The sequence below is a fragment of the Balaenoptera physalus genome, assembly GCF_965194825.1.
Source record: "Balaenoptera physalus genome assembly, chromosome: 1".
Taxonomy (NCBI): Eukaryota; Metazoa; Chordata; class Mammalia; order Artiodactyla; family Balaenopteridae; genus Balaenoptera; species Balaenoptera physalus.
In genome coordinates, this window is record NC_138882.1 from 18,702,945 (window position 1) to 18,775,033 (window position 72,089).

General features: G+C 36.3%; 1 protein-coding gene and 1 long non-coding RNA gene across 2 annotated transcripts; both read left to right on the top strand.

The window, feature by feature from the left end:
• The first annotated feature begins 7,558 nt into the window (after window positions 1-7,558).
• LYPLAL1 (lysophospholipase like 1) lies at window positions 7,559-44,477 on the top strand. Its single transcript, XM_082427765.1, has 5 exons — window positions 7,559-7,853; window positions 12,573-12,672; window positions 26,764-26,933; window positions 36,086-36,201; window positions 37,009-44,477. The coding sequence occupies exons 1-5, from the start codon at window positions 7,571-7,573 to the stop codon at window positions 37,225-37,227; spliced, it is 888 nt and encodes a 295-aa protein (XP_082283891.1). The 5' UTR covers window positions 7,559-7,570; the 3' UTR covers window positions 37,228-44,477.
• On the top strand, window positions 14,311-22,661 carry LOC309644750. Its single transcript, XR_014254590.1, has 2 exons — window positions 14,311-20,952; window positions 21,494-22,661. It is a non-coding gene; the product is annotated as an uncharacterized lncRNA (long non-coding RNA).
• Window positions 44,478-72,089: the final 27,612 nt, after the last annotated feature.

The window sequence follows — 72,089 nt, forward strand, 5'->3', positions numbered from 1 at the left end:
ACAACTATGCAGCAAGGTAGTCACACCTGAGGTCCCTATATTTCTAGGAAGTCCTTTGGTGGATTCAGAAAACCCCCAAAGTGCACTGGGGTGTGTTTGTGTGTGTGTGTGTCTCCCTTTCACTTGAAATGGCCCATAACTTTAAGCTGAATCTTAAGGAGACCATGACCAGCCTCTACCCAACACCACCAACAATTTAATAGACTTGTCACAGGACAAAATCTTATCTTCGTGGGTTGGCTGACCTGTGTGCTCCAATCACATATGCCACATTTTAAGCAACCAGCCTTCCTGGATTATGGCTCACTCCTTGTTCTTATGACCTATTTCTTCTTCTCATTCAGGGTTACGTCCTAGTTTTGTTTTATTCCCACTACACGATCTCTTGACAATGCGCTCTCTGATTTTTAAAAAATTCTGCTTCCCAAGTGAAGCCAGAACCAGTCCTAATATTGTGATCCTGGCTCTGCCCTTGTCTGGTTTTCTCCAAGTTTTGGCCTGTCCACCTCTCTGGCTCTTCCTGGCTACTGCCAACACGACCAATGACAGGTAGCTGTCTGAAGGGGTGTAGAGTTTCACTCTTCCTTCATGCTTTTCCTTCAAAATATAACTCAATTAAAAGCATAATTCAATTCCAACAAGTAATATTTACGATTCCATTCTGGGCATCTCAGGAAGATACAAAAATACGTAAAATAGGTCCTGCAAGTAAAATAGGTCTTGCACTTAAGGAAACTACAGTTTAGTAGATTACAGGGATAGCAGGAGAAGTACTTAAACTTAGGTTTCATACCTCAAAGCCACTGCACCTTCCACCATACAACACTGACAATTTTGTCCAAACCAGGTGGGAATTGTGTGTGGGTTTGTAGATTTTCAACACTGTTTAATAAAAACATTTCTTTTCACTTATATTATTTTATTCTCTTAAGCTCTGTGAAGGCAAATGAAACAAATGTATACAAATGAAAATATGTAATGAGTGCCAAATTAACGTTCTGAATTATCACTGCCTTAAACTCCTGTTTTGTCCCTTGCATCTATTTATCTATTGTGATAGTAGCACATAACATGGAATTTATCATCTTAACCATTTTTAAGTGTACAGTTCAGAAGTGCTTAGTCACATTGTTGTGAAACAGATCTCCAGAACTTTCTCATCTTTTAAATCTGAAGCTCTATCTGAAATCCTATACTCATTAAACAGCAACTCTTCTTTTCCCTCCTGCCTCAGCCCCTGGTAACCACCATCCTACTTTCTGTTTCTATGAATTTGACTACTCTAGACACCTCGTATAGGTGGAATCATACAGTATGTGTCCTCTTGTGAATGGCTTATTTCACTCACCATAATGTCCTCAAGTTTCCCTCATGCTGTAGCATGTGACAGGATTTCCTTCCTTTTTAAGGCTGAATAATATTCCATTGTATCATATACCTCACTCTATCCACTCATCTCTTGATGGACGTTTGGGCTGCTTCCATCTCTTGACTATTTTGAATAGTACTGCTATAAACATAGGAGTGCAAATATCTCTTCAAGACCCTGCTTTCAGTTATTTTGAATATATTCGCTCGCATCCATTTTTAACCTATACAAAGAAAATTTTCTCCTAAAGACTTACATTTTGCCAGCATTTTATAAAAAATTCTCTGAAAGTATAATTAGAAAAGGAATGGTATTTGCCTTTAGAATATGAATTAAGGAGAATTTACAGTTTCTGTATTTTCTTAATGAAATACAGAGATGACAATAGAAAATCCATTGTCATACCTTTACGTAAAATATTTTCCATTGGTCAATAATACAGACAGATAGATAGATAGGCAGAAAATAGTCCACTTCAGAATAAATTGAACTTACTTTCTAAATTGCAAAGATTGATTCATATGATCTGATTGTCTTCTTAAAAGATCTTTTTTAATTCTTTTTTTCCTGGCTTTTAGAAACCATCAGGAAGAGAGTAGAAAGAGAGAGTAAAGGTACTAAAATCAGCCACACAAGAAAGGAGGAGAATTATATTTGCTGATATTTCTGATACTACTAAATAAAAGTTTGTGCAGTACAATTAAGAGTTTTGAGCCGAGCATAATTAAATATCAGAGATATACTTATAAAAGTGGCATGTGTCACAAACTTAAACTCCTTCATGATCTTAGAATCATAGAACTTGAGAGGTTATCAGGCCCTACTCCCTGATTTCACAGTTGGATAAACTGGTTCAAAGAGACTAATGGTCTGTTTAATGTTGCATAGCTTGTTACTCCTGAAGCTGGAACATCACTTCAATATTCTGCTCACTGCGTGCTATTATGCCATTATGCTATTATGATTACATATATATTTCATCTGCTCTTAAACGAACGTAGCAGGACATAGATATTCAGACTGTATTAATAGGGAAATTACTCTTTTTGCTTTGCTTTTCTTTTTTTTTTTTAAATATGTGTATGGAATGCATCATCTTCCCCTCAGCCTATGGGATGGTTTGAAGATTGAGACTTCCCTGCCCTCAAGGGAACAAGATCTGGTTAGGCGTTGCTAATACCTCTTGCTCTGAATTTGAAGAGCCATCAAGATCTGTTATAGAAGAGCAAAGAATGGATTCTAGATATTCCGAAGATCAATGGAGGGATTCTCATGAGGGATGTGAGGACATAGAGGAAGTTGACTAGGAAGCGTTTCCAGAAAGTATCAATAGCTTAGGAATATGAGAACTGGTCATGGGAAGTGCTCAAAAGGGAGGTGATCCCTTTCCTAAAGAAGAGTCATGTCACAAGGCAAACAACATTGTTGCAGTTTCCAGTCACATACACTGACCACCCAGCCTACGTCTGAGGCAGAAACTTCCACCGTCCTCAAGCAAGTCCTGTACACTGCTTTGGTGTGAATCACTCTGCTACAGTCCAGCAGGAGTGACAAGTGCCCATGCTCCAAGATTGTATTTAGTCCATATCTGAGTAACGCATGTGGCATCCCCCCATGCTGCCTCAGCCTAGCTCACAATACCCCAGGTGACCCATCTACTGTGAAATGGCCCTATGTCTGCCATGCATATCTAGTAGGAGTAGTGGTTTAAAAAAGGAGGATTCCCCACATCTGTGTTTAGCAGGACTGAACTGAAAAAACTTAAGGTCCCTAGAACTGAGGAAATGGCTATACTAAAGTTTATAATCTCATATAGCCATTCATTTCTAAAAAGTTCATTCTTATTGTTTAATAAGAATTCAGGACCTTTAAGTATTTTCTAATTTTTCTTTCATAAATGGATAAGGGGAAAGTATAAAGGAACTTACTTTGTTAGTTTATAAAATTTTAAGTATTACCTAACACTGAGATATTTTGTCCAATGTGTACGTACTGTTAATGTATATGTGTTTCTCTCTTTGCATAATGCAACAGATAAAAACCCACCAACTCAAAGAGGGTAAGATTTGATGCTCAAGAATGAGGAAAACAACAAATGCACAAACTGTGTATTGTCTGATGACTAAAGTGATTCCAATTAACTGTGATCATTTGAAAGTACCAAATATACTACTCTAAATGGCTTATCTTACAATCATCTTTCTGAAGCCAATAAGTGTGTCCTAAAGGATTTCTAAACACACAGTGTCACAGCAAACTAAACTCTCACCTTACCATTTATCTTTAGATCCCAATAGATATTGAAACACTACAAAAAGGGAGGGTTTTTGTTTTTGTTTGTTTGTTGCTTTTATTTTATTTACTTGTTTTTCTGAGGTTAAACACTGAAGTTACCAAAAGGGAGTGCATCAATAAGGGGCATATGGATTGGCTGAAAGGAAACGAGTAAAAAACAAAAAAAATAAGAGATACACAAAGAGTAAAAGAATGTATGAAGAAAAATCTTCCAGGGATAACTCTTCCCCCAAGTTCAAAAGGGCAAAAGATCCACCAGAAAAGAAGCAAACAACCATCCTGGGACTTAATTACATTGCAAAGTAATGCAGGAAAGGAACATGAAAGTTACAAAACAAAGTTACATGAAAGGAACAAAACATTTTTGTTCAATAGTTTGCCTACCAGCTGGCATTTCTAAATACAGTAATCTAAAACCTTCTGTTTGTTCTATGAATAAAGATGAAAGAAATAGCAACAATAGCTAAGCATTGAAATCACTGGAAATAAAAGAGTATTGTGATTAGGTTTATAAGACTCTGGCTTATTCCAATAATGATCCTGAATGTGGGAAGGCTCAAGTTCTAGGTGAAACTCAGAATCCCAGCATTCAGGTACTGCTTATCTACCTGCTGAAAGTGATGCCCATTCAAGGTGAACTGGTGCTCATTCAAGGTGGAGGAGCAAACCAGGAGACTTGGGCTTCCCTGGTGGCGCAGTGGTTGAGAGTCTGCCTGCCAATGCAGGGGACACGGGTTCGAGCCCTGGTCTGGGGAGATTCCACATGCCACGGAGCAACTACGCCCGTGAGCCACAACTACTGAGCCTTCGCGTCTGGAGCCTGTGCTCCGCAACAAGAGAGGCCGCGACGGTGAGAGGCCTGCGCACCTCGGTGAAGAGTGGCCCCCGCTCGCTGCAGCTAGAGAAAGCCCTCGCACAGAGGCGAAGACCCAACACAGCCAAAAATAAATAAATAAAACCAGGAGACTTGGGGATAATTTGAAGAAACGCAGAACTCCTAATCGATAGAGACTCTAAAGGGCTACAATCTAAATCCCAGAAGCATTTTTTTTCCTAAAATAGCATAGTTGGAACATACCCTAATTTTTGTGAGCTACTGTGTAAATGTGTGTGACTGGACTTTGGCGTCAGATAGAACCAATATACAAGTCAAGGCTCTACAAATGACTGGCAGTATGAGCTTGTGCCAAGTTCTTTACCCCTCTGAGCCTCATTGGTAAAAACAGATAGTAATAGTGCACAGTTTTCTTACCGACCAGGGTTCTTGGCCTCCTTAATCAATAGGAATTGATAAGAGACCAGACAAGAAATTCAGGCAAGGCTTTACTGGGGTCCCTGCTGCAGCCGCAGGGAGCAAGAACAAGCAACAGGTCCCCCTGCTTGCTCCCTGGAGGTGGGGGAGAGCTAGTTCCTTATATGGGGTGAGGGGAGGGATGTGTCCAAGGGTCAGGCCGGAGGGGTGCCTTAGATGGTTTGCCTACCCCTTTGGTGGTGCTGTGTGCAGGGGGCATGTGCAGTCCCCTGATTTTGCTCCTGGCTCTTCAGAAGTGGCAATCGGGTTTTTAGTCTTTTTGTATCTTGTTCATTATCTGCCCCAACTGCGCATGCATGCAGTTATTTTTAGTCCCTTATAGTTTCTCTGTATTTTGTAGGAGACGTCTGTCCAGGTGCAAGTACTGCAGCAAAGGGTCCCAGGTTCCAGCCTGTCTCAGTTTTATGGGAATTTACTTATGATGCCTAGTTAAGTCCCAATGTTTTACTGTTTTTTACTATTATTATTTTACTATTATTAGCAATAATAATCATAATAATTATGTTTCTGATTTTTTTGCCATTTCAAAAGCATGGGGTAGTGCACAGAAAAGTTTTTCTGGAAGTAAATGGAGTTCTAAGAGTAGAACTCAAAGCCTTACCTGGCATATCTCCAGTGGTCACTCCTCCTATAGCACTGCCCTCTTCTCACCTGGCTCTTGAAAGTTATCGAGAATTCAAGTGGGGAAGGCAGATCTAGAGACAGAAGTAATTTTTTTTTTTTTTACTTGGAGTATAGCTGCTTTACAATGTTGTGTTAGTTTCTGCTATACAATGAAGTGAATCACCGATATGTATACATATATCCCCTCCCTCTTAGACCTCCCTCCCAACCCACCCCCCCATCCCACCCATCTAGGTCATCACAGAACACCAAGCTGAGCTTCCTGTGCTTTACAGCAGATTCCCACTAGCTACCTATTTTACACATGGTAGTGTATATATGTCAATCCTAATCTAGAAGCAATTTTTGAGAATTGGCTATCAGAGCTCAGCCCATCCCAGCCTGTCCTCCTTAATGACTTCATTCTCAGTACTCTCTGCTGAAGATCTAGAGGCTTGTGAAAGAAAACAAGAGTTCCTTTTTGATCTGGTTAACTAATGGCATGTAGGGCCATTCCCACGGACAGCATAGCTGATAGCATAGAGTTTATCTTGGCATCTGAAGATAAGCAGTTCAGTCACCTGGGAGTAGCATAATTACCTTGAACAAATAAAAGATAAGTTGCAATTGCTTAAATATGGAGCAGACTACAATGAATGGAAGGTTGGTGTTTAATGGCTCTTAAAGTTCCACTGGGTTGTTTGCTGAATTTTACATGAGGAGTGAGCCACCTGCTGGGACTGAAGCCCTCAGTATTAAAAGATGTCTATGATTAGGCCTTGATATAGAAAGCAATTCCTTTTTTTTTGGTACTTTAAAAATTGTGATAAAATATACATAACAAAAAATTTACCACACTTTAACCATTTTTAAGTGTATAGTTTCAGTGCCATTAAGCACATTCACAATGTTGTATAACCATCACCATTTCCAGAAATTTTTCATCATCCCAAACAGAAACTCTGTACCCATTAAACAACAACTTTCCATCATCCCCCCCCCCCACCCCGCCCCGGCTTAAAGTCCTTGGTAACCACTATTCTACTCTACTCTGTCTTTAAGAATCTGTCTATCCTAGAGACCACGTATAGGTGGGATCATAAAATATTTGTCTTTTATGTCCAGTTTGTTTTCAAGGTTCATCTGTGTTGTAGCATGTATCAGAATTTCATTCCTTTTTAAGGCTGAATAATATTCCATTGTATGTGTATACCACATTTTCTTTTCCATCCACCCATCCATGGACACTTCGGTTGTTTCCACCTTTTAGCTATTGTGAATAATGCTGCTACCAACATTGGTGTGCAAGTGTCTGAGGCTGTGCTTCCATTTATTTTGTATGTATACCTAGAAGAAGCATTGCTAAATCATATGGTAATTCTGTTTAACTTTTTAAGGAACCGCCAAACTTTTCCACAGCTGCTGCACAATTTTATATTCCCCTCAGCAATCTACAAGTGTTCCAACTTCTCCACAAACACTTATTTTGTTTTTTCAATAATGGCCACCTTCAGAAATAGAGACACAGAGGTAGAGAACAAATTATGGACACCAAGGGGGGAAAGTGGGGCAGGAGGGGATGAATTGGGAGACTGGGATTGACATAAATCCACTAATATGTATAAAACAGATAACTAATAAGACCCTGCGGTATAAAAAATAAATAAAATTAAATTCAAAAATTTAAAAAAAAGGCCACCTTAATAGGTATGAAACGGTACCTCTTTCAATCAGATTTTCCTAAGCAAACTATTTTTATAAACTACACGAAGAGTTATCATTACATGGCTGTCTTATCCTGTATATAAAATGCTACAAATATCCTGTGTAAGTCTCACAGGAGAAGGTAAAATATGGTTATTTTATGTTAAATTTTAAACATCATAACACCAATATTTCTCCAAATCAAAAGCAGTCCTGAGTTTTCGGACTGCAGCTGAAAATCCTACAGCAAAGAAGTATATCCGTGCCTTACCGAAGGGGTCACCTGTATGATACCAGTCTTGGCAAAACCAAAGCCTCAGTACAGCCTAAACTGCCTCAGACTTGACCCGGAGGCAGGACTGCGCAGCCCGGCCGCGCATGCGCCTCTCGAGGCGCGCCCCCTGCCAGCCTACGTGCGCGGGCCCGCGGGACAGCGTAGGGGTGGGGCTTGTGAATCTCTGGTCGTGGCGGCAGTCATGGCGGCTACGTCGGGTTCAGTTCGCCTGCAACGCTGCATGGTGTCGCCGGCTGGGAGGCACAGCGCCTCTCTGATCTTCCTGCACGGCTCAGGTGGACTACAGTTTTCCGTCCCGGTTACTGCAGCATGGGAAACGCCCCCCCCTCCCCCCCACTCGGTTCCTCCAGTGTTGCCCTAGTGGGAGAAGCGCTGGCCCCAGTAGGGCGCGGTGGACTCGGAGAGGGTGACTGTCCCCTCGGTAGCCCCGCGGCTGTGGACACACGGGTCTGGTAACCTGTCCCCGGCCGTCCTCCCCACACCCCCCCGCCTTGTCTTCCTTTTTGCCTGTCTTGCAGTCACTGGCCCGCTGTTCTGGCCTTTGTGTCCCGTCATTCGGCCAGCCCTCTGTTTACATTCTCTCCATTGCAACCATTGCCACACATTCCCTCGCCCCATGTCTCTCCCCCAAATTTAAACAGAGCAAGTTAGAAAGGTAAGTCTTTTGCTAGAGGCAAATAACATTATCTAGTACTTTTCAGAGTCAGCTACTAGTGATTGGAATTTTCAACCGCAGTGGATTATTTATCTCCTTTCTGTGAGGGACCATGCCAGGGCTGGAGTGCCTTTCCCCCTTCACTCTTTCCTGCTTCCCCTTCCTCCTCCTTCCCCGCCCCCCCTTTTCTTTAAGACTCCAAGATAAAGCACAGAGTCAACTCTGAGTCCCAGGGACAGGTATTCTTCCACTGCCTGCCTTTAGTGACGTGTTTAATTCTGTATAGCGTTTCTTACACTACCTGTAGTTACTTCTGTCTTCCCCACTTCACTTCTTCCTCAAGACTAAGGACCCTTGTTTGAATCTTTGCATCCCTAGTGCGGCCCAGGGTAAGTTCTTGGGAAATGTTTTTTAAAGAAATGAAATGCAGCCTGTGTCCTCAGGGGGCCTACCTAAATTTAAAAACAATTCATTTAGTTTGACTCAGCAGTGGAGATCACAAGAGATCACAAGATGGTGCATGATTTACTGCCAAGTGAATTGTAAGGAAAAAAACTTTGGATAGGCATTATTAAGGCTTTTGGAAAATGAAGAGCTTGTTAGGGTTGCCAGAGGAAGTGGTCTTTGAGCTGGGACTTATGTAGGCTTAAAGAAGACAGTGATTGGATAGTGGAGAGGATTGTAAAGGTACAGGGTGGAAACCTGGAAAAGGGCAGTTGTAGGAAATATTCTCATTTTAAAAATGAGTCTGGGTAGATTGAATAGTTTGTCCATGGTCACTTGGCTATTACTGTGAGTGGTGGTGGCGGCATTGGGATTTGAACCCAGATCTCTGACTCCAAAATCAGTGCTCTGGAGAGGTAAGTTGAAAAAACTCTGAACTAGGAGGTATCATTTTGGAAATAGGGAAGAAAAGGCCCAAAGATGTTTGAAGGGAAAGACTTGACTAACGAAATATACTTAGAAGATGAGGGGTCTAAGATGACAGCAATGCTTATAACTCGGAGACTAATGCTAATATTATTTGGGGCTCCAAGGGTGTTTATAAGCACCCAGAAATTCCCCAATACCACAGTCCTTTTAATAAATAAATAATTTCATAAAAAGTCTGAGACTTTTCTTCTTTTTTCCCTGGACAGCTTTGCTTAAAGTTACTATTCCTCACTCTTGTCAATTTCAAATTACTGACATTTTAAAATTTGTAACCATATGTCTCTGAAAGCCAGAGTTGTACGTATATATTTTTTCCCTCTGTGCTTTGAACGAAGAGTTTATCCAAAGAATCCTGCCAGTTATGCAAGTATAATGCAGTTCCTGTGTATTTTGAGCTCCAACTTATTGGGAATATGATTTTACATTAGACAATAATATATGTGGTTATGTTATAGGATATGTTTGGCTTCTGGTTAATACAAATGTGGGCAAACCAATTTTAACAGTTTTACCATACTCTTGGAATAAGGTGCTGGCTTTTTAAAGAGCGGACTTTTTGAATGGATGGATGCATGTTGTTTTGTAGCATTTAGTTTTGCTTTTCAAGGTTGAAAAAGTGTTTAGAGGCAGATTTTGTTTTTTTTAAAAATCTTGGAAACTTGAGGTTCTCTTCTAGGCTGTGGCAGCCATAGAACATCATATAGGAACATAAGTTATATCTAACCAACTTAATTTTAGTGTTTCCAACTACTAAAATACCAAAAGAGTACCTTCTTTAAGGATGATGAAAACAAATGATAGCTTAATTAGCTTTGCTCAGCTTCTCAGATTAGATAAATTCACTATTATACGCTCCATTAGGACACTGTGGTTCTTCTTTCAGTGGCATTCACCGTATTTGTAATTACGTAATTTAATGTCTGTATTCCACACTGAGCTCTAAGGTTCACACAGGCCCAAATCATGCATGACTTGCTTTCTCCCCATATAGTAAGTCTCAGCGAATTGTCTGAGTTGGCTCTTACTAAATTCAGCAGTAACCTCTGTGTTGCTAAATGTAATGGACATTTTTCAGTCATCATTTTATTTGAACTGTCAGCAGTATTCACCTTTCTTCTTGAAACACTCTCCTGGTTCTTTCTACCTGTGTATGTATTTTTCACACTCATTCTCCTCTCCCTGGCCATTAATGTTGGGCTTCCTCAAAATTCGGTCCTAGGGCCTCTTCTCTTCTCCCTCTACATTTTTCTCCTCAGGCTAAATTCCATACAAGCTCACAGATTCTATTTTTATCTCCGTTCATGTGACACAAATATGTGTCTCCATTTTAGATCCCCTTTGAGCTCTAGACCTGTTTATCCAACTGCCTAATAGTCATTCATGCATTAATCTATTCATTCAAGAAATAACCTATTACATGGCCACTGTGCAAAGCACTGTTCTACGCTCTCAGCTCTTAAGAACCTGGATTTTGTCCTCCAGCTGGTTGTAGTTTACTCAACCCTTCATGTAGGACCTAGAGACATATATACACTACCAAATGTAAAATAGATAGCTAGTGGGAAGCAGCCGCATAGCACAGGGAGATCAGCTCGGTGCTTTGTGTCCACCTAGAGGGGTGGGATAGGGAGGGTGGGAGGGAGGGATACGCAAGAGGGAAGAGATATGGGAACATATGTATATGTATAACTGATTCACTTTGTTATAAAGCAGAAACTAACACACCATTGTAAAACAATTATACTCCAATACAGATGTTAAAAAAAAAAAAAAAGGGGTGCTTCACACTCAGCATGTATAGACCTGCTGCTTCCTGTGTTTCCCGTCTTGGTGTATATAGCTCTGGCCAGAAACCTCGCCGTCACCCTGAAACCCTTCATAATTGACCCCTCATAACTAATCTGCTGCCAGTTTCTTTTAATTTTATCTCCTAAATGTCTCTAGTATCTATTTCTGTATACTCCACTGCTGTCACTGTAGGCTAAGCATCTGTCATCTGAACAGCAGCCTCCTAACTATCCTTCCACATCTATCTTTGTCCTCCTTCAGGTCTATCTTCACATAGCTTCCAGAGTAATCCTTAGAAGCATGCCCCCTTTCTGCCCCCAAAAAACCTTCGTGGCTTCTCCATGCTCTCAGGCTTTGTCGGGATGTTAGGATCCATCCTGCATTCACTGCTTTTCCTCTCATTTTCTGCTTTTCACTTCTTCAGTGCCATACTGCTTCCTGTACAGCGTTTCAGCATTTGCCATATCCTGTCTGAGATGCTTTTCCTTGTGCACTTCAGTTTTTACCATCCTGTAGATCGCAGTTCAAACCATTCAGCAACTATCTACTGGATGCCTAGTTTGTGTCAGCACTGTCCTAGGCATCAGATGAACAAGTAACTCACTGGCTGAAACACAAAAGGAACCTTGCCTTGTGGAGTTTATATTCTAGTGAAGTTATCCCTGAATCCTGAACTGGGTCAATTCTGAATCTAATAAACCCTTGAAGTACGAAGTGTCTTACCTTTGCAGTGGTTACATTTGTCTTTCACATTTATTTATATGATTATTTGACTAATGTCTGTTTCTCACAATAAACTATACACTCCATGAGTATGGGAATTCTTTCTCCCCATCACCTTCCCATCACTGCCTCTCTAGCAGTAAGCACAGTGTCTGACACATTAGTAGGTATTCAGTAGATACTTTTTAAATTGCTGTCTTAATGAATTGATTGATTAAAAATTAGAGTTGTTAACTTGAAAATTTTCTCTTTAGGACCACATAAAATGAACCTATAGTTCCTTCCATTTTTTTATGGAAATACACATATATTAATTCTTGCATGAGGCTTGGTTGTTTTTCAGCCATGGGATGTACAGTCATTATTTTAGACTATGTAAACATATTGCCAAAATTAAATTCTCATTTCTTCAAGTAAAAAATAAAAGTATGCTGAGTACCCCTTTTGAAGAAATTTGGTTTTTTAACCAAGAAAATTGTTTTAGGTTGTTACAATTACAAAATTTTATAAGCACTTTAGGAAGTTACTAGTTTTAAGAGTAAAAAAAATGAATGACTGTTTAAAATCAGATATGGAAAGGATTTCTTTTTTAGAAAAATCAATTGATTTGTTTGTTTCTATTATATCCTTTAAACAAATGAGGAAACTTAAAACTCAGAGTTAAACAGGTCTTTAAAGTGAAGTCAGGAGTGAAATAATCAAAATTATTTCTAACTATTGATGCCTGATCAGTTATTTCCCATTAATAAATCGGTTTCTATACAGTTATTTTTATTTATGAAGACTTTTTTATTCTGTGTTCCAACCTGTGTGTGACATGAAAGTTATAGACTGCTTTTAAATACACTGTATTGTCAAACTGTTTTAACTTAATCTAGATTTTGTGATTCATCAGGTGATTCTGGACCAGGATTGAGAACGTGGATCGAGCAAGTTTTAAATCAAGATTTAACATTCCAGCACATAAAAGTTATCTATCCAACAGCTCCTCCCAGGTATGCAGTAATTTAAATCATTACTCAGTATAACTCTGTGGCATAAAATACATATAACTGTACCAGCTAGATGGTTTTTCAGCTTAATGTTGTATTTAAAATATTTTAAATTGGGATTCTTTTTTCCAGAACTTTTTTTTTTTTTTAGCAATTACTCTGTTAGACCAAGTTTTGCTAGGTGAGTAATTTATTCTTTGAAAAGCATTCCCTGAAGCTCTTAACTTAAACTTTGTCCCAGGCATGGTTTACAGGACTCTGCTTTCTGTGGCCCTGCAGATTGCTCATCTTTCAAACTCTTTTCCCCTTCATTCACCCCCTAAAGAAACTAATAACTCAAACAAGGATAATCTTTCTAATAATTCAGTTAAACCAGAGTTCATAATCCCTGGAAAAAGGGTTTTGTGACATTCTTTCTACACATAGAAGGTTTTAGAAATAATTTTAAGCTTTTTGAATCAGTAAACCAGAATAGGGACATGGAATCAACTACTTAATACATAGTTATACAACCTGTAGACATGTTTAACAAAATGCACAATCATAAGACTGGTATAGTTTTGAAGTCAAACTGCTTTTTTATGATTATTAAATTAATATCTACATGGTCTCTTAAACTGGGATTTACAAGTTTTTGTGTGTGTGTAAGTGAAATATTGTGCTGAACTATGCAACCCAATCTGACTTCCCATTATCTGTTCTTGATTTGTTTTTATTAGCACACTGTGTGCTTCTGCAAATGCTTTGATTTATTTTTCTGTAAACTTAGTATTAAGGAGAAGTATTGATAGAAGCAGAACTTCAAGGACCTTTTCATATCTACTGTTAAAAATTTACTTACCTGAGTTGATAGAATTGAAAAAGGTAGAACAATAAAATGGTAATTTTGTTGTAAGATTTAAGATTCAAAAAAAAGTTATTATTTTAATATAATTTTGGAGCAGTTCAGTATTTTGGTAGTGCAGATAAAAGACCTAATGGCCAGTGGGTTATTTTTGTGCTGTAAATTGAAGGTCTTTGAAAATGTCCAAAGAGCTTATTATTTACTATTGGTTTTTAGGGTGAGTGAAGTTAAGAGGGAGGAAGACAGTGGTATTTCCCATGGGAATGGGAAAGAAAAGTTCAGTTTTGGCTAAATATAAATGTAATTGGCTGATAAAATTGAATGGAAGATCATTGGAAACATGATTCTAGGAATTACTATTTTTCAGCTTATGAATATCATGTCATCACCAATTATGATATGAATTCTAGAGCAGTGTACCTCATACTTAGGCCACAGATATTTCTGAGAGTCCAGAAATCTCCATATGCTCTGAAGCATTATTTGTAGGTGCTGTTGTGATTTAATAAAATATAAAAGCATTGAAATTTTTTACTAAATTCATAGTAACTTTTTATTATATGTTTTCATAGTCAATAGCTATTTGGACAGATCAACAGACATTTTAGACCATGCTATCAATGGAATATACTATAAGCTACATATATACATTTAAAATTTTTGGCACCAAATTTAAAAAAAAGGAAGAAGAAACAGGTAAAATTAATTTTAATAGCTTATTTTATTTAACCCATATATCCAAAATATTATCATTTCAACATGTAATCAATATGAAATTATTAAAATGATATTTTACATTCTTTTATTTTCCTGTCATAGACCATTTTAGTTTTTATCCTCAGTTTATCACTATGCATACCTATTTATCTTATTTCTTATTTTCCGTCAGGAAAAATTCCTAGAAAGTGCTCAGAGGTCTTAAAGTCAATTTCTTTTTGTTTAGGGGATTAGCTTTTCCAAATTGTTTTCCAAAAATGGAACAATTTGCATTATTTAACTTAGCCTGTTATTAATGTAATGTGGTTAGGTTAAAAAAATACTAGATTGGGAATTCCCTGGCTTTCCATTCCAGTGGTTAGGAATCAGTGCTGTCACTGCCAGGGCTCCAGGTTCGATCCCTGGTTGGGGAACTAAGATCCCACAAGCCACGTGGCACGGCCAAAAAAAACCACAAAAGTAGATACATAGATAGTTAGATAAATAGATAGGTATAGATGTGTGATTTTTTTTTTCTTGTACACTCAAAATTTTTAATTATTTTTTCTTGATCACAAAATTAATTGTTGCCTTTACAGTGATACCTACTTTATAATTTAACAGCCTCTCAAAGAAGACTGAAAAGAAAAATATAGAGTTGTGTCAAAATAAGAGCAGACTACTAATTTGTTGATCAATTTTCAGCTTAGTTAATGGGTATGTGCTTTGGAAATATATTTGAAGTCACTTTTATGTTATATTTAGACATTTTTAATGCCATTTATATTTCAATATATCATATATTAATAAGAGTGAAGCATATGTAATACATATCTAAAGTGACAAATATAGTAATAAATCAACAATAAATCCACTTGTTATTCCTTGTAATTAGTTTGAATGAAAAATCTGGTATGTACTATACAATGCGGAATCTCTGAGAAACCAGTACTTCAGTTAAAGAGGAAAAGTGAAGACTTTTAGAAATAGGTCATCTAATTCTTAATTAAAATAAAATTATAAGGGCCATTAATGAAGAATTTGTCAGTTCTGTGTCTTAATTTTCACATCAGAAATTAATAGATTTGACTAGATCTCTAAAATCACTTACAATGATTAACTTTTTGGATTTGGGGACCCTTCAGATTTTATCTAGTAAAGATAGAGTAAGAACCAGTAGTGTGGGACTTCCTTGGTGGCATACTGGTTAAGAGTCCACCTGCCAATGCAGGGGACATGGGTTCAAGCCCTGGTCCGGGAAGATCCCACATCCCGCGGAGCAACTAAGCCTGTGCACTACAACCACTGAGCCTGCGCTCTAGAGCCTGTGAGCCACAACTGCTGAGCCCACATGCCACAACTACTGAAACCCGCGTGCCTGGAGCCCATGCTCCGCAACAAGAGAAGCCACTGCAATGAGAAGCCCGTGCACTGCAACGAAGAGTAGTTCCTGCTCGCCGCAACTAGAGAAAGCCTGTGTGCAGCAATGAAGACCCAACGCAGCCAAAAATAAAAATAAAAAATAAATAAATTTCTAAATAAATAAATAAAAAGCAGACTGGGTTTATATGAAGTTCAAAACCAAGCTAAACAAAAATCATTTAAAAAAAAAAGAACCAGTAGTGTAATACTCATCATCTTTTTTGCTGTACTTGTTAGGCCAGTAGGTCAGGGAAATACCCAAGATGATAATATTATTCAGTAGGAGATTGAAGATATGTGGAATTATTGTGGTACAGTATTTAAGAATGCAGTTTTTGGATTAAGCAGACCTGTGATTGAATCCTGATTTCTCTACTTAATGCTGTAAGATTTTGAGCAAGGTATATTGCCTCCCTAATGGTGTCCCAATTTCTTGAGCACTAAAGTAGAGATAATTGTATCTACCTCAGAGTTGTGAGAATTGAACGTATAATGTACATAAATTCTTCAGCACGAAGTCTGACATAAAATAAGCACTCAATGAATGTTAGTTACTTAGAGTAGTCTTTGATATCCTTGTGGGCAAGATACAGAAATATCCAAAGAATTACCGATAATCCTTGAGGAAATTTTCCAGAACTGTGTTTCTGGGTTGTATTCTTAAGCCTTATTTGGGTTTGCAGTTTTATTTTAATTTAGGTGAGGAGACAGTGCTCAAATTTCCAGATGATATCCTCAAAAGAAATGCCCAGTCATGTTGTTTGCCCATGTTTTTATTTGGTTGTCTATCCTTTACTTACTGATTTGTTAAAGCTCTGTATTTTTTTAGATACAGCTGTTGTTGTTGTTAGACGTATGAATTCAAATATCTTGTCCCTGTCTGGTTTGCATTGTCACTCTCTTAATGAAATCCTGTGACCAGAAGTCCTAATATGTTTCTTTAAAAGTAAAATTTACAGTGAAATGCAAACATCTTAAGCATACAGGTCAATCAGTTGTTATGAATATATGCACTTGTTTACTTCAGATATAGAGAATGTTCCCACCATCCCAGAAAGTTTTCTTGTGCCTCCTTCCAATCAATTCCTACCACACATAGATTGCCATTGTTCTGATTTCTATCACTGTAGTATAGTTTCGCCTGTTCTTGAATTTCAACTAAATGGGATAATTTAACCTTCTGTGTCTGGCTTCTTTCACTCAACATAGTGTTTATGTGCTTATCAGTAGTTCATTTAAAAATTTTTGAGTAGATATCATTTGTGAATATACCACACATTTATTTATCCATTCTACTGTTGATAGACATTTGGATTATTTCCAGTTTTTGAAAATAATGTATGTCACTGCTATAAGTACTTTTGTGTTTTTGTGAACATATTTTAATGGATTCTTACCTGAACTCTGTTCTGTTTCATTGGTCTATTTTTCAAATTTTATGCCAATATAAAACTGTTCTGATTAATATAGCTTTATAGGGAATTTTGAAATCAAATTGTATAAGTTCTCTTTAACACTTTTTCATCCTAGGTTCTTTGCATTTGTGTGTAAATGTTAGAATCCACTTACCAATTTTATGAAACACCTGTTTGGATTTTGATTAGAATTGCATGTAATCCATGGCAGGTTTATTTACAGAAAGTTGATGTCCTCCAGTCCATGCACATGGTGTGTCACTGTTTATTTAGATCTCTATTCACTTCTCTCTGCAGTGGTTTAGAGTTTTCAGTATAGAGGTCTTTTGCCAAATTTATTCACAAATATTTTATGTTTTTTGTGTTACTGTAAATGGATTTTTTTAAAATTTAAATCTCTAATTTGATTGTTACAAGTACATAGAAACACATTTTATATTTGTTTCTTGTTCTTATATCTAGCTATCTTCCTAAATTCACTTATTTCTAGTAGTTATTTAGTAGATTCCTTATGATTTTTGTGTAAACAATCATATCATCTATGAATAAAGGCAGTGTTACTTTCTCCTTCCCTGTCTTCCTTTTATTTTATTTTATTGTCTTGCCTGATTGTGCTTGTTTGAACTTCTGATAAAATGTTTAATAGAATCAGGGAATGCCTTCCTGTGTAATCTTAGAGGGGAAGTGTCCAGTATTTCACCATTAAGTATGATGTTAGTTAGTAGATGTTAGTTAGTAGGTTTTTTCTTTGCACCTTTTATTAAGGAAATTTATTTCTTTGCCTAATTAGCTGAGAGTTTTCTTTATGAACTGGTTAGATGCTTTTTCTGTATTGTTTTGAGATAATCTTGATTCTTATCTTTCAACTTGTCAGCATGGTGAATTACATTGGTGGACTTTAAAATGTTAAACCAACCATTCATTCCTATTATAAACCCTGCTTGGTCATAATGTATTATCCTTTTTATATACAGCTGAATTTGATTTGCTATTATTTTGTTGAGAAATTTTGTGTCTGTGTTCATGAGGGATATTGATCTGTAGTTTTCTTTAATGTCTTTATATAGTTTTGTTATCTAGGTCATACTGTCTCTTAAAATGTGTTAGGAAATGTTACCTTCTCTGTTTTCTGAGTTTGTGCTATTTCTTCCTTCAGTGTTTGATAAAATTCACTAGTGGAATTATCTGGACCTGAAGTTTTCTTCTGTGAAGGTTTTGATAATAAATTCAATTTCTTTCATATAATGAGAATATTAAGATTTTCTGTTTCTTTTTCTGTCAGTTTTGATCATTTGTGTTTCTCATGGAATTTGTATCTTTTATCTAATTTACAAAATTTATTGGCATAAAGTTGTTTGTGATATTTCCTTTTAATGCCTTTAGGATTTGTGTTGATATCTTTTATTCCATTGCTGATATTAATAATTTGTATATTTTTCTCTTTTTTCTTGCTTTATCTTGCCAAGGGGTTATTAATTTTATTAATCTTTTCATAGAACCAGCTTTGGCTTTGTTATTTTGCTCTTTTATTTGTTTTCTATGTCATTTATATTTGCTCTTATATTTATTAGTTCCTCCTATTTATTACATTAAAGCTCTAAATTTCTCACTAATTGCTACCTTAGCTAATTCCCACTAATTTTCTCTTTTGTATTTTTAGTATTATTTATATTGAAATATTTTCCAATCTCTCTTATGTTCCCATTATTACTCCTGTGTAACAAACCACCCCAAACAACTTTTTATTATGGTGACACATCTGTGGGTTAGAAATTCAGAAAGGGCACAGCACTAATGTCTTGATTCTGTTCTATGATAATTGGGGCATCTGCTGGGAAAACTTGGAAGGCTGGGGATGACTGGCAACTGCTAGGGACTGGAATCATCTGAAGGTTCACTCATATCTGGCATTTAATACTAGATATTAGCTGGGACCTTCCTCTGGTCTTGTTACTGTAACACCTGCATGAGTTCTCATTATCTGGTGTCTTGGGCTTCCTGGCAGAGTGGAGGCTGAGTTCCAAGAACAAATGCCCTAAGGAGAACCAGAAAGGAGCTGTATTGCCTTCTAAGACATAGTCTTAGAAGTTACATAGTGCTATTTCCTCAAGAAGAGCATGTGGGATGAAAGATATTGTTCTGGCCAGATATGGAAAACAGAGTTCTGCAAGCTTCTTTAACTCATAAGTTATTTAGAAATATGTTGTTAATTTCCAAATATTTGGGGCTATTCTCAGTCTCTTACTGCTATTGACTTCTGATTTCATTCTATTGCTGCCAATATTCTGTACAGTTTCGGTCTTTAGATACTCTTTGGCACTTATATTATGGTCTTGAATAAGGTCTTCTTGGTGACTTATTCTGTGCCTTTGTGTTCTATAATGTCATTGGCTCAAGGTGGCTATAGTATTACTCAAGTTTTATATTTTCTTAGTGATTCTAAGTCATTCTATTAGTAAAGAATGGGTATTAACATCTTCAACTATGATTGTAGATTGGTCTATTTCTCCCTTTAGTCCTGTCAGTTTTCTCTTCATGGTTTTTAAGCTATATTATGTACATTCCCAGAGAGGATTATTGTCTTCCTCATTAATAGCTACTTTTATATTTTAATGTTTGTTTTTATCGCTGGTAATTCCTCAAAGTGTACTTTGTTTAATAATAATATAGTATGTATCAGCTTTTATGTTTACTGTTTATATAGCGTATCTTTTTCATCTTTTTACTTTTAACATCTATATCATATTTAAGGTGGGTTTCTTATAGATAACATATATTTGGGCTTTGTTTTTTCTTTAACGAATCTGTCAGTTTCTGTCTTTTAAGTGATTTGTTTAGACCATTTGCATTTACTGTAACTATTGATATATTTGAATTTAAATTTATTGCTTTTTGTTACTCTTTTATCCTTTTCCATCCTTTTTGGATTTAAGAAAATTAATTCTCTATTTTCATTTATTCTTTTTTTTCCTGATTGTTCTGGGGATTATAAGATACATATCACACCTTTCACCTATTTACTTTTTACCACTTTACACAAGATGTTGAAGCCTTACAACCATATAGTTTCCTTTATCCTCCCCACCTTTATGTTATGCTTGTTGTATATGTTTTATCAATGTACATTGAAAACTCTCTCAAACAAAGTTATAATTTTTGCTTTCAAACATCATACATGTTTTAAAGAACTTAAGAAGAGAACAATAGTCTATTATGGTTACCCAGTTGTGGCCTATTACAGCATATCAGTATGTTTTGATTAAATTGTGAATTGCCACTTTGGCTATAAGGTATTCCTTTTCTCAACCCTATTTAATAGATGTTTTTAATCAGCTGAGTGAGGAGCATATTAAGTAAAAATCAGCATTTAGTTGCTGTGTTGATTTAAATGGAAAATATTGCTTCATTGTTTTATTATGTTAATTTAGACTATATTTAATTGAAGTGCTCAATAAAGATTTTTATTTTGTGACATACTTTAGCTGTATTTGTAATTAGAGGTTTTCTTGGTTTGGGTTTACTAGTAGAATTTCCGTTTAAAAAATAATAATAATTTTTAACGGGCCATCAATAATTTATATGATGGTATAGTTTCTCGGTGTTTTGAAAAATTCTAAAAGTAATAAGATTCAGTCAGTAGTGACTCTAGTTTTCAATTCACTGTTTTTCCACATGAAGTGCATGTTTATATTTTTCATTAAACATATATTCTGAAACAGGGTTAGGCACTCTTGATTTAGGTTTAGTAATGGGTTCATCATTACTCCATCACTTAGGATTCATACCTGAAGCATGATATTAGGAGATCTCTCTCCTGATAACAGTGGATCTGTACTATAAGTACACTCCACTGGCAAGGAACCCTCATTAAAAAATGCTATTTTGAAGAAATAGTATACTTCTTTGGTAAGTATTTTAAATGGTACATTTAAATATCTATTACTATGTTAAAACTTATTTTCTTAGAAACATGTTCTTTCTAAAACAAATCAACAAAAGAAAATTTTGACCTTTTTCTAGAAATCACAGAATAGATATTACAAGAATTAAAGTCAAAAGATATTCAGAGCAAAATAAAATAATTTTAGGTATTCTGTTAGGTATTCTGCTGACAAGAATTATTCCCAAATCACAAATGATTATTGGCATTCATCGTTCAACAAATACTTGCTCTTGGCACTGGGGGTATCACTGTGGAAAAGAGCATTACAGGGAGAGGGAATATCAGGTGCCAAGTCCCTGGATCAATAGTGAGGTGGTCCTGAAGAAAAAGGAGGGAAGTGTGACTGGAACCTAGTGAATGTTGGGGGAAGAGCAGTGAAATGAGGACAGAGAGGAAGCCTGGAACCCGATGATGTTATCTGAAAGGTTATGAATGACCTTTCGATTTTATGACTTACAGGGAACAAAATTTGGTGTCAAGCTGAAATGTCAGCTCTTTTTTTAGACCTTGGACATTCATTCCCGCTTAATATTTTACCAGTGTACAATGGTTTGATTGATTGATTGATTGATTGATTGAGGAGCCACACAGATGTTCTTTGCCAAACATATTTATTTATGGTGGTAATGTCTGAGCTGTTTTATACCAGCTAATAAAGTGGTTTATTTGAGGAAGAAGGTGAATGAGTGTAATATATGTGCCAGTTTGTTTAGCTGCTTTAAAAGGCAATCTTCCTTTCATGCTTTATTGAAAGGTTTTTCTAACATCTTAGGAAAATTATGCATTCTTGATTGTTTTCTTAACAAAAAAAGTTCAAAATTATTCTTTGTCTCAGCACATTTTTCCTATTATCTCCTTTGAACAGAATTAATTTTCTTAGAGAACTGAGAGAACAAAAGGCTACTATATTAGTAAAACTTATATTCTGTGGAGCATCTATCTCTAAGTAAGATACTGTCAAAGACAAAAAGTGAAGTGAATGTCATTTTTTTTCTATTAATGGCTGAGTTCCCAGAATGATTCATATTTTAGCCTATGATATCATCCTTATTTAAGTGCTTCGACAGGCAAATAAACACTTAGAGAAACAGAAGAAAATGAAAAGGGAAGTAGAAACAAGTCAAAAAAGTACCAGTCTAATTCAGGCTTTAGTATGAGTGTTGTATATTGTTTTCATTCAGAAGATCACTGTGATTTAAGTGACAATTTCAATCGTTTGAGAGTTCTTTTTCTCTAACAGTGACATAATGCTATATGGAAAGCACCTGCTTTCATTTTCAGAGTACTTTAAGAAAGTTAATCCTGAGAAGGGATTCTGGGAGGTGGGAGGATAGAATGCTTTCTGTCTTCTCTCCCCTTCTGATTCCAATTTATCTACCTCTCTTGAGCCAAGCAGCTTCTGAAGTCAGAAGGCCTACAGGAATGAGGGAGAATTTAAGCTCTCTGGTGGTCCCCATAGAGAGCTGGGGCAGGATTTTATCTTCTCTGCACCCAGTGTACCCACTTAGAGCCTGGGGGACGAGGCAGGAGAAGCCTTAGGTAAGGCCCAGAATGTGGCCGATCCTGGGAAGAGCACAGTCTGCAAAAATCTTCCCACCTCCCAGATTCATGTCATAAAATGTTAATTCCCAGGCAATAATGCAATACTAGTTAAATCCCACAAAGACTTTTTTTTTTTTTTTTTTTTTGGTTGCGTTGGGTCTTCGTTGCTGTGCACAGGCTTTCTCTAATTGTGGCGAGCGGGGGCTACTCTTCCTTGCGGTGCTTGGGCTTCTCAATGCGGTGGCTTCTCTTGTTGCAGAGCACAGGCTGTAGGCGTGCAGGCTTCAGTAGTTGTGGCTCGCAGCCTCTAGAGCGCAGGCTCAGTAGTTGTAGCACATTGGCTTAGTTGCTCTGCAGCATGTGGGATCTTCCCAGACCAGGGATCGAACCCATGTCCCCTGCATTGGCAGGCAGATTCTTAACCACTGTGCCACCAGGGAAGTCCCGAAATCCCACAAGGACTTTTAAGGGGAATTATTTGAAATTATTTAAGAATTTACTAAATATTTGATTAATTTCTTAGAGAGATAAAGAAGATTAGATACCTGAGAATAGACAGGACAAGTCTGAAAGACATGTAGTAATGATGGTAGGGAGAGGGGGCCCACCTGACTCCACCTCAGAACATATTCTAAAACCACTGTAAATACAGTCGATATGATCCTAACACAGGAGTAGATAAATAGATCAGTGGAACAAAATAGAGCCTTTCCCAACCAGAATTTTCCACCTGAATCACAGAACACACAAAATGACTTGTCATTTTCTTGATTTTTGCCTAGGATAGAACAGAACTAGTACCATTCTAGATGCTTTGGAGAGAAGCCCATTCATTATAGGTAGTAAATGTATTAGGTATTAGGGTTTAATTCTCTTATTTACCTAGGTTGGCACAGACTAGATAATTCAGAACTATAATATGGCAAAGGTAGAATTTCACCTTTATGAGAAAAGTTTTTGTTTTTTTGTAGTAATGCAGGCACAACTGGCTATCCATTTGGGAGAAAATGAATTTGAATCCTTAGGTCACTTCATGTATGAAGTAAATTCCAGAAAAATTCAAAACTTAAATGTAAGAATGAAAACAAAAATCTTAGAAGAAAATCTTGGATTCTATATGTAAAAAAGTATGGATTGAGAATACCTTAAATAAATCAGAAGACCCAGAAATTTAGTTTAATACCAAAAAAAAAAAAAAGGACAGATTATATCAATTGTAAAAGTCTTTTATTTGGCTTTTAAAAAAAAGATAGATACTTTAAATACATTATGTCAATATACAGAAATTGATTTGAAAAAAATACTTGAAATACAAATGAAAAATATTTATGGCAATAATATACAGATGTGGTTCTAAACTAATAAAAAAAATCAAAACCCCAATAGAATAAAATAGCCAACGTTATGAATAAATAATTCCTTTATGTGGAGTTCTGGAAAGGCAGCACTAATCTACAGTGATAGAAATCAGTCAGCAGTTGCCTGGGAAGTGAATGGGACTTGCTTGGAAGTGGGCATGATGGAATTTTCTGAAATAAAGGAAATGTTCTGGATCATAATGGAAATACATTGTCAAAAGTCTTTGAACTTTGTATTTAAAATGTGTGCATTTATATATGTAAAGTATACCTCAGTAAAGTTGATTTTAAAACTATAGTTGGTACCCTTCAATGGTAATATTTTAAAGTATGTTAGTACCTATTGTAATTAGGGTAGGGCTGTTGGGCAAAAGAATGTTCTCAGACCTTTCTTGTAGAAAGGTGAATTTTTATAGCCTTTGTGGAAGCAACTTTGAAACATCTATTAAGATAAAAATCATACCTCTCAATCCAGTAGTCCTATTTCACAGACTCTGTTCCATAAGAATAAAAGTCCCAGTATGTAAAAACATGTACGTGAATATGTTTGATGCAGAATTGTTCTTAGTGGCTAAAACCTGGGTACCAAATAAATGCCCATTAGTAGGTGAAGGGCAGATTAAATTGTGGAACACCTTTATTATATTATATAGCTATTTAAAAGGATGGGTAAGAGCTATATCAGATGAAAGGATTTCCATGAGGTATTGTTAAAGGAGAAAAGCATGAGACACATAAGAAAACCAAATAGGCTTATTTCATTTTTGAAAAGCAAATGCTCTAAAAAATATAATGTAAAGAAACATGTTTTAATGTATGTGCAAAGAAAAACATTCCAGATCATTAACATAGTTTACCTAGTGTGAAGGGCAGAATGTGCAATGGGGTGGGAGAGGAGAGGAGGAATGGAGAGTTGAACAAAAAAATAAAAAGGACTTAATTGGAAGACATCAAAACAATACACACACAGACAAAATAGCCTGTATTTGCAAGATTTCATGCATGTGCATAAACTAGGAGAAAATGTTAGGGTTTTATGTACTGACTTACAGAGATATTTGTAATACACATTCAAATTTTAGAAAGTATGTTACCAAGTAAAGTTTATAACACGATTATATTTTAGTAAATACGAGGTTCTCTGAAGATGAGTTCTTTTTAAATCTGAGTCGGATCAACTGTCTTGTTTCCAGATTTCTTTCACTTTCTCTGAGAAAGTTTCCAAAATATTTCTCTTGACTTTTAGGCTCCTTAAGTGGATATCTGTTTATTTTAGAGCGTTAAGACCAATACAGAACAGCAGTTGTGTAGTTCTCCTATTCCCTTCAGCGCCACCCTTTGGTCCTAACAGTTGGATGTTTCTGATGGTCAGATCTGCACAGACTGCAGAGTCGTTTTGCTACGGTGGTTGAGAGAATGAGAATTGAATAATTCTAGCTCCTTGGCTTTGTCAGGATTCCATTTGGTTTTTCACTAAAGAAAATGCAAAGAAGCACATTCAGATCTCAGCTTGTGTCTTTCAGCCCTCCATTTTTTTGTTCTGGCTGTACATTTTATGCTTTTATTTCACTGACTCTGGAGGGTGAGAATATATAGCTAAATTTGAGATGGGGCAAAGTAGTAGAGGTGTTGGTCTAGGAGAAACCCTGCATCTGTGGTCATCACTGGTTTAGATTTCTTTCAAATTATAGTGTATACTTTTGTCACTGTTTGTGTTTTCTGTGGTCTTCTTACAACATAAAACTGTTTTTCGCGGTCACGTGAGGAGAAAGCAAGATTTGCTAAGTGAAAAGCTGTATCTTTTATTAAACTTTCCTATTCCTCATCTTTGGAAAACTATTGTTCTCCATGTGTGTCTTATATATCCCCATAAACTTCTGTGTGTTTGCTACAGGAAGCTCTAAGAGTGTTTTCATTCCCTTCATTTACCTTTACCAACATAAGACTTGATACAGGACCCCGTAACCCCATTATAATTGATTAAAACAGAATATTTGGAATAACTTGGGATACACACAAACATGTGCATACACACATGTATACTTAAAATAACAGAGCATCCAGAGCAAGATTCAGTAATACTGTAACCACCCCATCTCATACTTAAATGTAAAGCATCTTAATAATATCAGTCTTGTTCAACAAGACACCCAGTTCAGGGCATCTTATCACATAAAATGTTTTTAAGTCCAACAAGGCACCCAATTTGAGATCCAAATGATGCAAACAGTGTGGAATATCTGTATGATAAGCACTTCCAAAGATTATTTGTATCCCATTAAACTCTCTCATTTCAAGGTTCCTGAGAAGATTTAAAAATAAAATAGTTCCAACTCTTGATTAACAAAACAAAACAAAACAAAAATACTGAAGACTCCTATTCTAAGGATAATCTGCCTGGATGTGATCAAGAAACATTTAAATTACTAACGTAGCCTTCATACTTATGTGCTACAAACTAACCACCTTTTGAAAAGCATTTTGGTAAATCATATTTTCTCCTCTTGAGGTATTGACTTTTTGCATGGCCAGACATTATTTATTTAGCTGTAAATATTTAAATAATCATTTAAATAGAGTGGAAAAAATAACATGCCCACACAATAAATAATTACCCTTTTTTCATGGGGATTTTCTGGAGAATTTATGAAACTTAAAAGATGGAGAAACTAAGATGATGAACTGGCATTAATAAATGTTAATAGAACCAAGGTAAGTATAGGAGAGTTAAGGCAATCAGCATGGGAATATTTTTAATGTGAATTATTTAACTTTTAAAACTTGGAGGAAATTGTAATTATTCAAACCACTAATTTTTTAGAAATTAAAACATCTATTTTAATTTTTTCTTTTTCTTTTTTTGGTTTTAAACAGGCCATATACTCCTTTGAAAGGAGGATTCTCCAATGTATGGTTTGACAGATTTAAAATATCTAATGACTGCCCAGAACACCTTGAATCAATTGATGTAATGTGTCAGGTGCTTACAGATTTGATTGATGGTGAAGTAAAAAGTGGTATCAAGAAGAACAGGATATTAGTAGGTAAGATCTTTAGATGTTGAGAATTTAAAATTTTTTTTCACTTTTGTTTAATTCTATACATTGAATTTTACTTGGAACATTGTTTAGAAGCACTTTGTATATCATTTGACCTATTCACAGTTTTAGATAAACTTTACATATTAAGAATTTTAAGGATAATAGAATTATAAGCAAAAGCTCATGAACCTTTAAATGATTTTCTTTTTAATAATAACATACTTTAAGACTCCCATGGCGGTTAAAATTTTCTTTCTACTTTAATTTTCAATTAAGAGATTATTCATTCCAGTTTTTAAAACATTTTATTTTAATTAGCTTAAATTTTATATGTTTAGACTACTATCGCCATAATTAAGATAAATTAAAGTACGTAGTCAAAATATAACATCAAATTCATGAAAAGTAAACTCTTCGGAGTTAATATTGTAGGAATAAGGTATTCATAAACTTTTGTTAAACATGTCTTTAGCAATCTCTCTTCCCAAGGGGGATATATCATGCCTTTATATAAGCTTTATTCTACTTATACCCCTTTCTTTTTCTGCAATCATAAAATGCATAAACTATTTTATAATACATACAAAAATAAGATAAACTGTATAGAATGTGAATGATACAGGATAGATTTTTGTTAAAGAGTTATTTCCAAGTAACTATTTAATTTATAATGAGGTGTATTTAATGTTGAAATTATAAAGCAAATTAAGGATCTTCATCATGTTCTAAATAACATTAAAATGCACATTGAAATCCTGTGTAGACAGGATTTGGGCAAATTAATAAACTTCCTCTGTGTTTATTGAAGTACTAAATGATTCATTGAGTTGAGAAGCAGTATGATATAATGGATGGGATCCATTTTTCTGTCTTGGCTTCAGCATTCACTTTTGTTAGTTAAAAGCAGTGTGCCCTCCAGTGCAGTAACATCACCTTTCTGGGCCTCTGTTTCCTCATCAGTGTTTAACTCTATATTTCTGTGTTTCTGTGTTTAACATCTGTGTCATAGAGATAAATACAGAACATTATGGGAGTACTGGGAAGAGCATAGTAAAGGGGCACCAACTCAGTCTAAGGCATCATGAAACAGTTACAAGATAGAATTCAAAATATGTGAATGTGTAACAGATTCTGTCATTCAATGATTTAGCAAATATTTTCTAAGTTTCTAAGTACTGTGTGTCTGGCAGTAAGTTAGATGCTCAAAGAGACACACAGATAAATAGAACAGGAATGCCACCGTTGCTTACAACCTAGAAGAGGCCATGAGGTACTTAAAATGGTAACTGTAAGGCCAGCCAGCCTTGATGATTGCCCTAAAGCAGTATAACTGACAGCTCTTCAAAGGGAGTGATCATCTGTATTTATTTTTATTTCTCAGGACCCATCGCAATGCCTAGCACAGAGCTAAACATTTATAATGAGTAGCATGACCTGATCTGTAAATTGATGACTTAAGTAGTTAAGTATCACAGGAATTCAGATGAAAAGAGGTCATAAGTATTTGGGGCTATTAGAGAACAATTTAATAGGAAAGTATCAGAGGCATTTGAGATTTTGAGATGTGCAAATAAATAAAATTTTAACTATTACAGTGCAGAGGTCTAAACATAGAGAGTAATATGAATGGTAAATAGAAGTAAAAAAAAGTAGTGCTTGTTTTTGGCTGTCTGGATGTTAGATGGCTTTAGCAGAAAGTTTGTTGTCTGACTGGAAGATGCCTATTGATCTGATAGCTGGACTAACAGCCTGAAGAGCATAATGGTATAAGTGACCAAAATGGGTCGAATCTAAAGTCCACCACTGCCTAGCTGGTTCATCACTTAATTGCCTACACTGAATTTCTGCTACCTCATCTGCAAAGTGGGAATAATAATACTATAAAAATACTATTTTACTGGAATATGATGTTTGTAAAACAGTTGGCTCATTTTGCACTCTCAATAAATACTTTCTGTTTCCCCTTTTATCCTTTATTCTATAGGTAATTGAGGAGAGATGATTAAAGTATGTCTTTGAGTCATATAGTTAGTTAGAACTGTGCTTTAGGAAAATTAATCTGGCAGAAGGGATAAGTGAAGAGATAAAAATTTGGGTATGGGAAAACCAGTTACTGAATTTATGATTATAGGGTAATGAGATCCTGAAGTCATGTAATGACAGTGGGAAAACAAAATATTAGTACTATAAGAAATTGCTTTAAATTAAAATTATAAAATCTTCATACATAAAAACGTAGAAAATATACTAATCGTACTTCTAATGTATATGTGTTAAAGAATGTATCGTGTTGAATTGTAATTGCTTATCTGCTTGTCTCTTGCCCCATCCCTCCTCCTTGCCCTTCCCTGTATCCATCAGTTACTTCATCTTATTCATCTTTGAAAAGAAGTTATGGATTGTTGTAAGGTCGGAGAGCTGATAAGAATTTTGAATCTAGGTTTACTTCATTTCAAAGCCCATGGTTCTTCCATTTAACTCAACGTTTGTAAAACTCTTAATACATATTGTCAAATTCCTTTCGTGAAAAAACTGTACCAATTGATACTTCTCCCACCTATATTAGAATGTCCATCTTATTATACCTTGCTGAATAATATTGTCTTGAAAAATATTTGCTAAAAATAAGTAAACAAAAGTGGTAATTTATATGCACTTAATTTGTTATTTTGCTTTTAATTCTGTTTATGTTTTGACACAAGAAAGCTATTTTTAGTTGTCTATTTTTTTCCAAATAATTTCTCAGTTTAAGAAGGTATTTCTCTAGAACTTGAATAAATATTCAAATAGGTGTTCTACTGGCTTTTCTATAATTTTTTAAATATTTATTTGATTCATCTGGAATTTGTTTTAGTTTCTTTCTACCATATCATGGAAGGTTTTAATTATTTTCTGAAGTACCAAGAGAACCTTGTTAAAAGATGATCTTATTTATAAAGCAGTCAGTAATGTGGTCAATATTTTATCAAAGCTCCACTGAATTTTTAACAAAATTTCATTTTGGAAGGGTTATAAACTATTATATTATAAAATTATAAAATTTGAAATTTATTACAAAATGCATATAATAGGATATTTATATACACTTATGAATATAAAAAATTGGGAAAGAAAAAAATGCCTTTTTAGAATTTGTGAGATGAGCTTATGAACTTCTATAAAGCCTCTTTCCTAGCTTGAGATATGAAAGAGACGACAGAAGTGCAGATCCAAGGTTGTTTGTCCTTGTTACTTTACTGTTAGTTATTTAACCAGTCAATGAAAATAAATCTTCAGTTACATTTCTGTAGAGTTAAACAAGTGTGCCAAAATACATGTGATTCTTGACCTTCTTTTATTATGACAAAACATTACTTATACTACCTCCTTTTTCTTTACATGGATTAGCTATTGATGCATAGAGGAAATGGCATTCTAGTCCTATAGGGATTTTCTCTTGTAGTTGTTATTTTTTTTGTCTTATTGATCTAACTGAACTTCTCACTTATTTGAAAACATGGCACATGAAGCAAAATATCATTATGTATTCAAATATTTTTACATGCATTTCCTGAGTTGTGCATATCATAATTGCAAATGCATGAGTGCAACTGACAGCAGTATAACATGGTTAAGAACTTGGGCTCTGGACTCAGACTGCAGGTTTCTAATCCTAGATTCACTATTTTGTAGGTATATGAGTTTCCTTAACCTCTGTGTGTGGATGATAATAATAGTACTTATCTTATAGGGGTGTGATAATTCAGTTAGTCAATTCATGTGAAATACTTAGAAATGTGCCTGGCAGGTAATGTTGAAGAAATTTTCTTGCTGTTATTAAACACTCTCTATACCACCTTCCCCATGGTCTCTCCAGACAACAGAAAGGCCATACTGGACCAGTGCTGCCCTGTGGAGACTCAGGGAGCTCATTGTTCCTTCTCTACCAGCTGTTTTCTTTCCTCAGTAGTATACATGCTGTGCTTCTCTCTTTCTTTTTCATTGCTCATAGATTCTTTAAACAGAAGTTACTGCTTCATATTTTTCTACTGGTTTAATCCTTTTGTCAAGTGTCTATTATAGAACATTTTAAATTAAGTAAGATTTAAATGCTATTTATAACATTTTAATGAAGGTGGGATCCAATGGGACGTCAAAGCAAAGTGCATTTGAGATGCTAGACACACATATACAAACAACATAGGTTATTTAAAAAAATTAATTATAAGAGAAAACTAGAAAAATTAGAAGATTAAAAAGGAAAGGGACTTCCCTGGTGGCGCAGTGGTTAAGAATCTGCCTGCCAATGCAGGGGACACGGATTCGAGCCCTGGTCTGGGAAGATCCCACATGCGGCGGAGCAACTAAGCCCGTGCGCCACAACTACTGAGCCTGCGCTCTAGAGCCCGCGAGCCACAACTACTGAGCCCGCATGCCACAACTACCCACACACCTAGAGCCCGTGCTCTGCAACAAGAGAAGCCACCACAATGAGAAGCCTGCACACCGCAACAAAGAGTAGCCCCCACTCACTGCAACTAGAGGAAGCCCGCGTGCAGCAGTGAAGACCCAACGCAGCCAAAAATAAATAAATACATAAATAATTTTTTTGAAAAAAGGAAAAAATAGAGATAATAGTACAAAATTGTTATCCTTGTTGATTTTGTTTAATATGTGATAAAATTTCAGATTTAATATCACACATTGTGTCCTCATGGAACCCTTTTCTCTGAGATTGTAATTTTAACCAATATAGCTTTGTAAACAAAACTATTCTCTATATTTGAGTAGGTGGCAACCCATTCTTTTTCTGTGGTTTTATTTTGATTAGTGATATTTTATTATATTAAACTTAGTTTAAAAATAATGTTTTTATAGAGTATGATATACCACCTTTTCTAGGTAGTTTACACAGCTTAGTCAGGTCGAAAATGAAATTTCTCATACTAAATTTAATTTCCAAATTGTTAATAAAACTTTTAAGTGCTGGAGTACCAAAAACTATCAAAAGCTTTACAGTATAATGAGGGAGATAACAGAAGTAAAGTGTTCTAAAGAACAAGTCAGTTTTGGGGGAAGCTAGGAACTGCTTCTTAGAAGAGATAATTTCCAATTGAGTTTTAAAGAATGAGTGAGAATATGACTGGTAAACAAATAGGGAAACACATTCATGAAAGAAAACAAGGGACACATTAAAATCTCTCAGGAACTACTAGTTTGGTATGCGCTTCAACTCCTAGGATTATTGAATTATATACAGAGAATGACATGATCAGATGAGCATTTTAAAATGATTACACTGACACACTGTGGAGGCTGGCTGGTCTGAAGTCCGGGGGAATAGGAAGATGGCAAATGCAATAGATCCAGTAGAATGATGAAAGACCAACACGTACAGTGTTTCACGACTTTGTAAACACAAGGGTGAGTAAGATTACACTTAAGAACATTGCAGTCAACTGTGAGTTTAGCTAAGAAAAATCCTTTGTTTTCTTGTTTTCAACAATGGAAATATATTTCTTTCTTAATGGAAAGAATAAACTGGTTAGAAAGGAGGAACTGGGCAAAAGCTTTAAATGTGTTCCTTGGAGACATTCGTGAATCCTTACTATGCATATTAAGACGATCGGATATAAGAAAGTTTATTTATTTTTATATAATAATACCACACATGATTCTACAGAGGGTATGGTAAAAATTAGGGGAAACACAGGCAATAAAATAGTGACTTTCAAATTACTTTCTGAATTTGGCAACATAGCTATTGTTAAAACCTGGATTCAGAGTCTGTATTCTGAGAAAATTATTAAGAATATAGTTTAACACTATAATGTGCTTAAATTATACACATTTTTTCATATACAGTATCTTTCTTGACCCTTGTAATAGGTGAAATAGGAAATTATTATTCTCATTTCAGATAAGAAGAAACTAAAGTTCAAAGAGACTGCTGGCTAAAATAGAGTTGGGACTAGAACCCAGATCCTATGCATTGACTTAGGAACTTTGTACCATAATGAGATTCCTTTTTCTAGCCACTAGGTGGTGATAATTTGTTGTTAAGAGAAAACTGAAGTAATTTAGATTTAACTTTGATCTAGGATGTATAGAACCTGACAAATGATAATGACCAGATTATTGGTATAGTTTTTCATGTTCTCTGATAATATTATCAGAATTTTGAAGCAGGGATAATCAAGTGCTTCTCGAATTACACCTGAATAATTTACATGGATGCTCTACATACCCATTATGATGCTCTAAATACCCATCATGAGGAAAGCAGTTAAGGGAGTAATGGTCTATTAATACAACTGACCATTATGTAACTGTTATGTACTATATACATACATTTAGAAGGCACTTAGTATACTTAGTATGTGTTCAAGGAGTAAAAAAATAATTATGTAATTTTGTAATTCTGTTTAAAGACATTCAAATCAGTATTACATGAAAGTAAGGTATAAAATTGTACATATAGAGTGAGTTTAACTGCTAAAATGAATTTTTAAAAACATGTCAAAATTATATGTGAGTAGTGAGATTTTGGATAAGCCATTTTCTTTATTTTTGTATGGTGGAAATACTTTACGCAGTGGGCATATATTAACATATTAATTTTATAATAAGATTTAAAATTAAAATGAAGGGATAGTTGCAGTTACCAAGATGAAACCTAGCTCCACAATTTCCAGGCTGACTTTCCTGACATTATATAAGTTTCTTTTGAAGCTCTTGGAGGGAAAACCGGAAAATGATAGCATCCTTCTACTTTCTTTTAACATATATATATATATCTTAAATAACGTACGTTTCTTCAGCAACAACTATCAGAACTTTTAAGGCTTGGGACTGCTGTTTTAATAGCTTTCCATAGAAGATGATAAATATTTTGTTTACCCTGTCAATTTTATATGAGAGAAAATATACAAATATGGTGGGCATAATTTATATATTCCCAAATTTTTGAGACTTTATCACAGTTCATTCTGAAAAATAATTATATATATAGTGGAAAAATTGTTGAAATTTGGTCGGAGGGTGGATTTTATTCCGTGTTTAAAATCCTATTCAATTGACGGTAAACTTGAATTGTAAGTTCCCTGCCTCCCCCCCACACCTCCCCGCCCCTGGACTTTGTTTTCAGATAGATTAACTTAGTTTTCCCAGTACAGTTTTTATACATTATTACTGTTTTATTTAATTTAAAGAGTTCATAAAAGCTAGGTTATTATTTTTTTTAACATGTTTTATTCAGCCTGTTAATCTTAAATGTATGTTGAAATGTTAACTCTTGACATTTTAATGCTTCACCAGCGACTATAAATATACATCATAACTATTACCTACAATGAGTTTACTCTTTGGTATTTACTTATTGAACAGTATATTTTATATTGCCTTTTAAACACTTAGATGGAAATTGAATTGAAATAACTAGTCTTTTGTGTTAAATTTCCTTCCATTAGAAAAAAATACATAAAGTCCCTTTCACACCGGTGTCTGCAATGTTAAAGGTGACTGTATTGTCAAAGATCGCTGGTGAGGAATTGCAGACTACCTCACGAGATTATAAATGGACAAGGAACTTAGATTGAATCTTAAAATAATGAGTTTTCAACGAGTACATTTTTCTTCATTATAAATTAGGAGAATTGAACATGAGGTTAAATGTCTGCAGGATGCCTTTGTTCATAATGGCATTTCATACGTGGGAAAGTGTTTTCTTTCTTAGTTTTGTTGCTGTTCTTGTTGCTGTTCTTGCTGTGACGCTGGACCCCCCGAGGGGCTCGGAAATCCCATAAAGTGATTAAGTTACCCTAGTCAATAAAAATGCAGTGATGGGGTGGGTGCATTTAATGTGTAAAAATTTTCTCAGTAGGTGTGCTTTTATAATAATTTTTAAATATGTTTTTGCTCACCGGTCTATTTTTATTCACATTTTATCTTTGTATGATTTTTAAAAAATCTTTATCACATTAAAAGGTCACATTTAATGCTATTAGCCACATTATTTTTTTTAATGGAACATTAATTTCATTTTGCTCCATTTATGAAATTTAAAGCTTTTTTTCCATCATTGGTGCAGCTTAGATTATCTAGAACTTCATTGTCCCATATGATTACCCCTAGCCACATGTATTTAAACTCAAATTTTAACTAGGTAAAATTAAAGTAAACGTTTAATTCCTCAGTCATACTAGTCACATTTAATATGTTACTTAGGTACATTTGGCAAAAAATATAACTCAAGCTCTTGAATTTCTCCAAAAAATAAAAACTGTGTTCCTACAGCCTTGTTATCTGTAACATATGGGTTTCTTTTAAATCATGAGAAGTCTTTTAACTCTCAGTCATGCTGGGGAATATCACACCGAGTCTCTAAGCGGAAGCTGGTCCATCCTCTCTGCTATGTCACGTCAGGTACCTACCTCCATATTCTGTGTCGTGTCTGTTTTCGCCTTTGAACAGAAGGGTCCAGGTATTTTCATCTGCATATCTCTGGTGACTAGTGTCACTCCAGTGACAGTGTCTGGCACATAAAAGACAATAAAAGTTTGTCAAGTGAATATTTTTTTCCCCGAACTCTTTTTTAAAAGGGCATGTGGGTATATATGTTTGAATTATACCATCACAAGTCAAGTTTTCAAACTAATATTATCATACAAAGATGTTTTATCTTTCTCACCAAATTTTTGATCATCCTTCCTAATTCAGGGATCACTAAGCATCTATTGTATGGCGAACTCTAGAAATATAATCCTCATGGAGCTTACAGCTTGGCAAGTAAGACAGAAAGGTGCATGTTATTACTTGCAGCTGCAGGTGAGGACTCTATAAACAAAATGTAAGTAGACACCGGACGTTTACATAAATAACACTTGTGCTATGACTCATATTTTGAAATATAATAAGTATTTTTACTTGATGACCAAGATTTCTTTTTTCAATTCTAGCTCCTTTTATAACAAGTTATTTTACCAGTGATGACATAGATAGAACAGTGTTATTTACTCATAGGTTTTTTTTCCATGAGTAGGCTAAATTTCTCTCTAGCGCAGTATCTCTTTTAGGTCTCCAAATATTTATGGAAGACTGGCATAGCTCTATCTTGTTCTAAATTGTCGTTGCATATATTCTGCTTTTTCTGATAAGTGAGTTTTTGCTTCTTTTAGGAGGATTTTCTATGGGAGGGTGCATGGCAATGCATTTAGCATACAGGAATCATCAGGATGTGGCAGGAGTATTTGCTCTTTCTAGTTTTCTGAATAAAACATCTGCTGTTTACCAGGTAAGTTCCAGATTTTCAAAACAAAACAGAAAAAAAAAAAAAATGAGACATTCACACGTTGAAACTAAAACGACATTGATAATTACACAGTAACAGTTGATTCACAGGGCATTCCTGGGAATTCAAATTAGTTATATTGGTAAATTCCAGCTGGTCATCCATGTTTAGGAAGTGCCTTGTACAGAGATTACTGTTAAGCAAAGTGTCAAAGAGAAAAGGATAAAAAAAATGTGTATGCTATATATGTATCCTGCATACATATTAAAAATATAGATGATTATAACTAGGTTTGCTTATTATGTCATGAACATAATCAAACCAAAGAATCAGTTACATGGCTGATACCTATTTTGCAGCAATATCCTAATTTATGAGTATGGTATATTATAGTGCTGCAGCCTCGTTACCAGAAGTAGAACCAGCAGGTATGGAAATGAGAACAAGAATGCTATTTTTTCCTTGATTGTACCTGAGCTCTGTGTTCCTCCCTCTTTCCACTCCATGTGTAGAGGTTTGTCTTCCCAAGACACAAGGTTTCTTCGGGAAATGCTTCGACCATTTTTGAGACAGTCCTCTACGGAGTAAATTCAGGTCACGTACAACTGCAGCTCCAGTGGTGCCAGCAACCAGCTAAGCTCCTGGTCCTGGCCCATCAATATATACCTCAGAGAGCTCTTCCACTGACTCTTTTTCCCCTTTAAGTATTGAAGCTTTGGTTAAATTGGAATTTTTCTGCCCCCTCTGATTTCTAATAATGTTCTTAAATGAATTTCTTAAACTTCTCTGTTTTTATGTTCTCTTCTCTAGGCTCTTCAGAAAAGTGATGGTGTCCTTCCTGAATTATTTCAGTGTCATGGTACTGCAGATGAGTTAGTTCTTCATTCTTGGGGTAAAGAGACAAACTCAGTGTTAAAATCTCTAGGAGTGAGCACAAAGTTTCATAGTTTCCCAGGTGTTTACCATGAGTTAAGCAAAGCTGAGCTAGAAAAACTGAAGTCATGGATTCTTACAAAGCTACCAGACTGAATGAGTCAAGATTGATTTGTTAATATATAAGTAATGTCTTTATGAAATGTGATTTTTACTGCCAAATTCTTATTTGATAAACAATAATTAAAATATTAAAAAATATCAACAGTTTACTGACTTATTTATTAGTTATTGAAATGATTAGTACCATAGAGAGTAGTATAATCTTATTAATGGTTAACATTTATTTAGGCAAACATCTGTGTATTATTTGTCAGATACATTTTTATAAATATTTGAAGGCCTTGTAAATAAGTAAATATTGAAATATTAGAAAGTAATTAAACTAGCTTAAATAAAGGCAATGAGAAACCAGGAAAAGCTTTAACATGATATTATTTTATCTTTGTTACCACTTTCTTTAAATTGCCTTTCCGGAAATATTCACGTTCATGTAGTTTTTGACAGAATAACATTAGTACCCCACATTTATAAAGTAGTTTCCCATTACCTCACCTGATCATCACAAGAGCTTGATGAAATAGACTGAGTAGTTGTTACTGGTATTTTATAATAGAGATAGAAGGATTGAAGACTTTCCCAAAGCCTCAAGAGTGGAAACTAGAATCCAGACCTTCTGGTCCCAGTGGAGCTCCCTTTCTCTGAGAACAGATTGCTGCTCTGCTCCAGTCCTAGGGTTCCGGTTGCTCTTCAGACCCTTGTCGGCACTCAGTATGGCCAGTCTTTTCAATTTTACCCATTCTAGTGGGTAGATAGTGGTAACACTTTGTGGTTTTAATCTGCATTTTCCTAAACTAATGATGTTAAGCAATTTTTATATGCTTATTTGTGATCTGTATAAATTCTGATGATATCTCTATTCAGATCTTTTGCCCATTTTTTTATTAGGGCATTGTAAGAGCTTGCATTGTAAGAGCTGTTTATATATGCTGGATAAAAATCCTTTGTTAGCCAGATGTTTTACCATTTTTTTTTCTTAGTCTGTGGCTTGCCTTATTTTCTTTACAGTGTAATTCAAAGAGCAGAAGTTTTTAATTTGATGACGTCCAGTTTATTCATTTCTTTTCATTTATACTTTATGCTTTTGATGTCATATTTAAGCAATCTTAAGAAATCCTAGGTCACTAAGATTTTGTCTTATATTTTCTTCAACTAATACACTCCCTTAGTGCTATAAATCTTCCCGCAAGTATTATATTAGTAACATCCCACGATTTTTTATATTTTGTGTTTTCATTTTCATTCAGGTCAAATCTTTCTAAATTCCCTTTTGATTTCTTCTTTAACCCTTGGGTTACTTAAAATTGTGTTATTCTGTTTCAGTATATTGGGAATTTTCTAGAGATCTTTGCTATTGATTTCTAAATTAATTCCATTGTGGGTCAAGAGAGCATACTTTGTATGGCTTGAAACCTTTTAAGTTTATTGTGACTTGTTTTATAGCCCAGAATATGGTCTATCTTGGTGAATGTTATGTGTGCACTTTAGAAAAATATGTATGATGTTGGGTGGAGTGTTCTCTACATATCAGTCAGATCAAGTTGGTTGATATCCTTGTTCAAGTCTACTATATCCTTGCTGATTTTCTGCCTGCTTGTTTTATAAATTATTGAGAGGGGAATATTGAAAGTTCCAAGTATAACTGAATTTGTTTCACTTTGCCATTCCTTCAGTTTTTGCTTCATGTACTATGAGGCTCCATTATTAGATGCATAAACATGTAGGACTATTATGTTCCCCCGATGAACTGGCCTCTTCTTCTTTATGAAATGATCATCTCTATCCCTGATAGATTTTTTTTGCTCTGAAATACTCATTGTGTGATATTGATATAGTCCTTCCAGCTCCCTTTAGACTAGCATCTTTTTCCATACTTCTCTTTTAACCTATTTGTGTCTTTATCTGTAAAGAGCAATTCCATCAGGCAGAATACAGTTAGGCCTTCCTTTTCTATCCAGTATGGTCACCTCTGCTTTTTAATTGATTATTTAGAACATTTTAATGTGATTGTTGGCATGTTTGGATTTCAAGCTACCATCTTAACTGTTTATTTTCTCTATATTCCATCTCTTCTTCTTTGCTCCCTTATTCCTCTCTTTCTACTCCCCCATTTTTTCTTGGATTATGTGTTTTTTTGCTGGCTTCTTAGTTATGATACTTTGTACTTTTATTTTAATGATTACTTTAGGGTTTATAGCATATAATTTTTATAAAATTTTTTAAATTTTGAAATAATTACAAGCTCACAGGAAGTTTTAGAGATAGTACAGAGGAGTCCCATGTACCCTGCGCCCAATGGTTACATCTTACGTAACTATAGTATAATGTCAAAACCAGGAAGCTGACATTGGTACAATGTGTGTGTATAGTTATATGCCATTTTTTCACATGGCTGCATGGATTCATGTATCCACCACTACAATCAATATGCAGAACTGTTCCATCACCACAAAGATGCCCATTGTGCTGTCTATAGTCATATCCATCCCTTCCTCTGTCACCATCTAACCCATAACAACCACTGATTTGTACTCCATCTCTATAATTGGACATTTTGAGAATGTTATGGAAGTAGAACTATACAGTATGTTACATTTTGAGATTGACTTTTTTCACTCCATCCAAATTGTTGCAACCATCAATAGTTTACTTCTTCTTATTGCTGAGTAGTGTGTCATGACATGAATGTATTCAATATTATAGTTTGTTAAACTGTTCTCCAATTAAAACACAGTTTTTTTGGCTATTACGAATAAAGCTGCCGTGAACACTCTTGTATAGATTTTTGTCTAGACGTAATTTTTTTTCTCTCTGGGATAAATATCCAGGAGAGTGATTCCTGGGTTGTATAATACGTGTATGTTTAAGAAACTACCAGACATTTCCAGAGTAGCTGTGCCATCTTATATTCCTACCAGCAAGGCAGGAGAGAGAAATATTCTCTACATCCTCATCAGCATTTTGTAGTATCACTATTTTTTTTAATTTTAGCTGTTCTAATAGGTATATAATGAAATCTCATTGTGGTCAAAATGTGCATTCCCTAATGGCTAGTGATGTTGAGCCTATTTTCATAAGCTTATTTGCCATCTCTATATCCTATTTGGTAGATGTTTCTTCATGTCTTTTGTCCATGATCAAATTGAATTTTCTTTTTTGTTTGCGTTAACTGTTGAGTTTTGTAAGTTTCTTTTAATATCTTCTAGATGTGAGTCTTTTGTTAGATATATAGTTTTCAAATATTTTTTCACTGTCTGTAGCTTGTCTTTGCAACTTCTTAGGTTCTTTTATGCAAAAGTTCTAAATTTTAATGAAGTCCAGTTTACTGACTTTTTCTTTCATGGATTATGCTTTTGGTGTTAGTGAGCTATTCTGAGTTAATTTTTGTATAAGGTGTGAGATTTAGGTTGACATTCATTTTATTTTTTTTGCCTATAGATACCAAATTGCCCAGCACTATTTGGTGAAAAAACTATCTTTCCTCCATTGAATTATTTTTGTACCTTTATGAAAAATCAGTTGTCTGTTCCTTGTGTGTCTGTTTCTTGTTTATCTGTTCTGTTCCATTGATCTCTGTGTCTGTCCCCATAATGTTAATTACTATAGTTAATATAATTCTTGAAATCAGGTACAGTTAATTCTTCCTAATTTATTCTGCTTTTCAAAATTGTATTAACTATTTCAGTTCCTTTCCTTTCCATATAAATTTTAAAATACACTTATCTATATCCACCCAAGAAATCTTGCTGGAATTTTGAAAGGAATTGTGTTAAATTTGTATAACAATTTAGAGAGAATTGACATCCTTTCCATATTGAATCTTCCAATTCATGAACATGATATTTTACTCCACTTATTTAGGTCTTCTGTAGTTTCTTTCATCATTTTTTTGTAGCATTTAACACACAAGTTCTGTACATATTTTGTTAGATTTGTACCTGAGTATTTTATTTTTTGAGGAATTATAAATGGTACTGTACTATTAAATACAGTTTCCCTGTGTACATTGCTAGCTTATTGAAATACAGTTGTTTTTTGTGTGGGTGTCTTATATCCTATGATCTTGTTCAGCTCATTACTAATTCTAGAAGGTTTTCTGTAAATTCCTTGGGATTTTCTACAAAGAAAATATCACTTGCAAATTGGAATCAATTTATTTCTTCCTTTCCAAATGAAGTCCTTGTATTTCCTTTTCGTTGCTTATTACACTGGCTAGAACTTCCAGCACCATGCTGGATGAGAACAGTGAGAGCAGACATCCTTGTCTTGTTCCCAGCCTTAGGGGGAAAGCATTCAGTCTTTCATCAGTAAATATGTTAGCTGTAGGGTTTTTTGTAGATGTTCTTTATCAAGTCAATGAAACTCCTCTATATTCCTAGTTTTCTGAGAGTTTTTATCATGAATGGTTGTTGAATTTTGTCAAATGCTTTTTCCACAACAAGGGATAAAATTATGTGGTTTTTCTTCTTTAGCCTGTTAATAATATGTTCTTCTATATCTGATATGTGTTTTAACTCTTGCTGTTTTTAAGAGTTTCTCTTATCACTGATATTGAGCAATTTGATTATGACATATATTGGTATAGTTTTTCGTGTTTCTTATCCCGGGGGTTCCTGCTAATCTTTTTAGGTGGTTCTTTCTGGCCCCAGATAGTTTACTCTGCTGAATACTCCAGGTGGACCATCTCTAGATCTCTGGAGTTCTGTCTCTGTGAAACTTACTCTTCTCTGGTACTCTGTCCTCTCAATTCTAGCCAACATCATCTACTCAGACTCTCAGCTCTGCATGTCAACTCAGGGAGTCCACCAGGCTCTGCATGGATTTTTCCTCTGTGTTCTGCAGTCTGGGAACTCTCTCAAGGCAGTAAGCTAGGGACATTATAAGGCTCACCGTGTTTCCTTTCCTTCTCTCAGTGATCACTATCCTTCATTGCCTGATGTATGCTGCTTTGAAAAACATTGTCTCCAGTATTTTGCCTTTGTTTGCTTGTTTTGTTTTTGTTTTTGTTTTCTGGTTGTTTCAGGTGAAAGAATCCATCTAGTCCCTGTTTATTAATTACATTATGTCTGAATGCTAAATTATCCTTTAAAGAGATTTTTTAAAAGTTTTTTAAAGTCTTTTATATTTACCCATATTCTTTCCTTTTCTTATGTTCTTCATTCCTTAATATAGCTTCAGATTTCCATATGGTATCATTTTCCTTCTGCCTGAAATACAGTAACATTTATGACAGACATGTCTGCTGCTGTTAAATTCTTTCAACATTTTTCTATCTGAAAAAGTATTATTTTGTTTTTATTTTTGAGAGCTGTATAGAATTCTAACTTGACAGTGTTTTCTTTCTTTCATTACTTTAAAGATCTTATGCTGTCATCTTCTAGTTTGCATTTTTTCTACTATTGTTCTAATCTTTTATCCTCTGGCTGCTTTTACAATTTTCTCTATTTTTAGTTTTAAGCGATTCGGTTATGATGTGCTTTGGTGTTGTTTTCTCCAGTTTCTTTGTGCTTGGAATTTCTTGAGTTTCTAATCTGTGGATTTATAGTTTTCATGAAATTTAGAGACATTTTGGCCATTGCATTTTCAAATATTTGTTTGCCTATCTCCTGTCCCTTTTTTGTAGGATTTCAATTATACTTATATTAGACTATTTGAAGTTGTTTCACAACTTACTGGTACTTATTTTTTTCTTTTTTGAAATTTGTTTTCACTCTCCATTTTATTTTGGATAGTTTCTATTCCTGTTGTGAATTTCACTGATCTTCTCTTCTGCAGTTATTTGTCATTAATCCCATCTTTTTTATCTCAGATATTGCCTATCTCTAGAAGTTCTTTGTTTTTAATTTCTTGAATTCATATAATTAATATGCTTAGTCTTTTCTCCACCTTCTTGAATATATGGGATATAGTTTTAATAGCAGTTTTAATATCTTTATTTGTTGAGTCTATCATCTCTGTCATTTTTGACTTTGTTTCGATTAATTTTTCTTTTTATTAAGGATAAATTTTTTTGCTTCCTTTGTATGCCTAGTGATTTTTTATTGGATTTCAGACATTGTGAGTTCTACATTGTTAAGTGCTAGATCAGTTTGCATTTCTATAAATATTTATGAGCTTTGCCATGGAATGCAATTAAGTTACTTGGAAAGTACTTAGAAGTATTTTGATCCTTTTAGGCTTCCTTTTAAGCTTTCTTAGGTAGTACTAGAGCAGTGTTTGCTCCAGGACTAATTTTGCCCCACCATTCAAGCAACACATGTTTGAGTACTCTAGCTGATACTCACTGGACTGTGAGGTTTTACACTCTGACTAGTGGGAACTCAGATTTTTCCCAGTCCTCTCTGAGCCTCAGTGATCATTCCTTCTGTTCCTTCTAGGTAGTTCATACTTTCCTTACACAAATCTGTTGCTTAGTACTCTGCTGAAGATTTGAGGGGGACCCTCTGAAGATCTCTGGCAGTCTTGCAGCTGTCCAGTACTCTGTCATATGAACTCGAAGCTCCTTGACTTTCTGGACTCCCAGCTCTGTCCCCTCCCTCAGCTCCATCTGGGTCTCCATCTCCATGCTGTAGCCTTGAAACTCTTCACACAGTAAGCTGGGCATTTGTAGAGCTCACTGCATTTGCTTCTCCTTCTTAGGGGATGACTCTCTGTACTGCTAGTGCCCAATATCTGAAAATATATACGTGGCCCACCTTTTCAGTTGTTTCAGGTCAAAAAATAAATCTGGTCCCTGTTCCATCTTGGCCATCTTGGTCATAAGCGGAAGTCCCTTCATTCCCCTTTTATTTGAAGCTATAAACTGTAAATTTGAAGAGGGAGGGAAGGAGAAAGAAAGGGTAGGAAGGAGAGAGGAAGAGAGACAGAGACTGAGATTTTAACTAATAAAGTCCAAATCCCCTCAGAGAAGACTCAGTTCGTACAGTGTTTTAATTATCTTAAGCTTTTAATGACCTTCAACTTCTTGACATTTTAAATGCCCTGGCTTGAATGTACATGGTATCACTCATGTTTAAAGCCCTTATGGCTGCAATTTGCCTTAAGAGTAACATATATACATATCATAGATAAGGGTGTCAGGCTTATACGTGTTGAGTATATACATACTAAATATAAGAGAAAGGAATCCAGATTTTTTTGGTGAATATTTGTCCTATCACTTGATAATTATGTATTCTTGGATAAATCTCAGCTTCTGCTACAGTATACTCTTGTGAAATTGTTGCGTGAGGATCAGGTTGTATAGCATATGTAAAAGCCTTTAATAAAATGTAAAGTTAAAGAAATTGAAGGTATTACCTGTATTGTTTTGCCAGAAATGGAGGGATGTATGCGTGTAATGGTTATAAATCTTTCTCCACAAACTGATCTATGCATGGAAGATACATCTGAATATTTTATATGATAATCTTCGATCCAATTCTACTCCCCTACCCATTGGGCTGATAGGATATTCAGTCTTAGTTATCATTTGCTGCTTTACCTCATTCCAAATCATGCCAGTCTGGGCCCCCTTGCAAAGGGCAGTATCTTTAGGGGAGGCCCACCATTATCCAGTGCTCCCTCACCTTGAGACATCTATTGTCCATATGCATGTGGTCTCTTAAAGCCAAGTATTTGAGCCTGAAAAGTCATTGCTAAAGCTAGGCACACGAGGGTTTAAGGTTTTATCCTCCTAAGGAAACCGCTCAGCCATTTTCCTCATGTTCTGTTGCTTCACCCACATAAACATTTCCTAAGGCAAGAGAGTTGAAATAGTCTTGATACTTTCTTACATGGGAGAGGAAGAATAGCAACAAGGAGAAAGCATAAATCAGTATCACAGTAAATTATATATGTTTATATGTTGGGGAGACTGGAATTTTGCAAGAGAGGAGAGATAAAGCTAGTATGTAAGTGAAGGGAGATGTTCACTTTTTACTATATATTTCTTCTGTTTGAATTTTTATAATGAGCTTTATTGGTTTTGTAATCCTTAAAGTGAAGTAAAATGTTTATTTATAGCAGTTTTTCTCAACTAAGGACTGAATAGGAAAGATCACCATCAGTGGTAGGAAAATTAAATTTATTCTGTATAGGAAGTTAAGAATTTCAATTAACAAAATGAACTGAGAACAAAATATGAAACAGACTGGCAATTTGGCTATTGAGAATTTAAAGTACTTTAATACGTTAAAAAAAAGTCCAGATATCACTTAGCCAGAATATATTTAAATAATACGTCTTTATCATATAAAAGGAATTTCTTGATATACAATAAGAGAACAGAAAGCCATGTAAACATTTCAAGAAAAATCAGATTATATGATACACAAAGACCGCTGGTTCACAAGACTTTGTATATAATTTTAATACATGAAAAGCTAGAATTATATTTACAGAGAACAAATGTACTGTTATGTACATTTTGATTCTACTTTAACATTTACCCTTTAGAAATATGTTTCTGTGAATATGCACATGTACAGTCTTCTGAAGGGAGTGTAGCCTACACTGAGGGTAAGATGCAGACCCATGCATGTGTTATCTCTGTCATATTTGTTAAATTCTGCCGTTGAGCTGCAACCAAATCAGTCTTACAGCAGTAAGACTACTATGAACAGGACCCCAGCACCAGAACGAGGTCCGCCTACAGCCCTGCCCTCAGCTGTGCTCCCCAGGGCCCTGGTGCCATCCAGCTTAACAAGTTGCATGGCCTAGCAAGGATGTGCCCTAGGAGGCCAGCTGTCCTTCTTAAGTTTCTGTAGTAACCTTCCTACTTGGACCAAAGCATTAATCCAGGCCTTGCAGGGGCAATGGCACAGACCCCACCTTGGCCTGCGAGGACACAGCCTAGGACAAGGTATCCTCCACAACAACCATGGCCATGAACCAAAGTGGACCTGAATGCTTCCAGGAACAAGAGGGTATCATTGATCATTTTAGCTAAAGATACATGCAAATTTCATACCAGTTTTCCAAATTGGATGGTTCCCATTGTAAGGCCACAGCCCTTAGGCTGTACATAAATAACAAATTGGTTATCGTCTCTCTAGAAAGCTTTCCCGAATAATCAAGGTAGCTTCATTTTGGAGAGATCTCCAGTCATCTTAGATCTGCATGAGCTATTTGTGGTATTTCCTAAAACACTTGAAAGTCTGTTATGACAGGTGAAAGTCACCATGTTTTCCAGCGATACAAGTTAATACCTACTTTGCCATTCTGAGGCCCCCTCAAATGGGACCTACATCAGCCAAAGGCATAGGTGACAGTGTCTCCAGCATGACTCCTGGCCAGCTGAGAAGCCTTAGTGTTCCCAGTTCAGTTCAGCAATTGAGTCTAGTCCTTGTTTTTGCAGAGAATGCCCAGGGGAAGTCACCCCAGCCTGTGCTGTTTTGTCCACACCACGAGCTGTGTTGCATTTGTCCATACCACAGACTGAATAAGTGACAGTTATGGGAATGGGTATGGAGGAGATATCTGGGGAGCATGCTGACAGATGGTTGTTTTTTGTCTTTTGTGAGGGAAGGGTTTGGTACAGGAGCTGGGGCCATCCTTTGCTGTTTCCACAGACTTAGTAAGGTTAAGAAGAATAGTGATCAAATCTTGAAATCCTCTGTAGAGAGATGGCAGGCCCGGCAGTCAGTTAAATCTAAGGTGCTTGTAACAGTGTGGGAAACCTCACCAGGGTGTTTTCCAGCTTGAGGAAAGCTCCAGGGTGGTCCTGAAAGACAACAATCATTAATGTCCCTCTCTTCCCCATAAGTTCCTGGGGTGTAAGATGCTCTCTCCTATTGTTTTCTCTCCACTTATACATAATTTATGTCCTATTCCAGTAGCTATAACTTCATCTTTTTTCTAGTTGTCCCTTACTCACGCCCAGACCTTTCATCCAGAAGTGTTGGGTACAACAAGGGCAAAGGCATTTTTGTAAAACCTACAGAGACCCATTATGCCCCCCACTTGGGTCACATGGACCACCATAGGGAGACTCAGCAAACACTGTGCTCAACCAATTAGTCATGATCTTGTTTCTCCAAGATCATGTCATTGAAACAAATAAATCCATATTTGTAAACCAGAAGTAAGTTTAAATCTCCTTCCTGCTTTTGGCTAAGCAACCTCCCAGAAGGTGTACCAACCAGACCAGCCTGGGTTGCCATTAGGGGAAGGAAGAAGCATTACACTCAGTGGTCAGGAGGAACAACACATTTTCAAAAGCGCTTTATATAATCTCCCAACACTTTTATTCTGACCCTTACCCAGGAAACAGCTGAGAGGAGATGATCCCTTTCTGAGGACAGCTGTATTCCTTGACCTTACCAAGGTGTCTGAACCAGAAGAAAGTGAAGGAGGTAGAGCCAGACATCTTTTGAGTCAATTTTTGACAAGAATCCCCCAAGTCTCAACAATACCAAATCCCAGTGAATTGCAGGGAATGTTCAAAGACTACCGAATACCTGACTACCAGCCCATTGTTTTGCAACAAAAGACACACCATTGCCAGACTGAAAGCCGTCCAGAAATATAAGCCAAAAATATAACACAGATGAGTTTCATGACCCACAATAGTGTGGCCAGTGTAAACTTATCACACTGGAACGTCAACATATAACCTGAAAAAGTGTTAATAAGTAGTGCGGCACCACCTATAACCCCAAGAAGAGGTGAAAGGTCAGATGTAATCAGTGTGTCAGGAACAAGTATGGGCAATGCCCCCTGCTATGTGGTTGCCTTCACTGCCAGACAACTGGGTCAACTTTTGTCAGGACTCAAAAGTTTGGCATGCAGTGGTAGCCTGTGTATCAAAAACAGAAGCTCTTTTACCTTGTACCCAACATGATGGTTGATGTGTCACTCTGTCTGGTCTGATGATGGTTCAAGTAAGCAACATTGGCAGTCTGTCAGTGCAGACTCAACCAGCAGCTTGATTCCAGTTGGTTTCAGTGCCAAAGGGGGTAGCCTTGAATCTTCCAGTCTGTGGTTTTCCAAGAGACAGTCCAAATAATCAGGCCATGGCAACAACCCAAGAGTCAGTAAAAATATAATGAGATTTATCAAGTGTCGTATTTGTCAGAGCTATAAGAACGACCTTGGGTTTTGCCCACTGAGCAGAATGACCCTGTCCACTTTGAGTTCTGAATAAGTTGGCCCTGAGCCTGAACAACTGCAGCTGCCCAGTGGGCACCACCAGCTGTCAGCTTAGCCAAACCATCAGTGAAGCAGTCCCAGACATTAAGGGGAACCTCTGTGAATCAAGGGCCCCAATGAGCCAGCAACTTTGCTACAGGCGGTGGAGTGGAATAGCTGCCATTTTTTCATGTAGAACCAAGATGCTTCTGGGGCCAGGCTGGCTACATTCTTGAATGTACCATTTCCATTACCGGATCCTTTTTCACTTTGTTAGTCATTGAGTCTGAATCGATCCATTCCAAAATGGAAATACCAGGCCAGAGAGTCACAGTTGCTCCAGGGGTCAGGCACTCAGTTTCAGTAAGAGCCCAATAGTGAGCTAAGAGCTGCTTTCAAAAGAAGTAAAACTGGTAGCTGTGTCAAGGAGTCAATGAGTCTAAACCCTAAGGGGCACCTCCAAGTAGAGACCACCTCCCTTTGCCAGAAGCTCCAACTGGCAACATCATCGCTCACAGGGACTTGTAGCTCAAAGGGATCATTGAAGATGTAGGGCCCCAGAAGCATCAGCGCCTCTCTACATGCAGCTCTTCCCAATTAGGAGAATCCCTTTTGGATCTTATGGGCATTTACAGTATAAGCATATAAAACATAAATACCAATTACTCATTCAGCGGTGGAAGCCAGAACAACCATACGTTGCATTAACACACAGGACTCCACTCCCTGGTCACGGTAACGTTCCTTTCTTACTGTGAACTCTGTCCCGACCCCAGCAGTTGAATTTGGGCATAAACTCACTAATGGGACCCAGTGGGATGGTAACTCAGGTGCCAGTATCCGCCAGAGCCACAAAAGTTTGAATCCCTTCTCTTCCCGACATTCCCGAACCCGTTTGATAGATTATGGCTTCTCATCCCTTTGGGGAACACAGCAATGTCACCTAGCCCTAACCATCTTGCTCCTTAAACCAGCTGAGGTCAGTGGAAGGAGACAGGATGGGTCACAGGGGTATGGAGAGGGAGGGTGGCCCCACGCAGGAAGCAAGTCACATTTCAGTTTTGGGAGGCACGTCAGCGGCATGCAATAATTTATTTACATTGTTGGAGTCAGTTTCTTATTCTTCAGGGGATCAGCCTCATCAGCATTGTAAACCAAACCTAGGACACTAAAAGCCTGAGTACCAGTCAATGCCCTATCTGTGGTTTCCCATGGGAAATTGTCTCAGGGAAATTTTCCCAGGGGGCCAAAGCTCCCTGAAAGCAGGCAGGACCCACTGCAAAAAAATAAGACAAAGCTCTGAGACTTTTTACTGCCATCTTCAGATGGATCTAAGGTTGGCAGAACAGACTACAGGAGGGTCTGAGCCATAAGCCAACCCAGCTGTTCTGTTCCTCCTTAAGGAGCATCCTTGCACGATGCTCTCTATCTACCAGGTGAACCAGAGAACGTTCTAAAGATTTGCCTGGTCTCTCCTCCTAGGGATTGTGAATTTCACTCCTTTCACACTCAAGGCAGATATGTGTCTCTGTAACTGTTGTCTGAAAGAGAAAAGATACTTCTACCCATACAGAATGAATGTTAGTATCAGTTATTCTAAAGGGGTGGGCCCGAAGCTGAGGTTGACCGAGGTCCTTCCACTGAAGGAGAATTAGCAATGGAGAGGGTACCAATTGGATAGTTGTCTTGATCCAGTTCCTTAGCCTGCAATGGCCCCCCTAATTGTTACTGAACACAAGTTTGTGTGCCCGACACACAGCCAAACAAACTGAAAGGTTGGAGTTTGGAGCAGAGAAAGGTTTATTGCAAGGTCATGCAAGGAGATGGGTGGCTCGTGCCCAAAACACTCCGAGCTTCTTGAAGGGTTTCAGCGAAGCACTTTTAAAGGCAAGGTGAGGGAGGGGCGTGGTTAGCTGTTGCAGACTTCTTGGGGTAGGACTCCTTTGTTCTTGCAGCTGTCCGTGTTTGTCAGGTCAGGATGTTCCTGTAACCCTGCAACAAGACAAATATTATTCTCTGTTCTGCAACTTTTTATCTCTATATGAATGGACTCTTAAAGATCAGAGCCCTGAGAATAGTCTATCCTGTGTATTTCAGTCAACATTGTTTTGTAAACACCTTTTGTAAAAGGTGCAGAGCCAGCATGACTAAGCACAGGCAACAAAACAGATCTAATATGGAGTCAGATTTGTTCTTCTCTATTACATAATTTCTTTTCATTAAGAGTAAATACACTGGAAGACCATTTATTGCCCAATTGACATGCAATTTCTTCAATGTGTTTGCTGCCATTTCCCATGGACTTCCCTCAAATTCTATTCATCATCCTGCAAAGCCTTCATTCTTTCCTTTCTAGTACTTCAGCATTTTAGAAAATGAGTGTGAAATTTAATTTGAACTATTGAGTGGACTTTTACAAAAATGTAAAATATTATCTTAAAATACATTTTCTTTGTGCTATCCTCAAGTTATTATGTGCATTACCTTTGTGATTTTACTTAGGCCTTTTTGTCTTGGATTGGTTGCAAAAGCCATATGTGATTTTTATATTGGGAATAGAATTAATGAGTCTATGATGAATAGTGGACATCCTGTTTTGAAGAAATCATATTTTGGGCAAAATGCCCATAAGAGACTTATGTTTTTGCCAATAGTTTAGTTCAGAGCCTCAGGGATCTTTCTTTTCTTTCTTTTTTTTTTTTTTTTTAAAGAAATGAGAACGTTTGATGCTTTTGCATTCTATTTTAAATTCGTTTTAGGGGTGATTTCAAAACAGCTTGTTACTTCATTTTTTGTTACTGTAACAAATTCATACTTTTTTTTGTTTTGTTTTGTTTTATTTTGGTGTTTCACTACCTACACTTAAGAGCAGAGTATTACTTTAATTAAAAATCACTTTGGGGACTTCCCTGGTGGTCCAGTGGCTGAGACTCCGTGCTCCCAATGCAGGGGGCCTGGGTTCAATCCCTGCTCGGGGAACTAGATCCCACATGCATGCCACAGCTAAGAGTTTGCATGCTGCAACTAAGAAGCCCGCATGCCACAACTAAAAAAGACGCTGCATGCCGCAACTAAGACCCAGTGCAGCCTATATAAATAAATAAATAAATATTAAAAAAAGAAATCACTCTGTTTTCATTTTCTGTTTCTCTCTTTCTTCCCACCTCAATTTTTTCTAGTCAGTTGGTGGCTTCTCCAATTGAAACTAGAGAAACACTTGACATATTAATTTTGGCCACTTCTGGTATGCTTTCTTTTGCCGATGAAATTACTGAAATTGAAAATTTGGGTGCAGGTCTCTATGAGAAATGGAAGTCTTTCCCTTAGGCATTCAGTATTAAGCCAGTTTCTCTACCATATAACAAGAGAGAAGTGTTAAAACCAAAGTTCACGGCGTGCAATTGGCAGAGGCAAATAAATGGTTCTCTTTAAAAATTTAACTTCAAGAGCAATAAATCTCTAGTTAAACTTAAAAACAGGATTTTTAAATGGCAAATGAAAAATATCCCAATTTCAAATAGTAGCTGAAATCCTTTTTTTTTTTTTTTGAACATTTGTTAATTATCCTGTGAAATGTCAAGTGTGCTTTAGGGCATCTGGTTAACATTGTCTTAGTTCTGCCATATAATCAAACAATTTTTACTGCTGGAGGGAATTCAGAGATGATCATTTTACACATATGGAAACTGAGATCCAGAGACGGTCAGTGATGTACCCATAGTCCTGAACAAGCAGGGCTAAAACATAATTCCCCTTTCTGATGCTTTTTTCACTATGCCACATTGCCGTAGCAGTAACTGTTCAGAAAGTATAGCTAAATATTCACATAAATTTCAAATGTCTTAGATTTAAAGCCATTTCCTTTCCTTTGTAGACAATTTATATTCATGCTCCTTTTGGCTCCGTTTGTACTGTTTTGCTAAATGAATGTAGTGGTCTCTCCCTTTGCCTCAATGTAATAGTAGGCCCAGCCTCATTTTTAAGTAATGGTACAAATTTAAGAGTTTTTAAAGATTATGAACCATTTCAATCAGAATTCTAATTTCTGAATCCCATAACCTGCTTCAGTCCTTATCTTACTTGATATCTTTATAGGATGTGACACCCTGATTAACCCCTCATTCTGGAAACAACTCTTCCAGCCTGGTTTTTCTAATATCTCTGGACTACGATTCCTCTATCTCCTTCAATGGTTTCTTTACTGTTAGTCCCTTAATGTGGAGACTCCTTTTGGTTCTATTTTTGTCTTTATTCTCTCTCTGGGTGATCTTCCACTTTCATGGCTTCAGAAAGCTGGCTTCCTATCTGCACCTCCGGCCCCAAGCTCTCTCTGTTGCTCCACATCTGCATTTTACACTTCCTGCTGGAGCTTCCCACCTGGTTGTCAGACAACCAAGATACATTTCATATATTCACAACATTGCAAAATTTTCACGCTTACCAAGTGTGATTTGGGTTAAAAAAAAAAACTAATCTCTCCAAGTTCCTGTTCCCTCACCTGTACAATGGATCTGTTACGAGATTAAATGTGAAGAGCCCAGCACAGCAAGTGGAGAGTTATTGCTTTGCAGTCCACTCCAGAACCTACTTCTCCTGTTGTGGTCTGTTTTCAATGACCTTTCCTCCACATAACAATGTCTTTGTGTCATACCCTGCTCTTCTCCATCTCTCATCTTTTCATTACGTCAGTTAACAATTCCTTTTGATGTTCTATCAGCGAAACATCTTTCTGTTTTCGCCTCTAAACCATCCTCATCGTCTCTGCCTTAGTTCTGGTCTCATTGTACCTTTGGATCTGTCTGCCTCTGGTCTCTTTTGTCTGTTCATTCTCCAGCATGGCCTTCTCTACTACCTAACAACCTCACTGTCTGGGTGGGCTTCCCACTGTCTTCAGAAAAAAATTAAAAGTTTTTAATTAAGCAGCAAATCCCTTTACAATCTAGCCCCTACCTACTATTTCAGCTTCATCTCCTGCCCTTAACTTTGTTAAGTTAAAATATTGTATACAATGAGGTAGTTAACTTGTAAAACTAATTTAGTGTCTTCTGGTTTAGTTAATAACAAGTAGGAAGGTAGGATAGACCATTGTTTTAAAACAATTTAAAATTTATATAAAAATCAATTGCAAGTACCGTACAAAGAACTTTTTTTCCTGAACTATTCGAGAGTAAGCTGCCAACAGAATGCCCCATCGTCCAGAATACTTTGGTGCATATTTTCTACAGACAAGAACATTCTGCACATCCATAGTACAACCATAGTAATCAAGGAGTTCAAAATAACACATTACTACAATTTAATCCTCATTAGACTAGACCCTCATTCAAGTTTCACCAAGAATTCAATTATATCCTTTAGAGCAAAAAAAATCCACACCAGATCACACATTACATTTATTTGTTGTGTCTGTTTAATTGCTTTTGGTCTGGAACAGTTCCTCACTCTTTCCTTGACTTCTATCACTTTGATACTCTTGAAACTTTTAGGCCAGTTAGTTTTCTAAACTGTATTATTCTGATGTTTCTTCACAATTACATTTGGGTTAGTTCCTCTTGTGCAGAAATATAGAAGTGATGGTGTATACTCCTCATTGTATCCTATCAAGTGGCTCATGGATTCAATATATCCCAGTACTAGAAATGTTCATTTTGATCATTTTATCAGTAAGGATAGTAACATAAGTATTATTCACTGTAAAGTTACTCCTTTCCCTTTGGCAATTAATAAGTATTTTGTGAGGACATACTTTGAGACTATGGCAGTATCATATTCCTCATTAAAATTTTAATTTGTTTATTATATCAGAATCAACTCATGGCTTCCTCTTTTATTCAATGGATTGTAATATGCTGCTCTCATTTCCTTTTGATACTAAAATTTTCCCAGAATTGGCCAGTTAGTGCCTTTTTGAGTGGGCTTCAATGTTCTTTTCACAGGTCCCTTTCATTCTTTGAACATTGTGTTATTTTACAGCTCACAAAGATGTATCAGGTGCATCTTGCACTTTTCTTGCCCAAGCCACTGAATCAATCATTTCTCCAAAGACTCCTGGTTCCTATTTAGTGAAACATGAAATTTAGAAACCAAGATCTGGGCACTAAGTAGACTCATTCTATTAGGGTATTGCTGTTCCCAGGCACTTAGTGGAAAGAACTGGGTATAAATGTATGTATATATATATACACACACATTAACAACGATATTTAGGTATATGTATATTTATGTATATTCTATATTATATATATACATATATATGAGTTATACAATAGGCATACCTTTACATGTATTTATGTTGTATAAACACATATACATATATGCATATATGGAATGAGTTCATACATGAATGAGAGATAGTGTATGATAATGGAATACCTTCTGACTTTTCTGAAACGCATTAAAAGTTAAAGTAATCAGTACAGAGTGACTTTGGCTGCAGAAATCCTGATCAACTATGACTTAAACAGTAAAAACAGTTATAAATCTCACAAAGAAAAGTTGGAGAAGTGCTCTCTGGTTTGGTATAGCTGTCCAATGCTGTCATCAAGGACCCAGACTTTTCCATTTATTCACCCTGTCATCCCCAGCATGTTGGCCTTTTTCCTGACATTTGTTATCCTATGGTCACAAAATGGCTGCCAGAGAACCAAACAGTGCATCTTCACACTGCAGCATTCAGTGCAAGAAGAAAGAGAAGGCATGGCCAAGAAAGACTTCCTCACTTGTCTGTCTTTTCTCAAGCAACATAGTCTTTCCCAGAAATCTCCCAACTGTCTCCTCCTTCCATACTAGTTTTCAGAACTATGCTACATGGCCCCAGATCCCTTAGAAAAAAAGTTATACTTAGTCAAAGTTTTCTGACTTCGTTAACAATATGTGTATATATATATATATATATATATATATATATATATATATATACATTTTTAGTTTGAAGTTTATACTAACTCTTCTGTCTTTCTGCTGGATGAATATGTAGAGAAAACCACTTGTGTGCTTTCTAAACTTGTTGACACTCCAATGCAGGGGCCCAATTCCACCAAGATGACAGAATATGTATTTATTAATTCAATGAGTATTCACTGGATATTATTGTAAATGCTAGGATATGAAATTCCTGCCCTGAAGGAGCTTGCATTCTAGTGGCGTGCTCCATTAGACGAAATCTAAATCCAGATCAGAGGAGATCAAAAGACTTTTCAGAATTACCTTTACTTACTTCCTATCACTCTGCTTTACTCTTTCAAAAACAGAAGTTGGCTGTTCATTCCTGGGGTATATTTGACTCTGACCTAAATTATATTTTTCCTGGCTAATATTTCTGAGTTTGTGAAATGAATTTGGGCTTCCTCCTACTTTTAAGTACTAACATTTGCAATGCTATTTTTGCATCTTTTTGTTCATTTTGGTCAATTATAGTGCTGAGAATTTTGTAGTCCTGCTCTTTGAACAGCCACTCTTCCTTAAATTTAGTGTGTCCCACTTGGGAAGAAACTCATACTTTAAATGGAAACTTTTGCTGTACAATATGGCTTTGGAAAATTGCCACAGGAATGTTTTTTGATTGTATAGGACTTGGCAATGAAAATAATTGGTTAAAGAATGACATTAAAAAATAATCCTCGGATTTTGACACCTTAGAGAAGAAAAGAGGGAATGTTATTATATCACTCTTTCTCCATAATATGCTTTTCTTAGAAGAGAACAGTATATGTTTAACTAAATAATAACTTACTGCTTAATGTCTATTTTAAAAGGACATATTATCAGTTTGGATGCTTTGGAACAGCATGTAATAGAAAACACAGACTCTGTCTTAGCCCATTTGGGCTGTTATAACAAAATACCACAGGCTGGGTGGCTTATAAAGAACAGAAATTTATTTCTCACAGTTCTGAGGGCTAGAAGTCCAAGACCGAGGTGCCAGCATGGCGGGGTTCTGATGAAGGTCCTCTTCTGGGTTGTGACGACTTCTCACTATGTCCTCACATGATGGAAAGGGCGAGGGAGCTCTCTAGGGCCTCTTTTATAAGGTCATTAATCCCATTCATGAGAGCTCCTCCCTCATGACCTAATCACCCCCAAAGACCCCACCTCCTATTATCATCACATAGGGCATTAGGATTTCCAAATATGAGTTTGATTGCACCAGGGGTGGGGGTGAGGGGGGAAGGAAAAACATTTAGCCTATAGCATATTTTTAAACTGAGTAAAGAAATAAATGTATTACTTCACAAAACAAGAAGTCCAGAAGTTTCACAGGCTCCTCCACCATGCAGACAGGCTGTTAGGGACACAGACTCATTCCATCTCATGGCACCGCCATCCCAAGAGGGCTGACTGTGCTCTCAGGCCAACTCCTCTCTGGTCGAGCGATGGCCTCAGAAGTCCAGGCATTCCATTCAGATGCAGCATCGTCAAGAGGAAGAAGAAGAACCACCCTTTTTTTCTGATTCTTTTCTGGGAGTGAGAAAACTTCCCTAAAGGTCCCCAGAAGACTCCCTCTCACATGTTACTGACCAGACTTGGGTCACATGCCCATTTCTAAACCAGTTGCTGGCAAGAAGTGGGGTTCTCCTGATTTGCTTAAATCAGGGTCCATTTCCTAGCGCTGGGGACAGGATCACCTTCTCATGACACGCTTTGTGGAGTGCAGATACCTGAATGAAATTGGATTCTGCTAGGAAAGAAGAAGCTGGAAGGAGGGGAAATGGATGCTGAAGAAGTGACCACTTAATAACCGCCGAGTGGGTTCTCGCTGCTATTTGATTGGTTTAGCAATGTCAATCCATTGGTCAAAAGAAAATTAGTTTAACTAGGATTGTATTGTCCTGACCATATGTTTTCAATAGTGTCTAAAAGCAAAATATGTATGAAGTGAATCTCATGTCATTTAAAGAATCTTAGGTGTAATTGCAATTAAAGTTTAGCAGAAAACCTCCAATCCCCAAATGAAATAATCTGTCTCCATCTGTGTCTCCTTTAACCTTATTCTATTACCTCAGTTGGTTTTTAATGCCTGAAGCATTATCTAAATGTTCAGCTGAGATCTGCATTTGTTCACTTTAAATCCCCAATAATTGGTGCAAAGAAGCTTTTTAGGGTGCTGGTGCGAAGTTGTTTTCACTCAGGCTGTTCTAGATGAAAAGCTTAATTCTGTGGGAAAACCATGCCAGGGCAAGTCTCAATCCAATCTTTATGCCAGACTCACACTTGGTCACTCACCCAAATGGACATTGTTCTGATTCAGAAGTTATTTTAGAGGCCCTTTTAAAAAATTACTTGTCAAAATTTAGTTGTATAAATCCCTGAAAATAGCTCATAAAACTACTAACAATGACAGCTAACTTGTAGAAGGCATTTCTAAAGAAATATAATTCTACTTTTAAATTAGTCCCTCTTGCCAGTATATTGAAATGCTTGGAATTTTAAGTAAATCATCCTTAAGATCCCTTAACAATTTTGTACAGATGGAGGGCCACGTGGGTGAATATCTTGCATGCATGAGGATGAGATCCAGATGACAAGAACATAGAAAGGGTTGTTTGAAACATATTAGAGGAGAACATTGAAAACATCAAACACTGTGATTGTAAGCAACTGTCCTAACTCTGAAACAATGCAAGAATATGAAGATATCAAAACCCATGGCATCTTCATTTAGTCTTTCTCTGGATTAAAAATATTTGTGTTTTCTTTCAAGAAGAGATGAAACTTGAATATATAAATATATTCAGACAAACATGCATGTTAATAAACATTTATGCAATATGTTACATATATTACATACATTGCATGTATGTGTGTATATATATGTTTGCATGTATTCATATGTATGTAGGTTTTTTAGAGGACATATGTCACTGGTAATTGATGGAAAATGTTCATTTTCAAACCTTTATTTTCGTATTTTCTTAACAACACCACCAAAGCAAGAAAATATAAAAATAAAAAGGATCTTCATTGTTTTAAACAGATGGGAAATACACTCTCTGGGGATGTACAAACAGACTGATGTTTTGTCTGCATCAGTTTCTTTGCAGACTATCTGGCATTCCTTGACAAGCTTGGCATGCTTCCCTTACTTGTTGAACATCAATATCTATGGGCAACTACATATATATTCTCATAAGGGTAAAGGCTATGTCAAACAATCACCAATAAATATATATATGTAATTATTTCTATGTGCCATATACTAGCTGCCTTATTTTCACTAAATACTAAGCTGTCTCAGACATAGAGATTTTTCTGACGTTCCCCATAACACATACATAGAGAATACTTAGTACAGAATTTTCATGACACTGTAGAAGCTGTCCATATATATGTAATTGAAATTCTGTATGTTTCTACCACAGTTATTTCCATGAAACTGGCTGTCAGCTTTCAGGAGACAAATTTTCTCTTGAAATTCTAAATTTTTATTTCTTCTCTGTCATGATGTTTGTTTCAGAAACAAAACTTTTTCTTTTATATAAGCAAGTATTACCCATATCAGCTAAAATCTGTGAGGTTTTAGGGAGATATTTATTACACTGACTTGGAATAAAGTGGTATTTTTTACTCTTTGCTAACTCAACAGTAATGCCCAAGCTCAGATAGCCTGATTTCAGTTCACTTAAACACACGCACATACACACACATGCACACACACATTTTTTAAAATACAGTATAGCATGAAGTTGGACCCTTATCTTACATCATACACAAAAATTAACTCAAAATGGATCAAAGACCTAAACATAATAGCTAAACTATAAAATTCTTAGAAGAAAACATAGAGAAAACCTTCATGACGTTTCATTTGGCAATGATTTCTTGAATATGACACCAAAAGCACAGGTAAAAAAGTAAATATAGATGAACTGGACTATATCAAAATCAAAAACTTCTGTACACTGAAGGACACAACAGAGTGAAAAGGCAACCTATGAAATGGGAGAAAATATTTGCAAATTATATATCTGATAAGGGGTTAATATCCAGAATATATAAAGAGCTACAACTCAAAAACAATAATAAAAACATTAATTAATGGACAAAGGAGTTACTTAAGTAGACATTTCTCCAAGGAAGCTATAGAAATGGTCAACAAGCATATGAAAAGATGCTCAACGTCACTAGCCATTAAAGAAATGCAAATTAAAACCACAGTGAGCAATCACCTCACACCCAGTAGGATGGTTACTATCACCAAAAAAAGGAAAAAAAGGAAGGCAAGTGTTGGCAAGGATGCGGAGAAACTGGAATCTTTGTGTACACTTGGTGTAAATGTAAAATGGTGCAGCTGCTACGGAAAACAGTATGACAGTTCCTTAGAAAATGAAAAGTAGAATTACTTTATGATCCAGCAATTTCCCTTCTGGGTATATATCCAAAAGAATTGAAAGCAGGGTCTCAAAGAGATATTTGTACATTCATGTTCACAGCAGCATTATTCACAATACCCAGAAAGGTGAAGCAACCCAATTGTCCCTTGATGGATGAATAAAATACGGTATATATGTACAATGGAATATTATTCAGCTTTAAAAGGGAAGGAAATTCTGACATATATGCTACAACATGAATGAACCTTGAGGACATTATACTAAGGAAATGTCAGTCACCAAACAGTAAATACTGTATGATTCCTCTTAAGTGAAGAATCTAGAGTAGTCAGACTCATAGAAACAGAAATTAGGATGGTGGTTTTCCCAGGAACGAGAGAGAGGGTAATGAGGAGTTGTTGTTTAAAGCAGGGGTCCCCAACCCCCGGGCTACAGACCAGTACTGGTCTGTGGCCTGTTAGGAACTGGGCCACACAGCAGGAGGTGAGTGGCAGGTTTGCGAGCAAATCTTCACCTGTATTTACAGCCACTCCCCATCACTCACATTACTGCCTGAGCTCCGCCTCCTGTCAGATCAGCGGTGGCATTAGATTATCATATGAGCGCGAACCCTACTGTGAACTGGGCTTGCAAGGGATCTAAGTTGCTTGCTCCTTCTGAGAATCTAATGCCTGATGATCTGAGGCGGAGCTGAGGCGGTGATGCTAGTGCCGGGGAGTGGCTACAAATACAGATTATCATTAGCAGAGAGGTTTAACTGCACAGAGACCATAATAAATCAATTGCTTGCAGACTCAAATCAAAACCCTATCAGTGAATGGCAAGTGAAAACAAGCTCAGGGCTCCCACTGATTCTGCATTATGGTGAGTTGTATAATTATTTCGTTATATATTACAATGTAATAATAATAGAAATAAAGTGCACAATAAATGTAATGTACTTGAATCATCCCGAAACCATCCCCCCACCACCGGTCCGTGGAAAATTGTCTTCCATGAAACCAGTCCCTGGTGCTAAAAAGTTTGGGGACTGCTGGTTTAAGGATATATATTTTCAATTTTGCAAGATGAAAAAGTTCTGGAGATTGGTTGCACACCAATGTGAACATACTTAACTCTACTAAACTGTACACTAAAATGTTTAAGATGGTAGATAAAAAAGTGTAACAAAATGTAATTAGATATAACAATGGAAAATGCTTTCCAAGTGAGTGATAATCTCTGCCTATAAGCACTGCCGTATAAAAGGGGGACAGACTGTGAAAGGCATTTTGAAGAAGAGATGTGACATAATTGTGGGGAAAGCAGTAAATAATACAGTGGAAAGACTGTCACACCCGGGGTCAGTCAAACTAGGGCTTGACCATGCTAAGTATTGTTACGTTGAGCCAAGGTCACTAAATGTTCTGATTCTGGGTTATCTTTTATATATGGCAAATATACAAGCCTTATAAGATTATTTTGAAGATTAATTGATATATATGTACTTGTTCTATCCTGGAAGAAGGAAAATACGAATATATTGTTGTTGCTTTTACTATCATTATCACTGTTCTTCAAATCAAAATGTTTTTGTTTCAAGTCAACATTGTTTTGAACTTTGGAAAATAAATAACATACCAGAGCTTATATTTAATAGATAGAATCTTATGCCTAAGTTATTAAATTGATAAATTATTGATGAGTCTAAAAATGTATAAAATATTAGATAACTTCATTAAATAATAGTACCTTTCCAGGGCTTCCCTGGTGGTGCAGTGGTTGAGAATCCGCCTGACAATGCAGGGGACACAGGTTCGAGCCCTGGTCTGGGAGGATCCCACATACCGCAGAGCGACTGGGCCCGTGAGCCACAACTACTGAGCCTGCGCGTCTGGAGCCTGTGCTCCGCAACAAGAGAGGCCGCGATAGTGAGAGGCCTGGGCACCGTGATGAAGAGGGGCCCCCGCTCGCCGCAACTAGAGAAAGCCCTCACACAGAAACAAAGACCCAACACAGCCAAAAATAAATAAATAAATTTATTAAAAAAAAAAAAATAGTATCTTTCCCTAATCAAATAACAAATACTCATAGAATTCTAAGTGTAAATCGTCTCACATTTACTTAGGCACAAAGAATAAACTAAAGATAATCAGAGACGTTATAAATTTGAAATTAGAGAATATTGAAAGTTATAAAAATAATAATGAAAATCTGCACATTGAAGAGGAAGAAAACAATTGCTTCTATGTTAGTAACTGTCCATAACTCCATGGGCTTTCTTCCTACCTACTGCTATAAAATAACTAGAGGCAGCAGACATCTTCTTCCTGTAGAATTCTTACTAATTTTTGAAATATCTTGTATTTGGTTCCTTTATAAAGCACAGCATTTGATTACTGCTGACTTGGTATTTGTATCACTTAGAAATATTTATTGAGTCCACATTGTGGAGCCCCTAAGGAAGTTCTATCTGCAAACAGATGATGGATAATGTACATGCAGCCTCTAGGTTGGAGGTAGAATGAGGTTTATATCTTTCCTTTAAATGTTGAAGATTACTTATTTCTTTATCCTTCTACTTGATGTAAATAAGAATACGGCAAAGATCAAAGTCACTCAAAGTGATTTTTTAAAAGTACTAATTTTTCACACTGGCTTTCTATGTAGTTCTTATATAATGTAATCTGATATCTCATCTGTGTATATCATAATTCACTTTAACCAAAATGTCTTGAGGAAAAGAAAAGATTAATTTAATTAACATATTATTTGGCTTTGACTGCTGAACATATGGTTTTTGATAGCTGACAAGACACTTTGCAGAGGTTGAAATAACCACACCATTAAATCACACACTAACCGGTGTACTTGCTCACGGCTACATCGGTAAGCAAAAGTGTAAACATCTGAAACATAAAGGTGACATTCTTGAAACAGAAAACTTCTTTCACTGAGAACATACACTTTCTAAAGTTAACACTGAGGCATCTTTGATTACTACCAGACCACGCTGTATGAGAAAGTGAGGTTGTCAAGCCAAGCCTTTGTTTACAGAGCATAATCTAATTACCTAAGGATCAGTGTGGGAAAATGGACCAGGATCTGACTTGACATCAATGCGCTTTTAATATTTCAGACAATCTATTTTACATTCAGCCTTGGAATGAGTGTATGACTTGACCAAAAATGTTTTTGCAGAGTAGCACAGAAATCAAGCTTGCCCCTTCTACTATGTATGCATACACATACAGAGTGTATTCAAAAATAAAATTACCTACTTCCTACATGGTTTTCTAAGACATATTCATTACATATGTGAGCCTCTGAATTCAAGCATAGTCTTGGCATCAGGAAGACTTCTCAAAGCCAGTATGGAGATTAAGTACACCATGCTTATTTTATATAAAATTTACACAAATTGCCAGCATTTCATAAAGTTCTTGTCTACCTTTGGCACATTTGTGTAGGGAGCCAAGAGAATAGGTTGACATTGTGAAGTTCCATTTTCAGGGAAAGGACCAAGGACATGGCTTTAAGGTTCGGCATTTGTTTGGAGTTCCAACAATATTGTTTTCATTATAGTGAGCTTAAATAAGTATTAACAGTCTTTCTATCAAAGAAATTAGTCCTTATGTGAATGGCCTATAAATAAAATTGTTATACAGTGGAATAATAGGAGCATGTAATGAAACTTGATTTCCAGCCAAACAAACATATGGACATTAAAATTTTTAAAAAGGAAAATGTGCACTATATGGGTCCCATGTGGGATGATTGAAGTCATCCACTAACATGTGTGTCTGGGTTCTATCCACTTAGGAGTGCAAGATCCTTTCAGGCAGGGGACCGCTCTTACTGTCTGGGGGTGTTGCAAGTGAGAAGATGTGGTTTCCTGTGGAGGGAAAAAGGGGTGGGGCAAAGTTTTCAACAGTTACCACAGTTTTGTTCAACACGTTTTATTGGGTAATGGGATACTGAGATTCAGCGCATAGGAAGTATTAACAATTATAGCATTCACTATTATCTCAAAGCAACTAATGGTGCCTCTATTTTGTGTGAAGTTATCTTACAGCTACCTGCATGGTTTTTGTTATCTTACAAAAAAAAAAAAAGTTATCTTACAGAAAAAGAAAGTTATCTTACAGAAACCTGCATGGTTGTCTACATCCATGTTAATTTCATACATTCACTTATAGTTTCAGGCATTCATTCATTTAAAACCTTTATCAAACACCTATCAATAAAACAGTCTCCTAATAAACAAAAATGTATAACTTTATGTATCTCTACCAAAACAGTCCATTCATTCAAATAACCCAAGTAACAGTCCTTTTTACATACCCCAGAGCTTCCCTAGTCTTCTGTGAAAGTGTAAAGTACTGAAATAATGGACTTAATTACAGTTAAATAATCCATTTGCACTTTTTATGAATTTTCAGGTCAGTTAAATGCCAGTTGAATAAAAGAGAAAGAACTTTTTAGTTTTAACATCTTAAGACTGTATGGGTTCATAGAAAATGCTAACAAGAAACTAATGCTGTTAACTGAGTATATTGATAATCAAGGAAATTAATGGCTAAAGCAACATAAAAAGGCAGGTCAGGGGCTTCCCTGGTGGCACAGTGGTTAAGAATCCGTCTGCCAATGCAGGGGACACAGGTTTGAGCCCTGGTCCAGGAAGATCCCACATGCTGCGGAGCAACTAAGCCCGTGCACCACAACTACTGAAACCCGCGTGCCTAGAGCCCATGCTCTGCAACAAGAGAAGCCACTGCAAAGAGAAGCCCGCGCACTGCAACAAAGAGTAGCCCTTGCTCACTGCAACTAGAGAAAGCCCGCATGCAGCAACAAAGACCCAATGCAGCAAAAAAAAAAAAAAAAAAAACAGTCAGGTCAGCACAAATGAATATGCACACTTGTTGGAAATTCCCTATTACACATTGCGGTTGAGAAATTTTTGAGTGAGCTATTGTGTTAACTCAATCATCAGCAGAATAAAATTTCATTGTTTAAATGTTTTGTACTTTCTTTTCAGTACAACAGAAAATTATCTTTTTTCTTCAAGTAACATTATTTGGGGGATCATATTGACCAAACTATGGCTCATAACAAAGATTCAGACCCTGTGTGAGGGAGAAAAAAGTGGTAGGGAGAAGTTTCCAATGGTTAACAAAGATTTTGTCAACACATTGTACTGGGTAATGTGATACTAAGCTTCATGGCAGTATTAGTAATTACAACATATGGCATTCTCAAAGCAGCAGTGATGTCTTCATTTTGTATAAAGAGTTATATTAGTTATCTTACCGCTGGGTCCAGTTTGATCATAAACTTTCTACTATTCTTATCTCTGTTTTCTCTCTTCTCTTTGTCTGGTTTTCGTCTGTTCTTTTTTCAGTTTTCAGCTTAGGCTTCTCTTCTTCCAGGAAGCTTTCTGGGAGCATCAAGGCTGAGTTGGGCTCCCCATAGGTTTTCTCATAGCTCCCTATACTTCCTCTTTTGTTTCCCCTATATTATAATTCCTTGTTTAATAGTCTGTCCCGGCCTAGCCGCCCCCTCCCTGGTGTATGCTCTACTAGAGCAGAACTATCTCATTTACCACTTTATCCCCAGCAACTAGCACAGTCCCTGGCACATAAAATTTGTCCAACGTATACTTATTGAATGAATGAAATAATGAGTGAATGAAAAAATCAATGAAGAAATGCATGAATGAGAATCTGTAGACCTGGCTTCTAGACTTGCCATTAACTGTCTGTATGGCTTTTGGCAAATCACTCACATTTCTCTGTCTTAGTTTCCTCAAGTTTAAAATGAGAGGTGTGGGCAAGATGATTTCTGAAACTTTACAAATCTCAATGTATATGCTTCTGTGATGAACCCTTCAGAATAATCCTTTCTTCAGAGTACCATTTCATTTGCCTTGGGAAAAACTTCAGAAATACTTCATATGCCATGTTGAGGGAGAATTGCTTCCATAAGCAAATTTGTAGCTAATAACTTAAATATGGAGCATTTGTTTAGCCTTTGAGGCAGAGTCTTTATTGCAGACTTTGTACATACCATCTGCTGTATAGTGTTGAGACTATCATAGAAAATCAAACAATAGATAATAAAATAAAATAGGACCTTATTTTACCTATACCAGCACAGATAAAGAATGATATAAACCTCATCTTATTTAAAATTTACATTTACCCATTTAAACAATAAACGTAATATAAAATGACAATTAGAGTATGAAAATGAACATATAATCTCACTACCACTATGCAGATAAATATGTTTTGTCCATTGTCTATATGCATTCAATCAGAAACTAACTAGAAAAGAGAAGGAAGAGAAGAATATGGCAGGTGTTATCTTGGGTATAGAGTGAATGACCTTGAGAAGATGTTCAAATCTGTGTAGATTATGTACTGATAAGGGTCTGTCCCAGGAAATCTGTACATCAGGAGAAATTTCTTTAATTATCTTTTTATTTATCTGCCTTAACCACTCTGGCCCTGGTCCAGCCAAAGAGACTGTCAGATAATAATAGCTAGCATTCATTCAGAGTTTGCTATGTGTCAGGCACTGTGACAGAAAATGTATTATTATCTCTAGTTTACAGATTAGGTAATTATAAAATCAATGGGAGTACTGAGATTTGAATGTGGGCTATATGAATAAAGACCAAACATGTTGTTACTCTGTGTTATCTCTGCCACCTGCTTGGTCTGCTGGTATTTCCAGCATACAACCTAGTTCCTGGCACATAGTAAGTGCTCAGTTTATGTTTGCTGAATTAATAAATGAATAAATAGTTAAATAGGTAGGATTCCAGAAGTAGCTGGGGAGCCCAGAAATGTGAAGATAGTCTGGGGAGTTGATCAAGATGGCAGTGGAATTCCCTTTATGAAAGAAGCACTATCCTAAGATATAGAGAAAGGATTTTGTCAGAAATATATGTGTGATTCACAATATGTGTGGGTGTATGTGTGTGTGTGTTTTCTTGTGTTAGCATATATAATAGTTTTAAAATGGTAATGCCTAAACTTAAAAGTGAAATTTAGGTATGATATTCTAATTTATAGCCAAACTAAATGTGACAGAATATAAACTCCTGACAAGGAAGGATTATAATGGAAATCTTGGCAGTTCCTCAAGTATGCTTCTAGAAATACATCATAATATTTTAACTCTTCATATTTAGGCCTGGAATAAAGTTAAGTTACAGCATTTTCCCTTAAGACATTTAATCCAATAATTATAATTGAACCTGTTTGGCTGCTCATTTTGAAGTGATCATTGAACTTTTCCCTACTCATCGGACACTGATCAATGGATCTGCAAAAGACTTATTAAGATGAAATATTTTAAACTGGGACAAAGAAAGGATCACAGTATTTCCACTATCATTAAATGTTTGTCAAACAATGACTCCAAATGGGAAAAGACAATTTGATTTAGTCTGAAATCCGGAGGTCCTGGTTATAAAACATATGGAAAAATAAAAACTGGATTCTGTAGCATACTGCACTAGCAGTTGTATGTGTGTGTGGTTTTCATAATGCAGTTGTGAAAGAATCACTGCTGGAAGATATCTACAAATATATATATATATACACACATATATATACACACACACACATATATATATATATATATATATATATATACATATAATACTAGTTGTACATCTTTCTGGACCTAAGAACAGCAATGTGAGTAAATTAGTGAATTGTACCATGGAAATAGCTTTAAAAAATAGAGTTTATAAATGTGTACATATTGAAACTACATGTTTTTCAACAAGCATGAAAAACTCTTAGAATTATCAAGGCATAACTTCAATGAAACTGTCTAGGACATAATGATAGACCTAGGGTTTTACACCATTTTAAAAGATTTTCTACAAGATGCATTGGATTAAAAATGCACAATTATGACCCAAATGCTTAAACTGGGATATCTAGAGATCCTTAAGTCTATTTGCATATGGGCTACTTATCCCTTTTATTTAGAGTTATTTTAAAATACTGTTAAAATATAAATAGTCTTATAATATCAAGATGGAAATTAAGTGGAAATAACATTTTGCTCTCTGATTTTAAATTATGGAAGCCAAATTCCCCAAACTGAGTATTGCAGACCTAAGTTCTTATAAATTCTATTGTTTTCTAATGAAATTCTATTCAATAATTCAAGTAATATTTATTAGGTACAGAGAGGAAACTGTGAGTTGACCTCCAAGAACTTACAAAAATGGATAGTCTTATCTGGTATAAGCAGGAAATATGTATTAACAAGGCCCCTGTGAAGCAAAGTGAACGTGGGAAATTATTTCTTAATTCTCAGTATATGACTTTGTATGATCATGGTTCCTTCTTAGTAATACTTGCTTTTTTTCATCGATGCTTTGCATATACTGCAGTGTTATTTGTATTCTATTCAGAGAATGAGATAGATTTAAATTGGAAAAGCTGTCACAAACTTGAAACTTGAAGTCATATCCACTTTTTGTTTTTAGATATTATTACTAGACAGTAAAGATTATACTTAAAGCAACAGTAGCTTTCAAAAACCCTATAAGTGAAACTTGCTTATCTGTTTCCTAATCACTAGAGTAGATTCCATTGTAAAGAAATACCTTTCTTCCAAAGGAAGACTTGCTCTACAAAATATCAGCTGAGGTTGACTTCTTGGTCCATGCAGTGTGGAGTTTATAAAATTCAAACATGCTTATAAAAACCAATTCAAAAATCATTTGAGGCACACTGTGTGAAAAATGTATATACTAAAACTCTAAGAGCTGCCATTGTCTCTGATACTCTTAGATGATATTTCTCTTATATTTTCTTTCTTGTTCATGGATAAACTCATTTACATGAAAAAGCTTAATTTTGAAAATTGTTGCACACATTCCTTGTAGAAAACTTAGAAAGTACATAGACCTTTAAGAAATAAAAAGCAAAAACAAAAATAAACACTACTCAGAGATAACAACAACAAAAATATCTGCTTAGATGGGCTTAGATGTTTCCAACTCTGTTCTTTCTTCCTGTGCATACAAGAAGACTTCATTACCCTTATGGGACCACAAACACCACAAATGGTGTTTATCATCTCTAGGCCTGGTCCTTAAAATGTCCCATGGGATCTTCTATGATGTTTTTCCTGTTGACATGACTAGAAGTGAAAATAGCCACGATGGCAAAGCCACAGGATAGAAGGATCCCACATCCCAGACTTCCCCCTTGGAGGAAAACAACCAGAGAACTCATCCAACCTACATAAGACTCAGACATGAGTGAGAAGTACAGTTTTATTGTATTATCCGTTGAGATTTGGAGATGGTTTGTTATGACAGCATGTGCTTCCACTCTTTCTTTTTCTGAATGGGAGATTTAATTATGGTTTATCTGTCCTTGCTCCATAGCTATACATTGTTTGAGGGCACTTAGTCCCCGCAACATTGACCCCCCAATGAGTTTCTCTGTAAGAATTATTAGAGAATAATACTCTAGGAAAAAATATACAACCAAGAAGAAGAAGAGGGATACAAAAAAAGTGAGGAAATAAACTGGTAAGGATTTGTTATTAAAACTCAATAAGTGTATTTATAAAAATAAATTAATACAGTTCTAGAACTAAAATCTCATGATACTCACAAGATATTTGGAGATGCACAAGCAGCAGTGGAAATTAAAAGAGAGTTTGGCAGAGCTTTTTGTTGTTGTTGTTGTCGCATTGACAGTTTTTCTCAGTCAGATCTGCAGTTTGGGGCTTTAAACTGTTAAAGCGTCCCAGTCCCGTGTAGACTACAGAGCACCAGTGTGTATCAAACCAGGCATCTGCAGGTTGTGCTAAATCAACTGTCTTACATTTTAGTCCCCTGTACACTGCAGTCAAGGACAGGGAAGAGAATTGGTGGGAGAGACTGCTAGCCTCTTGGATTCGCATAGCTTGATCACAGGTTTTATGTTCCCTAAACATGTGGTCTCAATATGGCCTTACATCCATTAATTACATAAGTTCTGATCATGGCTTCAGATTCCAGAGGGCCAGACATTGGCTTCATCCACTGCAATACACTGAATGTTTAAATCTCCCCCACATTCATATGTTGGAGACTTCATCCCCAGTGTGATGGTATTTGGAGGTGGAGCCTTTGGGAGATAATTATGTTTAGATGAGGTCATGAGGGTGGAGCACAATGATGGGATTAGTGCCCTTATAAGAGAAAGAAGCCAGATCCCTCTCCCTGTCTGTCATGCGAGGATACAGTAAGAAGGCAGCCAGCCATCTACAAGCCAGGAAGAGATGCCTCACCAGAACCTGATGGTGCTATCACTCTGATCTTGGACTTTCAACCTCCAGAACAGCGAGAAATAAATTTCTGTTGTTTAAGCCACCTATGGCTTAAATTATGCAATTTTTTACAGCAGCCCAAGCTGACTAAGACAACCATCAAACAGGTGGATGTTATTTATAAACAAAAGAAATGGAAATGCTTTATTTTTCAGAAATGAAGTAAAGAAACAGCACAGTTAAATATTTGCAAACCCAAAAGCAAAGGAGAAAATGTAAAAGAACTGTATCTGGAACACTGTCTCCAGGAATCAATTGTGATCAGAAAATGAATGAGGAATTAGGGTGTTTTGAGGTATATGTTTTAATCTTAGTATCAGAAGGGAAAAAAGGAGTAGTAAGAATGAAAGCAAGAAGAAGACCAGCTTTATTAAGCTGAAGGAAGATAGAGATTTCCTTAGAAATGTTGAGATTTTAGGCAGACTGATCAGATAAGACAAAGAAAATGAGATCTAATAGGATAGGCTAGAATTTTGGAAAAGGAAGAGCTACCCATGTGTAGCTACTTTAAAATAAAATGATGTGGAGAGGAGGAAGAGGTTTTTCCTTTCTCTGATCAGGCTCAAAGAAATCTCCCAGAGGTAGGCAGTCAAGACCTCAGAGGGCAGACTGAAATAGTCCCCCCAGAGGAACTATCATTAGGAAACTATTGACATGGATGATTTTAAAGTTACTGGTAGAGTCTGTAAGTGCGATTGGAAAATCAGCCCTTGAAGACTGAGCATTAATTGCTAGGTGACCTTTGTAGTGACGCTGATATGGTGAGTGGGCGATACGGTTATTGCCTATGCTATGAGGAAGCACGTCCAATAAGAAATATAAAGGTAGACACAGGGAAGTTAAAATTCCTGAAGGAGAACCAGGTAGGACAATGGTTAATAGAGTGGCTGTGGGTTAGATGTTGGCCTGGTAGGAGAATTACCCAACTCCTGCCATTTGAGATAGCATAAGTTATTTAAGACGTGAACAATTTCTAAGGTGAAGGAGGGATTCTGCTTTGTGGAGCACAAGGTGGAGGTACAGTGCCTAATAAGACAAACAGGCCTCAAAGCATCAATAGCTCTTTCAGTGAGGAATGTGCCAAAGGGGCTCCTCCAACTGAGCCACCTGTAGAAAAAGTCCTGGAGAGTCAGATTTTATCATTCCTACAATTCCACAGCCAGAGGCCATGGTAGCAACCATGAAACAGGTCTTAAGAGGCCTATTGGCCATGAATTTATCACTCACTCATTCATTCATTCAAGTTTAAATGTTTAGGAGAGCTCATCTTCAGTATCATATTACAGTTTCAGCATTACAGGGTATAAAGGAGGAATGAAGTTACAACTTGGAAGCATTTGAAGACACCGGGTAGAGAAGATTAGCATCTCAGGATATTTTAGACTGCTCAGCTTCTGGAGTCCTAAAGGAACTTCATCCATTCTGAGCTACAGTTGTTGAAGGAATAGCTCAACCAAGACATTGAGTGGACAGTGATAAATTGGAGAGGATGGTTTTCAGATCTCAGTGATTGTGAACTTACATTTTACTGCAGTTTAACTCAGAACAAGGGAATGTTTACCTTAATTATTCACTTATTTGATAATGAAGGGGACTCCTTAATTAAATTGGAGGCCTCTCTATGTTGATGCACTATTTACAACTGAAGAATCTGGATTATGTCATTTTGTTTATGCATTTGTTCTGGTAAATTATGTTGAGGTACATGTGTCCACATGATTTGAAATAGGAAGTAGAGTAAGGAGTGAACTTGTATCCTAGGATAGAACCAGCCTTGGAGTTGATTCGATTAGTATAGAATTTGACCCATTTCAGCACCTTATGATGACATAATTTAAACTGCACACTCTGGATTGAGGCGGATAAACAAAAGAGGGGTTAAGCCTTGATGAGGAGAGAAGCTGAACTATCCTGAGGGAATATCCTCTGTGTGTGCATGGTGGGGAGTTCTGGGAAGGGGAGGAGAGGCAGCGAGCCATACCTCTGGTTTAATTTAAGTTTAATAGTTAAGAAGCAAAGATGTTGAGCATATACCGGGAGGAAACCATAATTCAAAAAGATACATGCACCCCAATGTTCATTGCAGCACTATTTACCATAGCCAGTACATGGAAGCAACCTAAA

What these genes read in the sequence shown, in the direction of transcription:
- LYPLAL1 (XM_082427765.1), top strand. Translation starts at nt 7,571, where the DNA reads ATGATACCAGTCTTGGCAAAACCAAAGCCTCAGTACAGCCTAAACTGC. An exon ending in TATCCAACAGCTCCTCCCAG is followed by an intron (nt 12,673 to 26,763) that starts GTATGCAGTAAT and finishes GGTTTTAAACAG; the next exon opens with GCCATATACTCCTTTGAAAG. An exon ending in GAAGAACAGGATATTAGTAG is followed by an intron (nt 26,934 to 36,085) that starts GTAAGATCTTTA and finishes TGCTTCTTTTAG; the next exon opens with GAGGATTTTCTATGGGAGGG.